Below are 70,055 nucleotides of genomic sequence, written 5' to 3' on the forward strand. Positions count from 1 at the left end.
TGATGTCATCCTCCTCCTCCGAGAGAGAACCGCCACGCACATGAGCACCCTCTAGCTGTGGTCTGGGTCTCACAGCTCGTCACGGGGTGGCTTAGTCTGAGGTAGCTGCCAGAGTGCCCACGAGGCCAATGCAGCTTTTCACCCCAACTGTCCATGGAGGGAGGGCAAAAAAAAACCCAAAACCCAACCCATGGCCATTTCTACCCGCTGCAGCCCATTGCTTCAAGCCAGTGTTCTTCGTGACACATTTCAGGATTAACTGCCAGACATCAGGTCGTGGGTAGGAGACTCCTGGCGTCATTTGAGCAATAGAATGTGGGTCTGTGGCTTCGGCTCTGTGGATTTTGCTAGTGTTCCCCCGCTGCCATCTTATGTGCCATCTTTGTTCCTTCAGTGTCACCATAGATGAAAAACATGATAATGTGTGGTCACAAGACAGGCCTGAGTAGGCCACAGAGTTCCAGAGCTGCTGAAAATAATGAGAGGAGATAGACAGGACCGTGGGCTGTCAGCACAGCTGTGGGCTAGGCGCTGGCCAGCGAGTACCAGGGGAGTGACTATCTGGCCAATCAGTGTATCCCGGAACTATGCCTGTGAGGTGGCCTGAGCTGGCACCTGCCCTGCGTAGCCGTGACTACTATAGCCTTGTTTGCCCTGAGTTCTGTCACGTGGGTCTCTCTCTGCTTTCTTCCCTTTTGAATGGGGTACTGGCACTGTGCCGCAGGTGTGGTAAAGATCGCACACTGAAGGGCGTACTGAGCCTGTGGTGGTTCCAGGATGTGGGGTGTTCACAGGAAGCCTCAGCTTCAGGGAAGCTGCGTCATGGCTCTCACTGACAGTGACGTGTTGTTAGGCAGGAGCATGTGGCTCTCTGTGCACGTGGCCAGCCCCTAACAGGTAGTCCAGCAATGGCTGTGTGCTCACAGGGCGTCAGTGCCAACATTGCTGAGGTTTAGTTTGGCAGTGGCCATGAGCCTGTTGTAATGGCTGTGTGCTCACAAGGGATAATTTTTTTTTTTTTTTTTTAAGAAAATAGATTTAGTATTGAAAGTGATGTTTACCAAAAAGATACAGAGACAGGGCCAGCATTGCTGAAGTCCAGCCTGCAGGGGTGTGTCAGGGTACCTATCTGAATTCCTAGGGTCCGTTGGATTCTGCGCTACTGTGTGGACTACACCTGAGGAGCAGAGGGTGCTGGAAACAGCTCTCCAGCCAGGCACTGCTGGCAATCCTAGGTCAGGTCTGGCCAGTTCCTCTCCTGCTTTGGTGATGCTGAGCACTATGTAGATTCATAATTCCACCATAACATATTTGTGCTGGGCTTAAAACTTATTCATGAGAATAATTTAAGAACATGATAGAAAGTTGGAGAAGTGGAAACAGCACCCACCCAGCATTCTCAGCCAGCGAGAGCGGTTCTACTTCCCTGCGTCTCACTCCAGGCTAGTCCATATGGACGTGTATTTTTAGATAGTTGTTTTATTGTGTACATAAAATTTGGTCTCCTGCTTAACATAAGCACTTTGCATATTTGATGCGGTCTTTACCATTATAATTTCTAACGAATGCGTAGTATCATCGCAGGGGCTGTAACATAAATTAACGGCTTAGTGGAGAATATTTTAAGTTTCTTCTTGACTTCTGCAAGGGATGCTGTAGTGTTGTGCACAGTGTGGTCCTTACTTGTGATTAGTTCATTGTGACAACTCGGCTGGACCTGGGAGGGGGAGTGAGGGGTCATTGGTCACTCCTTCCCCTCAGGGGACATACGTGAACCCTGAGCAGACTAGCCACCTCAGGAGAGTTTGCACTCTGGAGAGGCCAGCCCTTGGATCAGGTGTGCTGGACCCTGCCCCCACAGGTAGAACATTCTATCAGCCACCTTTCCCCATGGGCATCCTCATCAGGAAAATGAGGGCAGTGAACCACAGACCCATTGTGAATGAAGACTTTGTGTTAAGTAAACGGAAGACCAGATAGGGTGAGGACGTGGACTCAGCTGTGCTGGCTGAGGTTGATAAGATGTGAGGGCTAAAAGTGAAAAATGAAGTGTGCTCACACCACTCCCTGAGAAGCCCCTCCCACAGCCTCCCTGCAGAGCCATGGTCTTTTCCCAGTGTAGGCACTGCTTGCAGTGTGTGGCCCACCTCACACCTGCTTCTGCTCTTCTGTTGCAATCCCTATCCTTCTGGAAGATTCCCAAAGTTGCCCTCATTCTGCTTTGTGTCTCTTCTCCGGCTTCCACCTGGCTGAGAACATCATGGCGCTCCCAGCAGCCAGGTGGCACCAGGCACACACCCGTCCCCGTTAGCTGTGACCTCTTCTGGGATATGCTGCTCTGGCTCTGCTCTGTCTCCATGAGCCGTGTTGGGATGACTACTGTCCTCACCCTGTCCTCAGCATACAGGAAGACTGGTGCTTCCATGGGGAAAGCACTGGGTCTTCTGAGGAGGACCAGCAGGGCCGCTTGGCACTAGTGGGCATTTACAAATGCCATCCTTTCCATGCACTGTTGGGATGGCCTCCTGAGACTTCACTGTCCAGGGTCCCGGAGTGACTTGTAAGGACTAGAGGGACCATCTGTGTTCATGTTTCTGGCCCCTGCGCTCCTCGCTCCCGTCTCACTTTTTCCCTCAGAGACAGTCTGTAAGGGACAGTCACAGTCTGTAGCTGCTTCTGATTTGTGTCCCAGAACTAGTCAGGCAAAGACTGTGGTGTAGAAGCCAGGCCCATCACGAGGTGTGGCACAGATAGCGGTGCTTGCTGGGACCTGCCTTGTGGGTGTCTGAGGCTGACATGGACAGACTGACTCCTGGTGGTGAGCAGGGCAAGAGGCAGCATGGTGTAAAATGTGCAGGATATCAATGCACGAGACTGTGCACACGCCAAGCAGGGCCACACAGCCTGAGACCGTGCACACACCAAGCGGGCCACACAGCCACTCTGTTGCACTCTGCTGCCCTCACCCTTGGCTGTATACTGTGCGGAGCCTTTTCATCACTCTCCTGTCATCTGTTTCGAAGTCTGACTTTATTTTAAACCGTGATTGACTAATATGAGTCACAGGAGAAAGCATTTGCTAAAAATTCCTCCTTTTTGTGTGGAAGACATTTTCACATAAGCTTTTGACACATATTACTTCTGGTCTGTGAGGGATCTGTTTTGGCTGGAGATGGAAGCACTGAACGCACAGAACGGAGGCCGAGAAAGGGCTGTCCATGGCACTGCGTGTGCAGGATCTCCATTTTCAGGAAGAGAATGGATGTGGGTGCCCAGCCAGGTGGGCGCCCAGCTCACTCATGGACTCCACAGGCCTCTCCCTGTGTCTGCTAAGGCTGGCTGATCTGTCTTACGGCACATTGATGAATTTTCCCAAGAGATTTCTGTTTTAACTCTCTCAAAGGGGAGTTGGGGGCAAGATTGCTTAAAATTGCCGTTCAGAATGTCCAGGGACACACACCCTCCCCTCCGTAGGCAGATGACAGATATTGGTCTAGGAGTTACTTTCTCTTTGTGTAACTAAGGCTTATGTGAACATTTCACTTGTAGTCTTTAAAACTTTAGATTTGGAGGGTGTTGTGAATACTGTGTGGAGTTCCACACACTCACCGTTCAGTGCCAGTGTGGGGATTTTACTACTCCAAGTCTTTTATTCAGTTGTCCCTGTGTCCAAATACACGTCCCAGGGAGATGACTCGTGAGGGGTTGTGTGTGGGCTCAGGGCATGTTAGGTCATGTTTTCCTTGGCTCTTGGCTCTGGCACTCCTCTCACACTACTGTCTTATGATTTTTTAAAAAATTCATTTATGAGTCTTGATGAAGGATTTTGTAGAGCATATCCCTCATGTTGCCTGGTGGGTTTTTGTTTGGTTGGTTTTGTTTTTTTTTCCCCTCATGGGGTCATGTACTTGGGAGAGGAGACTGTGGAAGTAAACTGTGCATAGTTTAAGAACAAGCCAGGGTAGGAAAGGAGGAAACAGCAGCTGCAGTGGCCTCTGTAGGTCCTGTACAGGAGCGAGGCTTCCTCAGCCAGAGAGGCTGGGCAGGGTCCTCAGTGTGGTCTCGTCGCCGAGCCCCATGTAAGTGTGTCGCTTCTGGAGACAGGATGGAGTCCTGTTGAGCTATATTGGGAAACTGAGGCTCAAGGATGCAGCCAGAGTTGCCTGGGGTGACAGACAAGCACACGTCTGATCGTCCCCAGTGTGTCTCAGGTGTGCCTGGCTTACTGCTTGTGGCCAACTGACTGGGCGGCTAGCAGCCGTTGCACGTGCACATGGCTGAGAATGCTTCGATGGAAGAGCTTTGATAGCATGTATGTGGTGAGCATGCCGGGTGTCATGCCAGGTTTTGTGTCTGTGAGAAAGGGCCCGTGGTGGAGCAGGGTTCCAGTGTCTGTGAGAAAGGGCCCGTGGTGGAGCAGGGTTCCAGTGTCTGTGAGAAAGGGCCCGTGGTGGAGCAGGGTTCCAGCGTCTGTGAGAAAGGGTCTGTGAGAAAGGGCTCGTGGTGGAGCAGGGTTCCAGTGTCTGTGAGAAAGGACCTGTGGTGGAGCAGGGTTCCAGCGTCTGTGAGAAAGGACCTGTGGTGGAGCAGGGTTCCAGTGTCTGTGAGAAAGGGCCCGTGGTGGAGCAGGGTTCCAGTGTCTGTGAGAAAGGACCTGTGGTGGAGCAGGGTTCCAGCGTCTGTGAGAAAGGACCTGTGGTGGAGCAGGGTTCCAGTGTCTGTGAGAAAGGGCCCGTGGTGGAGCAGGGTTCCAGTGTCTGTGAGAAAGGGCTCGTGGTGGAGCAGGGTTCCAGTGTCTGTGAGAAAGGGCCGTGGTGGAGAGCAGGGTTCCAGTGTCTGTGAGAAAGGGCCCGTGGTGGAGCAGGGTTCCAGTGTCTGTGAGAAAGGGCCCGTGGTGGAGCAGGGTTCCAGTGTCTGTGAGAAAGGGCCCGTGGTGGAGCAGGGTTCCAGTGTCTGTGAGAAAGGGCCCGTGGTGGAGCAGGGTTCCAGTGTCTGTGAGAAAGGGCCCGTGGTGGAGCACGGTTCCAGTGTCTGTGAGAAAGGGCCTGTGGTAGAACAGGGTTCCAGTGCTTTAGAGGACAGGTGCTCCTGTGAGCACTTTCCCATGGGCATGCGTAGTGAAATAAGTGCACGGTGACCTTTGCCATGCTGTGTTTATGGCTTGTGGCCAACGAGAGTGTACAGAGCACATTCCAACTTCACTGACCCTTGCCCTCTGCTCATGCAAGCAGGACAGAGCTCTCCAAGCGGCTTGTACAGTGAGCATAAGGCTAAGTGGCATCTCATGGCTGCCGGGACCTCAAACCCCAGCCGCTCCCGCCCTGGAGGGTGAGATTGAGTTTCAGACAGGCATTGGATTGAGTAGGAACAGCCATCAGGACACTCTTAAGTCTAAGAACTTGTGTGTGTGTGTGTGTGTGTGTGTGTGTGTGTGTGTGTGTGTGTGTGTGTGTGTGTGTGTGTTTATTCTTCTCTTGTCCCCTCTTAACTCTTACACTTTCATGTCTTTTGGCTGTTAGCCCAGTGGCCATTCTAGAACTGTCAGTGTGGGCTAGGAATTCGTTCTGAGCTCTTACTGTTCCTCAGGCGTGTCCAGGTGCCATTCATGCACAATGGGACAGAAAGATTCACTACTCCCCATTATGCGTGGTGCAAAGCCACTTCCGAGAAGTGTGAGGTGTCCATGAAGCACGCCTGTGGTGCTAAGCTGCTCGCCACCAGCCAGGGATGAGGAGGAGGACTGGCTTTCACCTTCAACCCATGTTTGAGACAGGCCCTTTACTTACACGTACAGCTCAGTCTGCTTTCCGAGGCTGAGGGGCCAGGGTTGCTGAGACTGCACGGAACCCTGTAACGTACAGTGGATTAGAGGCACATCGTCTAGCTGGTTGGTTGGTTTGGTGCACTGTTTTAGGAGGTTATAGAAACTTTAGGGGACAGTGAAGTGCATCTCCGCAGTACAGACCTTTCTTTCTGTCCTGTGTCTGCTACCTGGGGAGATATGAGCACCAGCCTTCTGTTGTATTGGTCACAGCAACAAGACACGTGGCAGTGAGAGTGAGGCCTGACGCAGTGGGCGTGTCTGCGAGAACTCCCACCCCAAGGGATCAGAAACAGCCACAGTTCCTGGGTCCCTTGGTGAGAGGTGTGGTCTGTGGCTGGTCTGCTCCCACAGCCTGGCTTCTGGGCGAGCGGTACCTCCAGGGGTTTGGAGCGTCTGAATTCTGGGAGCTGTGCTCCAGTCTGAGTAAGCCCCTTTCCGAATCTGGCAACCTGGCTTTTTATAAGCGAAGTGTTGCTGTTCCACTCAGCCCTGGTGATAATTAGTGAACAGTCTCTAAGTGATGCTGACAGGTGACACCGAGGAACCCGACACTCAGGAGTATTTTAGGGACTTGTTCTGTGCCTGACCATATGGTCTAGTAGCTGAAATGATTTAACACCGGCAGAATGTGTTTGAGGAGGGGAGATTAAAACAGCCTGTTTATTTTCTCTTTTCTTCCAGAGGCCTATTTTTATGTCTGTTACAAACATGGCACAAGCGTGCGGTTGGTGGTCCCACCTCACAGGCACATAGCCACCCGTCACTAAGTAAACTCTTCTCTTCCTTCCTCCCAGTGCCTGGGCCCCAGCCTGGACAGGAGCCCTGAGCACAGGCCTTCACCACGTGCTGGCATTAGGACATTTTCACATTTGAACAGTGCCACTGGTCTACATGTATTGTTAACATCTGTAGATGGGGGAGCCTTAAAGTCATCACTGAGGAAGGGCAGAACCGGCGCCGAGGGTACACAAAAGGGATGTGACCACAGAGGACGTAGGGGTCCTGTATGCTACATGCTGTACTTATGAGCAAGTGACTATTGTGAAAGGCCACCAAAGGCAGCAGACCTGGGGCACAGGGGCTCACGGCAGCTTGCCCAGCCTCCTTCAGTGACCAGTGACGCTGGGCCCTGCCTAGAGCCCCAGGCTTTAAGCTAGGCTCTTACCTCACCATGTGGTTTTATCCTCTGCTTATCTTTTAGCACGGACCCTTCTGCCGGGTCCTGCACTGCCCGCCGTGGTCTCGGCCTGAGGGTAGCACGGGCGATGCCGGGTCCTGCACTGCTGATTCCTCCTCAGTTTCACAGGCTCCTTGCTTCCTGACTAGAGCGCCTCACCCATGGGTCCAGGGCGTCCGTGGAATCCTGCTGCCGCCTCTGACCTCGTCTCTCTGTCTCTCTGTCCTGGACTTACTGGTCCAGTGTGCGCTTTCTTTATACTGCGTCTTCCTCTTGGCCCCTCGGAGAGGCCTAGCCTCTTCAAAGAGGCGTTTTTAGAACAACCTCAAGGTACCTTTGCCTACCGTGTCTTCTATTTGTCTGAGGCCACCGCCATGCCTGACTCCTTATCCCGCCCCCAGGTTTGCCTGACCCCTGCCTCTGTACACAGGGCACAACTTTCCCCAGGGTGCCTGCTGGGTCTCTGCCCTCACCCAAGTTGACACAGCATGGAGGTGCCACTTGTGCCTGCTGAACCCACGCCTGATAGGCGTGGAGGAGAGAGGGCCAAAACTATCTTGGAGGCTGAGCGACACCCTGGGAGTCTGAACCCATTTCCTGCCATTGTGGCCATATGTGTCCTGGGAAGTGGGTTCCCAGACCACATCCCTTCACTCTGGTGGGTGAGTTGGTGTGGAGGGGAACTACCCCCCTTTAGAAGGTGGCACAGCAGATGCCCTCTGTAGCTGGGGTCAGCGTGTGCCCCAACTCAGTCCTGTACAGTAGGATGTGGTCGTGGATGTGGTGTTTACAGCACCTGTCCAGATGGTCCTTCTAAGGGGCTCTTCCTGCTCCCTCCTGCCCCTCCTACCCCCCTCTTTCTCCTTCTCACTGTTAGGGATTTTGAGTGAACGTCCACTGCAAAGGCATCCTAATTGACCCTCAGAACCATATTTTTGAATTTTAATGACATGTTCACAATGAGGCCCCTTGCTTGGTTAGAGTTAGGGTGTGGGGGCAGCTTCTTAGCAGCTGGTGACCTCTGTAATTGCTTAAAATCTCCAGTCATATGAGTAAGGCAAGGATGCCTGCCAGTTTGCTTCTGGACGAACAGTGGCTGGTGTGGGATAGATGTTTCCTGACGGTGCACAGCCTGAGCAATCATGCCTTCTCCTCAGGCCCCGTCCCCACCAGGTTCCATGAGCCGTCTCATCCTTCATGCCTGCCGTCTTGCACTGTGTTAATCCACCACCTCCAGAATTAGGGGCGTGGTGGGGACAGTGGATGGGGAGGGAGGGGCCTGGGTGGGGAGAAAGTGTGTTCTGAGGAAAACCCTGGGAGTTGGCCTGGGAGTGTTGGTTATGTGACTGCCACAGAGTAGGACTGAAGCCACCAGCTCTGGGGACAGCATCAGCATTTGATTTTATTCAAGGTGAAATAGCTTGATCCAGGAGCCAGAGTTTGAGAGGTCGGACGCCCCAGTGGGAAGGAAGTATTAATAGTCAGAAAGTCTGACAAACCAGCTATGAAGTAGAAATGGCTCTTAATTAAAAGATGGCCCCGCGCAGCCTGCCGTGCTGGAGCCTGGTGGCTCAGTCCCTGACGTGGCCCCTTTGTTGCAGAGCCACAGTCAACACAGTCTGCTGCTGCGTGTCTAGGGTCACTGCACAATCACCACTGGTGGCAGGTTGAAAGTTTATTTATAACCCAATAATCAGAAGAGCTGATTACAAGTATCATTTTAGAACCTTCTGGGTGCAAGAAAAAAATGTAAATAGGGTCCAGATGCATGTTCAAACATTTGTCACTGTGTGGAGCAGAGAGTGCTGGGAGTCGGTGGGGCTGGGAAGCTTCGGCTCGCCAGCCAGTCTGTCTACGATGTGGTTTGGAGTGAGGGGGTCGGTATCCGTCGTCACCTCTCTCTCCCTACCCTCTGTATGCCCTTGCCGTGGTAAAGCCAGCCACATCACTCCACTGTAGAAGCCAGAGGAGGAATGCAAGGCTGCAGCGTGTGTGTTAAGTGCAGGTTATGGGCCTAGGTCCAGCGTACAGCAAGGCGCATATGGCAGGCCAGTCAGGGAGTGCGGCTGTGTGGAGAGCAGGATGGGCTACTGGATAAGTCCCCACTGCCAGCACCCTCCTTCCACAAGGCTGGGCCTGTGGGAGGCTCCTGTTGGGTGTGCACAGACACGCTTTTTTTTCTTTTTTAAACAGCAATCAGCTTAGATTGAAGTGGACAGAACGTGCATTAAGCTGAGTGGCTGTGGGGCTGTTATTTAGTTTGAGTTAATGTTGATAAATCGTAGCCAATTGCTTGCCCAGATGGATGGGACAGGTTCCACTATAGCGTCCATCTCATTCTGCAGGCTGGCTCCCTGGCACCCCTGTGAGAATCAATGGGCCCTCTGACACCCTGGGAGCTCAGAGGGCCCAAACCTTTGCCATTTCCCAGCGCCTCCCTTGGTTCTGTGACTCAGTTGCCATGACAGTGCTGTGCTCAGCACACAGTTGCGGTGGTCCTCAGTAGAGTCCTGTCCCCCACGCTCTCCCTAGAGTAGAGCCTTGGCTTCTAGTGGTTGTGAAGAGTGACCAGTCCGGGGGAGCATTTCCTGCTCACGGCGACACCGTGAGACCCCAGCCTTTGAAGTGGGGAAGTGGGTGCAGGCGAGCCAGCCGAGCCAGCGACTCACCCACTGTCTCTCTTTCTCCAGGAGGACTGGAATGACATCGACTCCATTAAAAAGAAAGACCTTCACCACAGCAATGGGGATGAGAAAGCTCAGGGTGTGGAGACCCTCCCTCCAGGTACTGTGTCTGGGCTGGGGCTGGGCTTCTGTGGCCTCTTAATTGTTAATGGGCCGAGTGTGGCGCTAGGAGCCGTGGCTTGGGGCAGATAATCAGTTACTTAAGCGACTGAACCCTGCCCAAGAACAGGCCTTTGCAGTTCCTGCCAGGGCGCTAGTGGGTGGTCAGCAGAATTTATTGAAAGAGAAACAGTAAAATACAAACAACGGGAACTAAAGTTTTAGTACATGAAAAAATTTCCAACTGACTTGATTTGGTGGTTTTTGTTTTGTTTTTTGTTTTTTTAAGGAGTTTTAGGTTCATAGCAAAATGGCAAAAGATCTAGAATGTTCCAATGCCACACATGTACCTCCCACCACCCGTCTATAACTTTACCAGAATGGGACACTGGGAATAAGCTATGAACTACATTAACTCAGGGTCACCTCCGGAGTCCAGAGTGAGGGTCATTCTTGATGGTAGGGCACTTTCTTGTGTGTGTGTGTGTGTGTGTGTGTGTGTGTGTGTGTGTGTGTGTGTGTGTGTTGATTTAAATAGAAATGGCCCCCAAGAACCCATGTGTTTGCAGTCTTGGCCACTGCTAGGCTCTATGAATTGGCAGTAGAGGAGGTGTGGCCTTGCTGGAGGAGGTGTGTCGCTGTGGAGGCGGGCTCTGAGGCTGTACACGCTACTGCCGTGGCATCAAGACGCAGAACTCTCAGCCCTTCTCCAGCACCGTGTCTGCCTGCATGCTGCCATGCTTCCCGCCATGACGATAATGGACTAAACCTCTGAAACTGTACGCCAGCCCCGGCTAAATGTTTGCCTTTATAAGAGTTGCTGTGGTCATGGTGTCTCTTCATAGCAGTGAAGATCTGAGACTGTGTGTGTGTGTGTGTGTGTGTGTGTGTGTATGTGTGAACACGTGTATGTGGCTGCCTATAGAGGCCAGAAGAAGTGTCAGGTCCCTCAGTTTTGTAAGCACTGGATGCTGTTCCGGGAACTGCAGTCCCCTGCAGGAGCAGCATGCACTCTTAGCCACTGAGCCATCTCTTTAGCCCTTCTGGCTAATTTTTAACATTAAGTAATAGTCTGTTGCCTGGCTATACCACAGTTTATTTTTGCATTCAGTTGCTGAATGGTGTCTTGGTTGCTTCAAGTTCTGGCAGCTGTGAATAAAGCTACTATAGAAATAATAAAGCAAATATAATAATAATGCAAAACACACTTTGTTCCAAAGGGAAGAAATAAGCAGTCGTTGATTCTGAGTAATGACTGTGGCCTGGGAGCATGGATGTAGGTGACCTCAGTGGCATATTCTATCATGGAAGAGATTCTGTGAGATTTTATAGTTGCAGGAAAGAGACAATGTGTTCCCTAGCCCACCAGTGAGGACAGCTGGGAGGCGGCGGCCATGGGCGGGGATCCGCAGGGGTTTCAGGTACAGTTTTTCAGACACAGGGATTGGAAAGTGGCTGTGAGGAGACTAAAGGCAGCAAGAGATGATTTGGCTATAGATCAGCACCTTTTAAAAATGTTATTTCCTAGAATTTTATTTATGCCTAGGATCCCTTTTGAGTTAGTTTTTATGAACGATAGAAGGGGTCTGCCTAGATTGATTCACTTATGGGTGTCTGATTGCTGAAAGTTTACTTTTCCACTGGTTGCTGGTGGCACACGCCGTTAATCCCAGCATTTGGGAGTCAGGTAGAAGGACCTCTGGTTTCAAGGCCAGCCTGGTCTACAAAGTAAGTTCTAGGACAGCCAGGGCTGCACAGAGAAACCCTGTCTTGAAATGGGGGAAAAGGCATGACATTGAGACCATGGAAGAGAAGGAGGAAGAGCAGAGAGAAGAAACTGCCAAGCTGAGTCACAGGAGTCCAGGGCCCGGTGAGGGGCTAGAGAAGGCAGCAGTGCCCCCGCGCAGCAGCGCCCTGTGCAGCAGTGCCCCAGTGCAGCAGCGCCCCCCGTGCAGCAGTGGCCCCCGTGTAGCAGCGCCCCGTGCAGCAGTGCCCCTGTGTAGCAGTGACCCCGTCCAGCAGTGCCCCCGTGCAGCAGCACCCCGTGCAGCAGCGCCCCGTGCAGCAGTGCCCCCGTGCAGCAGTGCCCCTGTGTAGCAGCGCCCCGTGCAGCGGTGCCCCCGTGCAGCAGCGCCCCTGTGCAGCAGTGACCCTGTCCAGCAGTGCCCCCGTGCAGCAGCGCCCCGTGCAGCAGCGCCCCCGTGCAGCAGCGCCCCGTGCAGCAGTGCCCCCGTGTAGCAGCGCCCGTGCAGCAGTGCCCCTGTGCAGCAGCGCCCCTGTGCAGCAGTGACCCTGTCCAGCAGCGCCCCCGTGCAGCAGCGCCCCCGTGCAGCAGCGCCCCCGTGCAGCAGCGCCCGTGCAGCAGTGCCCCTGTGCAGCAGTGCCCCCGTGCAGCAGCGCCCCGTCCAGCAGTGCCCCCGTGCAGTAGGCCCCGTGCAGCAGTGCCCCCGTGCAGCAGCGCCCCGTGCAGCAGCGCCCCGTGCAGCAGCGCCCCGTGCAGCAGTGCCCCCGTGCTGCAGTGCCTCTGTGCAGCAGTGCCCCCGTGTAGTGGCCTCCTCAGCCCCTGAGCTCCCCCATCATCTGATAAACGTCTGCTGTTGTCTCCCGTAAACAACACCAGGGTTACAGGGGTGACTCCAGTGCAGAGTGTGGCTGAGTGTGGCAAATGGAGGGCTTGTGTGCCTGGATGGACACTGAGGCCATGAGACTTACTGAACTGGATGCACAGTGGAAAAGCCTTTCTCCAGCTTAGAGAGGGTACCATGATGTTCATGAGGACGTCTCACAAGCAGTCCCGTCCCAATGACCATGAAGAAGAATAGAGACGCGGGCGTATTTTTAGCCAGCCGACTCACGCCAGAAGACTAACAGGCAGTTTGGCCTGCAGCAGGCGGAGTCCTGGCTCTGGAACTATGCTTGGTCCAGCAGGTGTGAGTAAACCGAGGCTGCTTTTTTACAATTCCCATGAGTTGCTTTGGAGCAGTGGTTCTCCCCTGCCTCATGCTGTGACCCGTTAGTACCCCACAGTTGTGGTGGCCCCACCATAGGACATCTCCGTTGTACTTTATAGTGCGCCTTTGCCCTGTGATGAATGTTAGTGTAAACGCCTGATATGCAGGGCGTGTGTGACCTGCCATGGGTTGGGAACCTCCGCTCTAGATGCTAAAAGAGGAAATTTTGCTTCTTGGGAGTTTGAGTGTTCGTAAACTTAAGCTGCGCTTCCTCTCCATTTTACATTGCTTCCTGCATTTTGAAGGTGCCTTTTCCCTCCCTCAAGACTTGCTTACTAATAGAAACAGTATTTTAGATGTCGAGATCCTGTACTTCAAATCAGCTTTTCCTTGAAAATGTGCGTTTGGCCTTAGAGATGTATTGGGGATTCCATGTTCACACTCAGGTCTTGTGTGTGTTTAGAACAAAACTATACGGTAATGTGCAGGACGAAATGCTTTTGGATAAGCGTAAGTCTGTCTCTGACCTTTTAAAATGTGAACTCTTTGTCTTAATGGTAGAATATTTAGACATTACAAAGTAAAAAAAAAAAAAAATCAAACATTGTTTTGGAGGGTTAAAAAACAGAAAGTTGACACCAGACATGGTGGCGCACTCCTTTAATCCCAACACTCAGGAGGCAGAGGCAGGCGAATTGCTGTGAGTTTGAGGCTACCCTGGTCTACAAAGTGAGTCTAGGACAGCCAAGGCTACACAGAGAAACCCTGTCTCAAAAAAATAAAACACAAAAACAACAAACAAACAAAAAACAAAGTTGGGGCTGGAGAGATAGCTCAGAGGTTAAGAGCACTGGCTGCTCTTCCAAAGGTCCTGAGTTCAATTCCCAGCAACCATATGGTGGCTCACAACCATCTATAATGAGATCTGGTGTCTTCTTCTGGCATACGTGCAGGCAAAATATTGTATACATAATAAATAAATAAAATCTTTTCAAAAGAAAAAACAAAAAAACAAAACCCAGAAAGTTGTGTAACTATGTATGTAGTTTTCTACATGCGTACATATGTACATACAGGCTGACTGTCTCTGCAGCCTTAAATCTGCCCTGTAAGTTACCCCATGACATGGCAGAATTTAGCACAGCTCCGCACACCCACCCCCGCCTTAAGGTGTTTGTTAGTTGAGTACATCGTGTGGTTAGTCCATAGCTTCCCTGCTTCCCAGTGATACACTCACAGGAAGCACGCTGTGGCCTGCCAGCGTCAGAGCCCGTGTTCAGCCTGTGTGTCTGCAGAGCTGCTGCGGATCTGAACTGCATGAAGCTCAGAAGCTGCTGCTCCAAGTCTGTCTGTCAGGGCTCGGGTTAAACTGATGAGTGTTAGAGTACTCTGCTTATTTGTTTGTTTCTGTCAAATAGCTGCTTCTGTTGTGGAAGACAAAAGCATTTCCTTTCAGCAGTCTGTCACCTTTATTTAAGTTGGGGAAAAAAAAAAGGTGTTATAAAAAATGACACAGCTCTATAGTTTTGGGGCAAAATGATAAAATTAAATGTGTAGGTAACCTATTTATATACTACTGTAAAGTGTTTTTTGAGGAAAGATATGCAAAGAAGCTATTACCTACATCAGATTTTTTTTTCATCCTGTATACTAGGAATATAAAAATGAGCAGATAATTTAAACGTAACATGCTGTGACTCATTAAACAGCACAAAACTCCGTTTTCTGGAGTTTCTCTGTTAACATTGATTTAAAACTATCACTTGTCTCATCCCGTGGGAACAGAACTTATGAGGGTATAAGAATTTGAACTAAGGGCCGGAGAGATGGCTCAGCGGAAAAGAGCACTGACTGCTCTTCCCGAGGACCCGGGTTCAATTCCCAGCAACCACATGGCAGCTCACACCTGTCTGTAATTTCATCATCTGACACCCTCACCCAGACATTCATGTAGGCAAAACATCTATGTACATTAAAAAATAAATAAATAAATAAATAAAAATTTAAGCATTTGAACTAATGTTGATTCAGGTTGTGTGGTTCGTCCTTTTCAGCGTCTGCCGCTTGAAAGGGAAGTGTTGTTTTTTGAAATATTTGCCAACATTTTAGCAGTATCTTTAATAAAAGGTGTTTGTCTCCAGCATCCGGGGGGAAAAAAGTGGGATGGGATGGGGGGAGCTTACTTCTTTTTTGTTATCTTTCCTTTGTTAAAAGTCACCTGACTGTGTGTGTGTGTCTCACTTTTTATTCAGATCAGTTGATGTGTTCTACCAAAACTACAGTTATTGCGACTTCACAGAGTCGTGGGCTGATGTCAGGCGGATGTCAGGCAGATGTGGGGCTGATGTCAGGCCTCTGGCTCCATTTTCAGCATCTTCTGCTGCCTCACTTGAAATCTCAAGTCCGTTTGTTGCTCTCCACAAAACGGCTTGCTGAGATGTCGATTGTGCTGCATTGATCTGTGGGTGGAGCTGGGAGAACTGGCATTGACAGCAGTGCCCTCTGTCCAGAGACATGGAGAAAGTGGCCACTCCCCTACCCGCCTTCTCTGGCCTCTCTCATCACAGCTTTGCGGCTTTATCATAGCTCTTAGGCGGCGGCGTCTAGCTTTAAATGTGAGGTCCGTTCTGGGGAGCGCCAGTGCAGATGATACTGTGTTTCTGACTTTAGACCCCACGTGTTCGTTGCTTATGATGCTGCCACAACCTTTATTAGTTGGTCTCATGTCTTTCAGCCTTGCTGAAATTGCTTCTAGGCACCTCGTTGCTGTTTCTTTCATACTTTATACACAGATAAGCATGGCGTTTGTGAACAAAGACGGTTTTATTTCTTCCTTTCTCTTCTGTGTAACGCTTGTTCTCTTGCTGCCTTAACCAGGACTCAGGACAGTGTGGAAGGGGACGGCCCTCCTTTCTTGTTTGTCATCAGTGACAAACAAGACACTGTTGAATTCTTATATTTGAGCTTTAGATTTGCCCCACACTTCCTTTGTCAACTTAGTTTGCTGAGAGTTTATGCCATGTTTTGTCAGGGCCTTTTCTTCTGTCACGCATGTGCCTCCTTGATGGCATTTGTTGAGACAGCCTTGCCTAACTTAGGATGAGCCCACCTGTGGAATGGAATGCTTGCTGTACACTCCTGGATTTGATTTGCTAATATTTTTGTTGAGGATTTTCCTATATGTTTATGAAAAAATTTCATTGTGTAGTTCTGTTTCTTCGGTTGTCCCCCGGCTTTGGTATTAGTTAGGCCAAAGGAAATTAGTTCCTTTCACTTGCTGCCCAGAACTGCTAGGTGTCCATCACAGAACCGAGGCACCATCGAGCGCCCAGAACTTACTCACTCGCTCACTGGGAATGGCCAAAGCCCACACTCCATGCAGAAGTAGGAGGTCCATAGCAAGGGGTCCCCTGTGCTTTGACCTCCTCCCAAGGGTTCTCCTCTGGGAGCAGGGCTTTCGGAGAGCCCGGTGGATTAGCATCACTCTGGGTAGCGATGGCTGGAATAGGTGGAGGCGACATTGGGTGAGGCTCCTACAGGAACTGTGACTACTTCTGCGGAGGGCTTTGGGAGAATGGACTGCGGGCTAGCCTGGGCTACATAGAGCGACCCTATCCCCCAAAACAAACATGCAAACCAAAGAACCCTGCACAACTCAAGAGAAGAGCTCTTTGAAGATTTGTTCATGCGGATTCGGAGCTGGGCACAGACCTCATGGCTGCAGAGCAGCCACTGCTCACTACTGAGAAGCTGTGAGCTCAATAGCATCGGCAGCTCTAAACAAGCTGTGTGTCCTGTGACGCTGGTGGTTCCTGATGTTCATTGATAAATTACTTTTCGTTGCTTTGAATTTCCTGCTTTTTCACCCCTGGTAGTGAGCTGTTTTAGGATGCCTATTTCAAGAGAAGTTTCTCACAGAGGAGCTTTCCCACCGTGCCAGTTACCCAGCAATAATAGCCCCCTCCCCATGCACATATCTGTGGTGACAGAGTGTGCCCACCCTCAGGAGCCCTTGCACACCAAAGCCTCGAAAGATGATGTGCATATATATGTTCTGTGAAAACTCAGTATAGATTGATACAATTGTTCTTTCAATGATGGGGTTTCATAAAAACACAATTTTTAAGAACAAAATCTACGTTTTTCTTAAGTTAAAATGTGTTGATACGAGTCTTGTAAAGGCTGACACCTCCTGTAAGAGACTTGTGGTCCCTTTCCAAGTTCATTTATAGATGAGCTGTTAGAAACTTGACATTAGCGTTCCTCTGGTCCTGAGGGGTCCTCTGTCCTGGTCACACAAGCAATCCCTGAGCTAGATAGATTGCCACCCAGGGCCTCTGCCCCTCTGTGTAGCAGGCCTATAGGTGCAGCCACCAGCTGCCCTGACCAAGGGCAGGTGATGTGGGAAGTCTCTGACTAGAACTGGGAATCCAAGGATTGCAGTCGGAGCTGACTCAAGAGCCTCACCAGGGGATCTGTCATAGATAGCCTCTCTGCAGCCGCCATGTCAATCATAAATGTTGAGTCGCAGGGCAGAACCACTGCAGTCTGCATCAGGAGACTTATCAGTGAGCCATCTGTGGGAAAGAGTGGAGGAAGATAAGGGTGGCCCGAGTGAGGCATCGCCTGTAGGGGAGGGTAGGCAGTATAGAATGGTCCAGAAGACAGAGGTGGGGATGTCACCTTGACAGCACCATCCCTCAGGTCAAGTCTTCAGTGCCCATGGGACTCATTCCTTCTCTCCCAAAGGCACTGATGATCCAGGCTCACCCTCTCCTGACTCTGAGCCATGGTATCCATGGCTACGGGATGCGGGTGAAGGGTGAAGGGGAAGGAGGGTTCCTGCGCCCTCTTGCTGTCCACCCAGCCCTTCCCTTAGCTTGCCTCCAGTGGCCATCAGAGGTGGGACAACATTGGTGGGCAGGTGAGGAAGCCACCCCTCTCCATCTCAGATCCCTGAGGGTGACATTAGAGGGAGCTGCAAGGGCTGTGTAGGAAGAGCCTCGGCTTTGGCTGCAGCTTCCTGTTTCCTGCCAGCCAGTTGGCGGTCTTCCCTGGCCTGCTGCTGCTGCTGTGGGGTGAGTGCCAGTTTGACGCTGTGCCCTTCCAGTCCAGGCCTAGGATCTGGCCAGTTTGACACTCAGCTTCAGGCAGCTTGGTCCAGGCTGAGACCTCAGCAGTAAAGCAGTGGTTGGCAGGGGTTTGTGGCATGCTGGGTACTTAACAATGCTGAGAGTAAGAGCCAGCAGGTGGGGGGCTGTCACCAAGGACTTCGGGATCCCTTCTTATGGGGGATGAGGATGGGAGTAACCCCAGGGTGACTTGGCATTGTCACAGGCCAGTGCTCCTCAGAGGGATGGTCTTGAAGGTGGCCTTAGACTGGTTGTGCACAACTTCCGGAGATGTAGGGAGCCCCGGATGGCTGCCTGAGGCTTGGGCAAGGAATGGTGGCCTTCCTGCTGCAGCCTGGCCAAGTGTGGTCACTACGCACACAGCTCAACCTGAAGGCTAAGCCTTCGAGAAGCCCGCTCCTCAAGCAAACCTGCTTGAATGTTTTCACACTCCCGGCCAGTGCGCACCAGGCTCGGGTGGTGTGCCCTGTGGCTCTCACAGTCTCTGCGTGCACACTTTATTTTCCTGCTGCCTCCTGTGAAATCTTCTCTCTGACTTTTCCATCACCCTAAGGTGTGCTGGGTGGGGGTAGGGGTGGGGCTCTGACTAGAGACTGTAGCCTTTCCTTCATCTCATTCTTAACCTATCATAAGATTGACTTACCACACTCCCCACCCCCTGAAACTTGTAATTTCCCAAAACAGAACAATTTAAGATGTTAGGAGTGCAAGTGGCCTGTGAGCATCAAGATTCGGTTTGTCCTTCCATCCTGTGACGTGTGCTGCCTGGTTCTCAGCTCTCTGAACCTGGCCGCCTGCCTGTCTCTGTGGGCTGGCATGGAGTCAAGAGACTAGGCTCAGGCGTGGCCTTGCTTAGAGGGCGTGGGCAGGCTGCAGTGGAGGCCGACTGGGGTATGAGTTGGAGCATGTCCCCTGAACTTTCCTCCTCTGCCTTCTGCTGTCGCTGCCCCAGGAGTCTGTAGCCTGACCGTTCTGCACGATACAGACCAATTTCCGCAAGGTTCTTGAGCCCAGTGTTCTTCAGATTATGGGTTTCGGACCATTATTAAATGACGAAGGCAGTTTTATGTCACACCCACATGAAAACATAGGCTGCACCTGCATCTCCCCTCTCCTGAGGGTGAGTTACGCTGTGAGGCTCTAGCCACTCGTGGGAGTGCGTCACGACTTCCAAGCCGCGAAATGATGAATGTCACAGTTGAACCGATGTGCAGCCCCCCTGGCATTCTCACATCCTACCATGGTTTCTGAAAGGAAATGATACTTAGGTCCCATGGCTCCGTGTCCTAGGGAGGAGCAGCATCATAGCAAGGTGGGGCCCTTGTGTCCAGCTGGTCCATCCCGTGTGTCCAGGTGGTCAGGGGGAGGAGCTGCTGAACATGAAGGGCATTCATTGGGGGTACCACAGGGGCTCCTCAGCTCAGACAGGCCTTCTGTGGGGGCTTTCTGGTCCCCAGGGTTAGATACGGTTCCCTAGTCTGTCTCTCTCATCCTCAGAACATGAGCACTTCAGTGGGGCCAGGCATGAGCCTGCCTTAGCTGGTCTGTGCCTTTGGATCTATCATGATGCCAGTGTGTGACCAGTGCCTCAGAGACTCTGGCCCTGCAATTTCATGGCCTGTTACACCACATAAAACCCTCTCCATGACCATGTGTCACTCCCAGACAGGGCACAGGAGTCTCGACTACAGGGAAAGTAGCAACAGGAAGGAGTTGAAGCAAGGCTGTAAATGTCTGCGTGTGGACAGGCTATTCTAGAACCTTCTCCCCAGGAAAAGGCCTGGCTCTCTGACAGCCACACTCTTCACTTCTCCGTAGGGCCAGGCATCCTAACAGCTCCATAGAGAACCCCCAAGGAGGCCTCACAGGAGGGCGGGAACACCCTTCCTTAGGGTGTGGCACTTTCTATACTGTAGGACTGTGCCCCTCTCCTGTGCTCACTGATTGTGCTGACGGTAGCAGGATTCAGAGGGTGTATCCTATGCACGGGGTGTTGCAGGAATGAACAGTGACCACCCATGGCCCAGTGATAGTTAGCAGCTTAGACCGCTCCTCACAGGGAGGAAGAGGCAAGTGCAAAGAACAGATGACAGAGCTGGACATGGTGGCAGGAGGATTTGGGGGCAGGGGGTCGCTCATCTTTACTGCCTAGTGAATTTGAGAAACTGTCTTTAAAACCATCCAACCCAAAGAACAGACAGCACCCCGCATGCTGTGACTCTAACACTCACCTTCTCTGCTGCCACCCTCACCGTCTCCTGGGACCTCTACTGCAGCTGAGCACCTTCAGCCTTCAGTACCACCTCAGGGTCACCCCACTCCCTCTGTGCACTGGTTTTGGACCCACACAGCCTGGCTTGTGGCACCTGGTTGCACAGTGGAACACTTTATTGACTTATTCCTACATTGTCTCCTTTACATGCCTGAGATGCTTTGGGACACGACTGAAATCCTTGGGAAGGTGGGCAGAGACCGACTCCTCCACAGGAGGAGGAATGGTGCCAGAGCTGCCGGCTCTGTCTCAGGAAGCCTTGAATGAAGTCTGGGCTCTGGTCTTGCACTCATGCCTTGCAGACTGCAGATTCTCAGTCTCCTGTGTGACAGTACTTGGGGCTGTTCTCAGCTGATTCTTTGATTAAAATTGTCACCCTGTGAACAAGGCTGCTGTCTTGTGACTTAACGCTTACTGCCGTCTCTAGCAACACTCTGGTCTTGTATCTACTTGACCCACACCCTCTGCTCTGCTTTTCCAGGGAAAGTGCGTTGGCCAGACTTTAACCAGGAGGCGTATGTCGGCGGCACAATGGTTCGCTCCGGGCAGGACCCCTATGCACGCAACAAGTTCAACCAGGTGGAGAGCGACAAGCTGCGTATGGATAGAGGCATCCCCGACACCCGGCACGACCAGTAAGTCCTCCGAGCATGTGGGCAAAGCTGGGGGTGTCTTCCCAGCGGCACTGGAGTTCCTCACGCCTTAGTGTTGTCGCAGCAGGAAAGATCCTGAAGTGACGTGACACTCAATGCCTCTTGGCCGTTCACAGGGGTAGCAGGCTGTTGGCTAACAGAGGGAGTGAGAGGAAGCCGTGTGTGGGGGCCTTGTACTTGCCGGTCTGCTGTATTGTGAAGCTGCCCTCATAAAATGCTGTTCATAGCCTTGGAAGGAAGAAAATCTAAACTCCCACTTACTGGGCCAGCTGTAGTTGGGAACATTCTGGAAAACCAGAGGAGAGATTAACTAACTTCTTAGTGGAGCTGGGGTGCAGAGGGCGGAGGGCAGGAGATCACACTTCCCTCCTGGCACTAATGGAGACAGGCCTTCCACAGGCTCTTCTCCTTTTCAGGACTTGGGTGGGAGGTGCCCTGATACCCCCAAACTCAGCCTGGGGCATCCTGAGACCCTGGAGATTATTCTGACACCATTTACAAGGAGAGTGCTACACATAGCCTTGGTCGTCTCCCCCAAACTGTCTTCATGCCCCAGAGAGGAAACTGAGGCACTGGACTAGGAGCTACTGACACGAGGCTGGAAGGGCCTGTAAGTGTCAACAGGACAGGGTTATAGTCATCTAGGAGACAAGGCTCTGGCTCCATTTGTAAAGGACTTTCTAGATTAGGCTAACCGAGGTGGGTCTCGCCTCAGCTGTGGGCAGAATCATACCGTGAGCTGTGGTCCCAGGCTGAGTAAAAGAGAAAGCAAGCGAGCACCAGGATGTGTCTTTGTTTCCTGTAACATGACCAGCTGCCTTGTGTTTCTGCCTAAAGTCTTCCCCACCAGGATAGACTGCGCAGGGAGCCAGACACACCCTTCTTTCCTTGTGTTGTCAGATTTCTTGTCGCAGAAGTGAGAAAAGTAACTAATACAGGGCCTCCGTCTCAGGGGACAGAGCAGAGTCGGAGTGGAAATGCCACCTGGCCGCCTGAGCCAAGATGCCACCTGGCCACCTGAGGCTTGATCTCCGTGCGACCGTTGCACTTTGTGTCACCAGCGCTGCTGAGCTGGGTTTCCCACCAGGATTTGACCGTGGCGTGCTGCCATGGCGTGGAGAAGGTGGGGCTTGGCGCTTGTAAGCGTGGGACTGGCTTTCTGTCTCCATCGTGAGCCTCAGAATCTCAATCTCTACAGACACACTGTCTTCCAATATTTTTGCAACAGTTGTTTTTCCAAACTGATGGGTTGATTTCTGCCTGGTCTGTGTTGGCCTCCCCTGTGTTTAAGCAGCAGCTGGGGGCTTTCCCCATTGGCTGAATTGAGGTAAATTAAATCCTGTGCAAACCCTGACAGGCTCCAGGAAGGGAGCACTGAGTATGCATTGGCCCCAGGAATCCATCTCCTGGTGTCAGTGGAAAACATCTGGTTGGCATTCTCTTTGGCCCCTTAAGGTTTCTAGGAGACCAGTGCTGTCACTCTTAACTGTGAGACCTCATACGGCAGAAGTCAGTCCTCAGTGTTCACAGAGCCGGAAGTGGAACAGGTGGTGAAAGCGGATTCAGGGTGAAGTGCCCAGAATCCTATCTGCCTGGACCCATGAGCCTTCATGACGTCCTTCAGCAATGGGACAGGAGCCAGGCCAGCCCTTTGGCTTGTGGGACACTTAGAAGAGCTTCTGTGAGGACAGTATGCAGCTTGTAAGCAGAACTGGGAGTTTGGGGGTGTCTCCTTTCTGCCAGGAGCTCAAGGTAATTTACTTGAAGATCTTTTCTGTTGGGAAGCTGACAAGCCCGTGTGGAAACACAGTGTCGGGGATTTCTTTTCTCTGCTGGCCAGGCACCGTCCTTGTATCTGTTCCACTAAATCCCATGAGGGTGAATTTTATTTGGTGACGATTCCCTCAGCCTTCCAGCGCTAAGTCAGTTTCAAAGCTGCTCCCGCTTCATTTTATCTTGAATTTCAGATGTTGGGATCTGAAACATGCTTGCCTCTCAGTAAAAGAGGGTCCTAAGATGAGGGTGCCCTGCTGCTCTCCCAGAGGAGCACCTGAGAAGGGTCTGCCTGTCACAAACCTGACTGTCCAGCAGGGCACAAATGGAGCGGTGGGCTAGGTGTAGCCCTAACTGCTGTTACTCTGGAGAGTAAACACTGCTAATGCCAAGGGAGGGCTGTCACAGGCGCCCGCCAGCACAGCGTGAGGCTCTGGCAAGGTGGTCATTATGGGACCTATGGTTTTCCATTGTGAGGCTTAAGGCCTGGGTAGGGCAGTCCAATCCCTAGAGTGGCTGAAGAAACAGAGGACACTTGCTCTTCTACATCTTATAAATGCGGACTGCTGGTCTAAAATCTTTTAGTTGGAGAGGTGTCGTGTCTCTGGCGGGGAACCACCTGTATGCTCCCGCCCTACATCCATAAGCTTTTAGGCCCCATGGCCTGTGAGCTGTGAGTTTGCCTAAGGCACAAAGCTATATCCAGTCTGGTGTGTGTTAGTCTTCACACTCAGTGTACACTGGTATGAGGTGGGTAGGTCTGTCTGGGACTTCAGATCTAAGTTTCCCAAAGCCCTGGACACAGAGCTCACCCCCGGGGCCAGCAAGCTGGAAATGGGCCTTGGTGGGCGAGCCCAGGTGGCTTTGCCGTCTCTTTCTGTGGAATGATCTGGATTAGGCTTGTGTGTTAAAGGCTTGGCTGGTCCCAGTGCACTTGGGTGACGAGGCCTTTGTCCAGGTGTTAAGTGTGGCCAGGTTCACAGTTTGTTGTCCTGTTGGGAGGTAATAGAAACTAAGTGGGGCTCGGTTGACAGAAATGAGGCCCTGGGGACTGTATTGCATCAGGGTCAAAGCCAATGGCTATAAGAATCTGAGCTCCCCAGCTTCCGGCTGCCTGCTGCTCAGTGCTCTGCCATCGGGTGCAGCCACCTTGCTGCCATGGCCCAGAATCCTTTGTGGTCCTAGCTTCAATCATGGGACCTGCATGTTCCTACAATCAGGAAGCAGTGAATATTGTGAGCTTGCAGCTGACCTCACTCCCACGGGAAGCTGGCTCCTCTGGCTCAGGTGGAGGTGTCCTAAGAAGCAGGAGAGCCAGCTTCCGTTGTCCAGTTCTGGTTTGGGGGCCAGCAAGGGCAGGGCCTGCTGTCCATCAGTGTGTTCTTCCTTTCGAACCTTCTGAGGTGCAACAGGCACCTGGGAAAAGCACCTGGCCAGGGCAGCGTGTGGCTCGGACAGACAGCAGCTCTTGTTTAGGCTGTGCCAGCCTCCTGAAGCCCTGGAGGCAGTCGCTGCTCTCAAGGTTATCAACAAGGTCACACAGCTTCCCCGAACATGCATGTGCTACGCTGGGCAGAAATAGGTGATGCTTACTCAGCAATGCTGATTTCGTTTCTTGTTCTCTGGCTCTTTCTTCCTCCGTGGTCCTGGGCCTTCATGATTGAGTGCGTGAGTGCACCTCTGGCCCCACCCCAGCGTGCAGCCTACTGGAGCAGCCATCACCTTGTAAGGCCCACCAGCTCTGGGATGCTTACCTGGATCCCAGGCTTTTTGCCTGAGATTTGCTAGTAAGCTTTTGTTTTTCCTGGTGGCCTGACACCCTTGACGTATGACATCTCTCCACCATTGGTCTTGCTTCCTGAACACACTGGAATCTTCCATGTGAGCTTGCTGTGAGCTCTGGAGAACTGACTGAGTCCCTGGCCCTGTCTGCTGCATCCTTTTCTCCTGTTCTCCTGGGTGAGCGCTCTCTTGTCAGCTACTTAACGTTTCAACCATGATAAACCAGCAGAGTCCAAGATGGATGAACATTTGTTACTTCTCTGAGCAGCACACCTCCCCGCCCCATTGTTCTCTGTACACAGACACAGACACACACACAGATACACACACACCACACACAGACAGAGGCACACACAGATACACACACACCACGCACACAGACACATACACACACGCCACACACACAGACACACACCACACACACAGATACACACACACCACACAGACACACACCCAGATACACACACAGACAGATACACATATGCACACAGACACATATACACACAGATACACACACTCCACACACATAGACACACACCACACACAGATACACACACAGACAGATACACATATGCACACAGACACACACACCACACACATAGACACACACCACACACACAGGCACATACACACACACACACACACACACACACACAGAGCACAGCATTCTTGGACAGCAGGACACACTTCTTCGTCTTTCTTTCCCCTCAGTCACTCTGTCTCCCGCTGTTTCTGGTGAGGACAAACTGCCTTGTTCTTTACAGGGCATTTTGTCTGTGTTTACAGTTGCACTTTAAGATTCCTGTCTGTGTTCACTCTGGGATGTGAACCTGTTTGGGGTCTGAGGGTCTGAGTCCCTGTAACTCCCTCCCACCATCCTTGCGGGGCCCCTCCTCTCGCAGGCCCTCTGCTGCCTTGTATTCTTTTTTTTTTTTTTTTGTTCCTCTGTCTCCATGTAACCCGCTTCCTCCTCAGTGACTCCTGCATGTCAGTATTGAGTCTGCCTGAAATCCATGTGTAGACGGAGAACACGCGAAACTGCTGTATTCTGTAGTTGATGGGTACGGAGACATTTGAAGGCTGTGCCTGGTGTTTCCGTTTCCCAAGGGAAATAGGCTTTGCACAAAAGATGGGCAGATACTGGCTGGGTTTCCATTAGGTGGGAGGGGTCTGGAAGGTTCCGAGTCTTTCTTCTTCTAGGAAGCACCCCCTGGGACTCCCACCCTAATCTCATCCCATGGTTTTCAGCAAGTCCTGACTTGGGTTCTGGCCTCCCCAGTCCAGGTACCTCCAAAACCTAGGTCGGCCTTTTGTGCACAAGGCCATTGGTGTTGGACGGATCGTGCCCTGGCAGGGAGGAGAGGGCAGCAGGAGCTCGGGCCCCACCGTCTTGGTGCGTCTAGCAGCCTGCAGCCTCCCCAGCATTTCCAAGGCAATGTGTGCATCTCATCCCTACCTGTCCTCTCGTGAGTGGTTTCGTCCAGAGCAGAGAACTTAATTGTCCTGAAAGCAGAGTGTTTCATCTGGAGTCCTAATGGAAGCTGGAACGAACAGTTCCTACATTTCAGGGACGTGTTTGTCTGCCCCCCACCCCCCACCCCGCCGCGAGGATAAGTGAGTAAACAAAAGTGTCGTGGGCATGGGGGTGGGTGATGTGACTTTTGTTAGCAGCTCCGTCTCTCGCTTACTGTCAGATCAAGGTGGACGTGATCTCTGACCCCGGGTTTTTATCTGCAAAGCAGTCACAGTGTTTCTGTGTCTCTTGGCTCGGACGTCTGTAGAAACACGAAAGGCCCATGAGCCCCCGGCTACTGTGCTGTGACCAGCGGCTTGCGTGCATCAGCTGGAGTAGACCGAGCTGTGCTCTGGGCAGCTTTGTTCTCGACTCGTGTGGCATGCCAAGCCAATCTGGAGGGCTGACCCCAACTACGCGGTGTCACTTCGTTAGTATGTGGGCCGTTCGGCAGCAGATCAGCAGAAAAGCAGTTTGGGGAAATGCCTTTGAAACCGTGACCCTGGCTACTACAGAGGGAGTCAGAGCAAGGAAGCCAGACTCCGCAGGACAGCTTGATACGTCAAGTGCCTGGATGTGTGTGTGCCTGTGCATTTGTACATGTATGCTGTGTGCACAAATGTGTGTGCCTGCACACTTGTACATGTATGCTTTGTACGTGGATGTGTGTGTGCCTGTGCATTTGTACATGTATGCTGTGTGTGTGAATGTGCATGTGTGTGTGCCTGTGCACTTCTACATGTATGTTGTATGCATGGATGTGTGTGTGCCTGTGCACTTGTATAGGAAAGTGAGTTCCAGATGCACATTGGGAAGACACTGGCTTGCCCTGTCCATCTAGGCACATTTGTGCAGCTGTCACAGAATGCCCGTTCCTGCCGGAAGTTAGAAGTGAGTCTTCCGGTTCCAGAGGTCCACAGATGGGGCCTGTGGTTGTTGTCTGGAGAGGAGCTGCTTTCTGCTCCCAGAGTGGCACCTTGGGGGCTGTGAGCTCCAGGGGAGAAGCAGAGTCCCTGTGAAATAACACACAGCGCACGGTGCCTGGGCTTGCCCATGTGTGCTCCTGCGCGGTCCTCTGCCTGTGGCACATGGGTGCCCCCTGCTTCTGCACACGGGGTGACTCCTTCTCGTGCATTCAGATTGGATCAAAATTTGCTATCAAATATGATAAGGAGTCGCCCACCACAGCTTTTTCCTTTGGTTACGACGTCGCTGTAGAGGGCAAACTGTGTCCTTGTTAGGTAACGAGAAGAGGGGGAGCAGCAAGATAAGATAAGCCCTCCCTGGTTCACGCAGACCCCCCCCCAACACCAACTCTGAGGGGCTGGCAGCCACTGGGGAAGCCTGTGGCTCGGAGGGCACCTTGGGCACCTTGGTTATCTTGCCAGCCACCTGCTAACGGCTGTTTCTGTGGCCGCGGAGCTGCTCCAGCCACCAGCAAAGTGCCTCAGCCACCCAGGACTCCAGCTGCTCTGTCCTAGCTCGGCACAGTGGTGTCCTCAGAGGCTCCGCGTCCTCGCCTGAGGGTTTACTCCCCGTCTCGTCTCGTGCTTGGCTTTAGCTGCCAACCCATGGAAATCAGGGTGAAATGATGGCAGCGCCAGGGTCTGTGGCAGGTGCGCTGGTGGACCTTCTTTCGGGCAGATCTGCTCCATCTTTGTGAACAGCCTCGCGGTGCAGCCTTTCCCTGTCCTCCTTTGTTTAAATACTCCTGCTTTCTTACACCGCTGTTTATTTAACTCACCATTTTGAGAGTGTATTTTTTTTAAATAGGTGCGTCTGTCATATTTTTAAAAAAACAAAAAGAAAACCACGTCAGAGAGCTGAGAAACACTCGCATGCTTGCTTGGATGTCCCTCCTGTCAGGGCCCAGCTGCCTCTGCACCCCACTTGGGGAATGGGGAGTGGCTCCTGGGGCCTCTGTGGCTTCCATCCTCTGAGCTGCCCAGCTCATGCCCGTGTAAGTAGCTCACTGGGTGGACTAGGTCGCAGCTTTCTTCTTCCAGTGCTGACCATGTTGGCTGAGTGTTTATTTAGTTTATTTAGTCCTTCACTCACCGATTTGAAAGGGCAGCGTGTTGCTTGGCCCTGAAACGGCCTGAGTGTTTGTTCTATGTAGGGCCTAGCCTCTCGGGGGTGGCTTTGGGTTTTGAGTTAGGTTCCTAATTCAGGCTTTCTAGGGCCGATGCTCTTGCCTTCTCCCTCCCTTCCGTCTCACGGTTGTGATAAGCTCTGTGAAATGAATGCAGGACAGCCGCATACGTGTCTAACGGTGCTTAAGACAACTCATTGCAAAGGACTTGTTTCTTAAAGTTGTCTGAACATCAGCCACACCTGTTGCTACTTTTGTCACTCGAATCGTTTGATGACTTCTAGGCAATTGCCCGTGGATGTTGACATTTGGTGGCCTTTTGTTTTATCTGGCTAGCTCCGGAGATTACGTCTTCCAAGAAGATTGTAAATCTTAGGCAGTGCTGTCCATGCCTGCACTAAGGTCCCAGACAGACAGTGCTGTTCATGCCTGCACTAAGGTCTGTAGCTGTTGTGAGTCCCTCTCTTCCTCTTCTTCTCTCCTTTCTCTCACCCATGAGAACCAAGCTCCTATTGGTCGCAGAGGTGCCCACAGGGCAGGGGAAGCCCTGCTCACCCACTGGGTTCTGTACAGACTCTACCTTGTGTGTGTCCCTCTGCAGAGCTGCCCGCTGGTCCTCATGTGGCCAGTCATCTTGAGATCACAGCAGCTGTGACTACTCTCACAGGGTCGGGCTTGCCAAGATACACGAGCAGTTAACAGTTGAAGGGGGCCTAGCTTCCCCGAAGCTGCCCACACTCCCATAGCTACCCCGGACTCACTGGGCCTCCACCTACAGTTGTTCTGCTCATCAGTGCCACGCTTGGGGCGGGTCCATGGCTGTTCACTTCTTTGTGGGGAGGTTCCATGACAGCAGCGGGGCCTGCCAGTCTCTTAGCGCCGCTGCCAGCTTTGTGTTCAGGCACAGCACGCCTGAGTCTCTTGTATTACGAAATGTAGTGTTATCATTTCAGTTATTTTTAAGCCTGCTTTAAAATAACCAAAATACTGTTATTTCCCACTTGTCTGGAGTTCTGCTTTGAGTTTCTTTTTTAAATCCAGTGTGTGTTTAGGCAACAGTTTCACAATTGTATGATTTTTTTTTCCCTTACTGTCAGTTTAAACTTAAATTGTTGCTATTCACCCCATCCCCAAGCCCATCTTTCGGAAGTCAGATGCTACAGCTCATGGTGTTGTTTCTTTTTTTCTTTTTTCTTTCCTTTTGTTTTTGTTTTTTTTTTTTTTTTTTTTTTTTTTTTAAGACAGGGTTTCTCTGTGTAGCTTTGGCCATCCTGGACTCACTTTGTAGACCAGGCTGGCCTCGAACTCACAGCGATCCACCTGCCTCTGCCTCCCGAGTGCTGGGATTATAGGCGTGTGCCACCACTGCCTGGCCTCATGGTGTTATTTCTTTGCCTGGTACTAGTGGCCTTAGTGTCACGTCTCTGGCTGTCTGTAGCTGGGGCTTTTGCTTCGGCCGGCTCACTGATCACGTGACACACTTCTCACTTGGCTCCCATGGCGGCCTTAGAGGGTAGGTGCCTTCATTATTGTTCCTGTGTTGTGCCAATGAGGAAACGAACCACAGTGATCTAATTAAGCAGTGGGGGCAGCGTGAACACGCCTGCCTGCAGGGTCATGCCTTCGTGTCCCTATTCTGTGCGTGTGCGTTTTTGTTCAACTTGGATTGGCCAGAGGTAATGCAGCTTCCTTAATTACTCTCCACTTTATTTTTTTTTTAAGATTTATTTATTTATTATTATGCATACAGAGTTCTGCCTGCATGTACACCTTCAGGCCTAAGGAGGGCATCAGATCACATTATAGATGGTTGTGAGCCACCATGTGATTACTGGGAATTGAACTCGTGACCTCTGGAAGAGCAGACAGTGCTCTTAACCGCTGAGCTGTCTCTCCAGCCCTGTTCTTCACTTTATTTTTTGAGGCAGGGTCTGTCGCTTAGCCTGCAGCTCACTGATTTGGGTAGGCTAGCCAGCTCTGGAGCTCCGAGGATCTGCCTGTGTCCACGCTCTGCCCTCCCGTGTGGGGATATAGGCTCTGGGGACTGACCTCAGGCTCTGGTCCTTGTGTGGAAGCCCTTTACCGACTGAGCCATACTCCCAGCGTCCGTGTTGTCTTCCTCACATGTGTACTAGCTGTGTTTAACATGTTTTAGAGTACCCAGAACCGTCTCGGGGTGCACAGTATTCCTCTTACAGCAGCCTGGCTGGTTGTGCTGGAAACCTTGGTCCTCCTGGCATCCCCACGTGACAGGATGTGATGTCATCACAGGGTTCTGCGTATTTCTAAGAGCATCTAACCGACTTTGGTGTTGTGATCTGGCATTTGGGAAGGATGTGTTCATGGTTATACCATTTGCAATATAAACTTAGCCGTGTGTTATCAGCTTCCTTCTGCCACCTGATTTAGCCTGCATGGCACTAGTAGGCTGCTTTTGTTTTGTTTTTACACTGTATTGGGGGTTGAGCCAGGGCTTGCAAGCACTCTGCCACTGAGCCACATCGCCAGCCCTGTTTTCACTTTTCACTGTAAGCGGAGCCCAGTAGCTCTCCGTTCTGTAGCCCAGGCCCTGCCATTTGTTCTGCTGTGTGCCTGTTTGGGTCTTCCGCTACTGTTCATCTCAGCACCCTTTGTCTTGAGTCTCTTCCTGTCCCTGTAACAGAGTCCCTGAGACTGAGTCTGTTCTGAAGGCTTGTGGTTCCAGGGGTGGGAGCGGTGGTGTGGAGGGGGTGGGGGCTGCCTCCAGGGATGGGGGCTGCCTCCAGGGATGGGAGCGGTGGTGTGGAGGGGGTGGGGGCTGCCTCCAGGGATGGGAGCGGTGGTGTGGAGGGGGTGGGGGCTGCCTCCAGAGATGGGAGCAGTGGTGTGGAGGGGGTGGGGGCTGCCTCCAGGGATGGGGGCTGCCTCCAGGGATGGGAGCGGTGGTGTGGAGGGGGTGGGGGCTGCCTCCAGGGATGGGAGCAGTGGTGTGGAGGGGGTGGGGGCTGCCTCCAGGGATGGGGGCTGCCTCCAGGGATGGGAGCAGTGGTGTGGAGGGGGTGGGGGCTGCCTCCAGGGGTGGGAGCAGTGGTGTGGAGGGGGTGGGGGCTGCCTCCAGAGATGGGAGCAGTGGTGTGGAGGGGGTGGGGGCTGCCTCCACGGGTGGGGGCGGTGGTGTGGAGGGGGTGGGGGCTGCCTCCAGCCCAGAGTTTATCTCAGGACAGAAGGCAGCCATGCTGGAGAAGTGGGCAGGGCTCCCGTGCTCCCGCCTCCTCCTCCCTCTAGACTTCATGGATCTGAGCCCGCCTCCGGCTTTCTTGCTTTAACACTCTTTGCTTTATTGTTCCCTCCAGTTGGTTAACAAAGTTTGTTTTCTACTTGTAACTCAATTAGTTGACATTTTTAGCAGAAGTAGTAATTAGGCAAGTCCTGGTTTAATGGTATGACTAAACTGTGCCTGTTTTTAATGGGGAGCACATATGCTTTTCTCTGTCTTACCCACTTTTTGTTTTGTTCGATATGTTGGATTAGATAGATAATTATAATTATCTTAATTTTTGCGATTTTATTAAATTGTATGTGTATGAGTTTTTGCCTGCACATGTGTCTGTGTACCACTGCGAGAGCAGTGCTGCTGGAGGCCTAACATCAGATACCCTGAAACTGGAGGTTCATGTGGCTGTGAGTTGTCAGCCGTCATGTGGGTACTGGGAATTGAACCACAGTCATGGCGAGAACAGCCAATGCTCCTAATCAGTAAGTCGTCCCTCCAGTTTCCTGCAGTCATCTCCGAAGAGGGTTTTATTTGGGGAAATTTATTTTATATGTCTCTTGCAGAGGACCAAGTTTCATTCCCAGCATCCACATCATGTGGCTCACCAGAGCTCCAGGGAATCTGATACTCTTTTGTAGCCTCTGAGGGCCCCACACATACACTTGCATTCATGTCATTAAAATGTTCATTTGCACAGTGTTCATGCGCTCAGCTTAAACTACACGGCTGTCACATGGTTCTATGCTTCCTCCTGTTTCGTACCCCAGCTTATTTTATTACTTCTTTACGGGTTTAAGATGTTATTACATCCTTTCGATTTATTTGTATGTGCGCGTACACACAATGATAGTGCGTGTATGGAAATCAGAGGACAGCGTGCAGGAGTTGGCGCTCTCCCTGCACTGCCTTGAACGCCAGCTGCCAGGCTTGGTGGTGAACGCCTTCACCTGAGCCGCGTCCCTGGTTGCTTCCAGGTTCTCTAGGCTGGAGGGGGATGCGCGTCTCAGCACTAGCATGCTTAGGAGCCTTCGCTTTCCTGAGATGGCTCTCCGTCGCCGCGTGGAAACACTGTTCGCAGGACACAGGGTAGAGTCGCTGAAGCTGTGTTCTCCTTGCATGCTCGGTGTGCGTTGCTACCTATGAATACCACAGAGGCAGTTGTGATATGGGACACTTGGTGGGAAGGAGACACTTTACCACCTTGTTGAGCAAGAAATCTTGAAGTGGCCGCCGGAGCCTGCGCCTTGGGTGGGGACACTCCAGCTTCCCTCAGCCCTGCCCCAAGCATGTGGTTTTCTGCCTCATCTTTGCCAGTGTGGTTACGAGGTTGTCACAGCTCCATGCACCATGGTCATTTCCAGACCAGCCACCAGGGGGCAGAAACGGGCTTTCCTCATTGGCTCTCTTCTCCGATCCAGAAGCTGGTCTGTCCCAAAAGCTTCCAGGGCTCGCTGCTGTAGTCCTTGGGCCAGACCTCAACCGCGGCTGCTTCTGACCCAGGAGCAAGTGAACTTTTCTCAGATCGCAGGCCCCCAGTGCGGCAGAGGAGAGGATTGCACAGAAGTACAACTATTGGTGTTTAGGAGCGCGGGCCCAGCTAGGTGTTACTGTGACTTGCCACTTTCTCACCAAAGGGAGGTTGGTCTTCCCGAAGCCTCAGAAGAAATGCTCGTCACTCACGGGCGGTGCCTGAAGAGATGGGGTAGTGACGGTGTCCTGTCCACAGTATGGATGCTGACAGCCCTCCACTTCATAGACACCTCCACACACCCAGCAATTAAGTGCCTGTCTGTCCTTCATCTTTGAAAACAGAGGGGCCAACACAGCCTGCAGTTACCAGCTGATCTATTTGCCAAACAAGCCAAACACAGAACATTGAGGGCCCCTGAACATCGAGGGCCCCTGAACATCGAGGGCACCTGTGGCCAGGCAGTTCCCAGACCACCTGCTGGGCAGAAGGCTTGGTCGTGCCCATGAGCTCCATGTAGGGAGATAACTGCTGTTGCTGTGAGGCCCTGGCGTGTGGCCTGGAAAAGACAGGCAGAGGAGAGAACGTAAGCCGCTCTCCCGAACATAGAGTCTGTCCCTGAGAGTCAGCTGTAGCTTTGACTTGCTGCTGCAAAAAGTAACATAGAGAGGGCGAAAAGCCATAGAAAGCCAGAGCCATGGCCTGGAGAAGCAGGATTCTTCTGGAATTCTTTATAGCTAAACTGAGGACTTTCTTTTCTTTCTTTCTTTTTTTTTTTTTTTTAATCTTTCAGTTTTACTTTTTTAGGTTTCATATATGAACATTGTGTTTATGTAGTTTCCCTAGCCCCCTCCACTGCACCCTTCAAATCCATGGCCTCTTTCTCTTTAATTATTATTGTCTTACACACACACACACACACACACACACACACACACACCACACACACACACTATACACACACACACACACACACCACACACACACCACACACACACACACACACAGAAATGTATATATACCACCTTCTGAGTCTATATGATGTTGTTCCTGTGTGTGTGTGTGTGTGTGTGTGTGTGTGTGTGTGTGTGTGTGTGTGTGTTTTATCTTAGGTGTCTGGTTTGTCAAGCCGCCATTTTAATGGACAGGAAGCTTCCAGAATGATTATGTCAGTCCCAAGTCTTTGGAGCCTCAAGTGAGGGAGGACCGACATGGGCATCTGCAGGGGTGTCTGTGAGAAAAGAACCCGGCTGCAGCTTCTCGTGCTGCTCAGTCCTGTTTGGCAGGGAGGAAGCGCGCCCTACAGCTGCCACCTTGGCTCACAAGGGCAAAGCAAGACCCTTTAAATGCAAAAGCCATTGCTTTCTTTTTAAAGAGATTCTCCTGGGACCCCATCTTGGTTGAGTGTGAGGCTTATCTGGATTTGTGCAAAGTCACTCCAACCCATGGGGTGTGAGATCCTTCGATCCGATGCCTCATGAATATGTAAAGGAATTTTAATAAGCCGCTGGGAAGCCGCAGCCTGCTTGTTCCAGAGCCCTAGGAGACTTCCAAAGGGAGCTGAGCTTCCTGCAGAGAAGGGAACGTGAGAGAATAGGGCGTGATCGGATGGGCCCACAGTCCGCTGCTTTGAGAGTTAATGTGCTGCCCCGTGTTTCCTGCATTCCTACTCCGCCCCTTAGGTCCCACTGAGCCACCTAACCCAGATCTGCTGGTTCAGTCGGTCACTCCTGCTGCTCTAAGTGGGGACCTGGCTGCAGAGCGGTGCCTCAAAGCTCAGAGCCCTCCCTCCTGTGGCATTACCTCTTGACAGCGGTAACATCATTAGTAATTTGTCTACAGCTAAAACTTTGCAGGTTCTTCTTCAGTCTAACTCCCTGCTAAGTTTATTAGTTTGCTTGTCCATGAAGGCCCAGGTGCTAACTGCAGAATTCCGTCCCCACAAACAACTGTTACACGATTTTTTTTTGTGATTAATTAAAAGGAACTTACTACAATGACTAAAATTAGCCAGCGACGCCCCTTGTGCAGCCGCAGCCTAATTGCTGTGTAATCAAGTTGCTCTTCTCCTTACGCTCAGACTGCGAGGTCTGAGCTTGTTTTGTCGGGCCTGGGGAAGCACGCAGCACGAGGGCGCGGCTTAGAGCCTGACCTCTCAGCATCTCTGCTGGTGCCCAGCTGCTGCTGCTCCAGCATCCACGCCCAGCCCAGCGGTTGAGTGTTGAGCCATGGCTGAGCTCCAGGGCTCTTTCCAAATCCATGTCCTTTTCCCACTGACTGGGGGAGCTGTAGGGTAAACCGAGTCTTCGGTATGTGGGGCCGTAGAAGGCTCTGCCACCAGAAGAGATGACAAGTATGGGTATGGGGGATGGTCAGCTTGGGAGATACAGGTTCCCCACTCAGTTCAGCACGCCTCTCCACCGTGCTGCACCCACCGCTGCATTTCCTCTCGCCCTGGTGTTAGTGGCACGGTGTCAGTGGTGTCACCACTGGGGACTCTGGACTCCGGCTGCACTCAGACACTTCTGACAGTTTCCCAAGGCTCTGACAAGTCCCTCGCCCTCCCAGCGGCATTGTGTGGAGACTCTGGGACAGCTCTGTGCCAGCGTCCCCAGACTGGCCCGGAAGGAGTCGTCACCTGAGCTCTACTGAGCTGTATTCTCCTTGCTGTGTATTTTGACCACGTGACACTTGATGGTCTTCAGCCAAGGCCCAGAAGAGGCGGAGTGTCCTTAAAACTGGCCTTCAGTGACTCAAGTGAGAGGCGTCTGCAGCAGCAAACACAGAGGTCCAGAGCCACCCACCATCTTTGCAGGCCTAGTTCCTTACAGCCCTGTGCCTGAGATAGTCCTAATGTGCCTGCTCACCTGCCAGTCCTGCCAGCTGTCCACTGTCATAGGTTCCTCGGAGGAGGCTGGGCAGGTCGTTCCATACTGTTAGAGCCAATCACCCAAGCAGCTTGTGCCTGTTACAGGGGAAGCAGTGACGTCAGTCCCCCAGAAAGGGCAGCTGAGAGCTGAGGCAGGCGCGTGGCTGAGGTGTGTCTGCCTGAGGGTGGGAGGGCCTCCCTGCTGTAGAGCATGTGCTATATGTGTTACGTGTCTGTTCTCAGTTCATGCAGGTAGCAGAGCTCCCTTGTCTGTAAGCAGAACCTGGCTGTGTCTTCTGCTTCCGTTGTGTTGCGCTGATGCCAGAACTCCCCAGCTGGCAGGCTGACTGTAGCCTTTTGGCCTTGCAGCCCACCCTGCTTGTCAGTCAGGGGTCATCCATTGCTTACAGGGCAGTCTTTCTTTTTCCTCAGGTGTCAGCGCAAGCAGTGGCGGGTGGACCTGCCAGCCACCAGCGTGGTGATCACATTTCACAATGAAGCCAGGTCAGCCCTGCTGCGGACGGTGGTCAGGTGAGGCCAACAGAAATCTGGAAGTGTCTCACAGAAGTGTCGGGGGCACCTGACACCAGCTGCCAAGCATGGGGCTTGGGTAGCTAGCTGTTGGCTCCTCTAGCTGAGGCTGGGAGCCTAAGGGGAGAGGAGCCTCGAGCAGAGCTCTCCCCTACAAGGCTCCGTCCCTCTGTCTTTCCTCAGTGTCCTGAAGAGGAGCCCACCGCATCTCATCAAAGAGATCATTCTGGTGGATGACTACAGCAATGACCGTGAGCTTTACCTCAGCAGCCTTCCTGCTCCGGGGTGTCTGGGAGGAGTGGCCTAACGCAGTCTGGGGTGTCTGGGAGGAGTGGCCTAACGCAGTCTGGGGTGTCTGGGAGGAGTGGCCTAACGCAGTCTGGGGTGGAGCAGACACCTAGGGCAGGAGAGAAATGTCCTCAGATATCCCAGGGGAAGAGCTTCCCATAAGTGTGTGGCCTTGTGGCCTAGAGCCTGTGTAGACTCACCAGTCTCTGTCTCTCCTCTCTCCTTAGCTGAGGACGGGGCCCTCTTGGGGAAAATCGAGAAGGTGAGGGTCCTCAGGAACGACCGGCGAGAAGGTAAGGCGGTCCCTTTCTTGTCCCTTTTGAGACGGTGTGTGAGTTATTTTTCTCATTGGTATAACAAGTGCCGTTTAAAGAAGGAAGTGTTTATTTGGGGTCATAGCTCAAGGGATGCAGTCTACCATGGGGGCAGGAATGTGAGGCAGCTGATCAGTATGGGCCTGCAGCAAGCAGACACACAGTGGGCCCTCAGCAAGCAGACACACAGTGGGCCCGCAGCAGTCTGACTGAGATGAGCACTGGTGCTCAGCTCACTTCTTAGGCAGTCCAGGACCCCGGCCCATGAGATGCTGCCACCCACTTTTGACCTAATCTTAGAAAATTATTCTTAGACATACCCAGAGGTATGTTTCCATGGTGATTCTAAGTCCTGTCAGATTGACAGTCGAGATTGACCGTCACAAGCTTGTGATACGCCACTCTTGCTTCAGAAGGAAGAAAAAATGGTTTAGTCTGAGTCAAACACAGGTGCCATGGCCTAGAAACACGGAACCAGGATTGTCCCGAGTGACGGCTGCTGTGGAAGAGGTGTCACGAACTTAGTCACAGCACACTGTCATGTGTCATTTACCACGTATTGTGGTGGGGACATTAATTAGACAAGTGTCAGGAGTGCCAGGGAGCCTCTGCTGTGGGTGCAGATGCAGTCTTGGTGGATGGCAGGGGTCTGTCCCCTGAAGACCCAGCGGTCATGGGATGCTTGGTACTAGGCCAGAGGGGCTGAGAGCTGGCTCAGCAGTTAAGAGCACTGGCTGCTCTTCCAGAAGACCCAGGTTTAAATCCCAGCACCCACATGACAGCTCAAAGCTTTCTGCAACCACAAGTTTCAGGGGATCCAACATTCTATTCTGGTCTCCTCAGGTAGTATGCACATGTTGCATACACACACACACACACACACACACACACACACACACACACATACACACACATACACACACGCATAGAAAATTAAAATTTAGTAAAAACAGGAGAAGCCAATGGCTTGTGATCTGCAACACTGAAACTTGGCAGTGAGCCAGTCAGTGTGGCCTTCTACACAGACAGGCTTCTTCGGGGATTCCCGTTCCATCCGCTTTTCCTGGCCCAGCAGTACCTCAGCTGAGCGGCAGCTGGCTGTCTCCTTCGCTCCAGCAGAGCTGCCCAGGAGCCCCGTCCCAGTGGATGCAGGAAGGACAGTCACAGCTTAACTAACTGGGACGCGCATTTTCAACCCACATGTGTATTTATACATGCGGAAAGTTGGCTTCTGTCTCTCCCTCGCACACAGCCAGGGAGTCCCATCAGTGCCTTGACAGCGAGGGCTTGAGATAGCATTAAGGCTTAGCCACAAGGAGCGCAGCGACTCCATGCTCCAGGCATGCCGTATAATCACAGATACACGTTTGACAGCCCGCTGAAGGAGAACCATCCCAAGCGGGGAGAGAGCTGTCACGTCATGTTGTTGTGATTTTGCAAATGCCAGCCCATCGCCAGCTGTCATTCTCACCTACGTGGGCAGTTACAGAAAAGACTGCAGGGTCTGGAAGCTTCTCAGGGCGTCTCAGGTGCGCTGCTGTCGGGGCTCACCCTCCAGAATTAGAGTGATGACACTCTTGTCACTCCACCGTGTGAGGCTGACGTGGACCCAGGAGTGGCATTTGTGCCCCCTAGTCAGTGCAGACTCTGCTCTTCCAGGTCCCCATGTGCAGCTCCAGTCACGGCAGGAAGGCATTCTTGCAGGAATCTTTTTTTTTTTTTTTTTTTTAAACTTACTGTGTATGGGTGTTTTTTTTTTCTTGCATGTGTGTCGCTATAATGCATTCGAGCTTGGTGCCTGTACAGGCCAGAAAAGGGTGTCAGATCTCTTGGAGCTGGACTTAAACACAGTTGTGAGCCACCATGTGGGTGCTGCAAATCAAACCCAGAATCTCTGGAAAAGCAGCCAGTGCTCTTAACTGCTGAGCCAGCTGTCCAGCCCAGCAATAATCTGTTTGTTTGGTTGGTTGCTTGCTTGCTTGGTTTTTTGAGACAGGGTTTCTCTGTGTAGCCCTGGCTGTCCTGGACTTGCTTTGTAGACCAGGCTGGCCTTGAACTCACAGAGATCCACCTGCATGCACCATCACACCCGGCATAATCTTTTTTTTTTTTTTTTTAATTTAAAAATTTGTACATGTGCACGTCTGTGTGTGAGTTGTCATATGTGTGCAGATCCCCGTGGAGACTGGAAAGAGGCATCGGATCCCCAGGAGCTGGAGTCACAGAGGGTTGGGTGCCGGGAACCAAACACAGGTCTTCCGGGAGAGCAGTGAATGCTCTTAACCACTAACCCTTAAAAAATAAAAATAACAAATAGAAAAACGTGCATTTATTAAACACTTAACATGTGATTTGCACTGTACTAGAAACTAGAGGCTTATGTGAGGTTATTATTCCTGCCCTTGGGGAGCTTACCTTTTAGTTTTGGAAATAAATATGAGTGTGAAGCTCTAAAGCTGCTGCCAGAAGTTACAGGGCAGCACATAGTAAGTGCCCAGTGCACAGTGGCGTCAGGCGGAGAGGGCTCCTCCAGGAAGCACAAAGGAAGCAAGGCTCTGCCGAGACGACAGGCTTCAGCTGGGGCTGAAGAATACTCGAAGCAAAAAAACTCACAAGAAAGGGGGGGCTTGGCGTTGTAAGCAACAGCAGGCTCACTGGACTCTAACCAGCGCTGTGGCCAAGCCCACTGCTCCCCAAACCCGGTCAGCCACACCACACAGACGGTGAAGCCTCACACCCTGAGCAGGCCTGCTGCAGGGCTCCCGTCAGCCCCTGAGGCCACGAGCATCTGATGGGACAAGGCCAGCAAGGGCTAAGAAAAGCTCAGGTGTTCCCTCAGGAAGAGCTGCACCTCTGTGCTGTGCCGGATGGTGAATGCAGAAGCCAGACCCATGTGTGGCAGCTGTGTGTGTACACTGACCTCACGCCCCATGTGTGAACCATGGCACAGATGACTGAGTTAGCAACAGAGGATGTGGTCCCGAGGAGCCACATCTGTAGGTTCTCTAAGGAAACACACAGACTCACTCGGGTCATGACAGCTGGCATTGGTGTTACTGTCCTTAAGCCCTGGGTGTCTCCTGTCTTCTCTCCCCTCCCCCTCCCTTCCCTTCCCCTGCCCTGCCCTTCCCTCCCCTTCGCTCCCCTCCCCTGTTCATGTACCATTGCAGCCACCTTTCATCTGTTAGGTTGTAAACCCCACAATGCACACAGTGCAAGGTTAAAAATCTTTTTTCTTTTAAAGAAAAAAGAGGTGGGCTACGGGACTCTGCCCCCAAGTCTGCTACTCCCGCCCCGCATATGTTCGCATTTCTGTGGGTGGTGTTTGTCCTTCAGCCTAGACAGTTCCTTTCAGGACTCTCCTCCCTCAGCTTCTTTATCAGAAGAATCTATTTTCTTTATCATTAGAGAGGTATCTTCTCAGTCCAGAGACTTGACTGTGAGTTTTTCCCTCAGCTCTTTAAAATGTTGCAGTATCTACCTGTCTTCTGTTTTTTCTTTTCTTTCTTTCTGTGTGTGTGTGGAGGGGGTATGTGTGTATGTGTGAGACTGTGTGTGTGTGTGTGTGTGTGTGTGTGTGTGTGTGTACCCTCAAAGTCCAGAAGATGAACAAGATTCCCTAGAGCTAACGTTACATGTGGTTGGAAGCTACCTGGTGTGGGTGCTAGAACCTGAACCCCAGTCTTCTGGAAGGGCAGAGAATGCTTTTGGCCACTGAGCCATTTTTCCAGCTGTTTTTCTTTCAGAGCACAGTCACAATATGTATTGTTGTCCCTTGCATGTGACAGTCACTGGCACCAGCGGCCCTCCTGAATATTTGTTGGTGTCAGATTTGATCATCTCACCCTCATTTTTATATATATTTATCCTGCTTCAGGTTTGCCAAAATACTCTTGAATATGTGAGTTGATATTTTCCACGGATTTAGAGGATAATGGGCCACGTGTGTCCAGGCGTGGCTCCCGTGTCCTGCCTCAGTTCTGCCTGCCCACAGCCACTTCATAGCTCTCATAGACACTTTAGCCTTTGCTCCCATAATTGTGTCTTCATCTCCCTTCATCTGTTTCTGTTGACTGTCCTCAGGCGCCCTGGTCCCCCTGCCAGCTCTGCTCTGCCCTGAGGGTCACTCAGTGAGTTCTTCATTGGAGATGGGAATGTCCATTTGACTCTCTTACAGTCCCCATCTCTCCGCTGAGATTCCCACACCCCCCCCCCCACGTTCACTCACGGAATCCATTTCCCGTGAGTTCTGGGACATGGTAATAGCCGTTTTTAAATCTTAATGTTCTAATTCCAAATCAGAGTCATCTCAGGGTGACTTTCAGTTGAGGTGTTTTTCTCCCTTGGGTGTGGTCCGTGTTCTCTGTCCTCCTTTCTAATGGTGTTTCGTTGTACGATGGATGTTCTGAAGGTTGTATTATAGATATTCTGAGTCGTTTCATTTTTCTACAGAGAATATTCGCCTTTGATACTCAGCGGAGTGCAGTTACTAGCTGTGTTCTTCACCTCTGAGGAAAAAAATGCCTAGAAAAAGAAACGTAGAGAGGGGACTGTAGCTGGGCTTCCGGCTGCTTTGTTGGGTTCTTTTTTCTGCCTCCTGCCTCCTGCACCATCCCATCCCTCCCATAGGGAGGAGAGAAAGAAGGTTAGAGGGGCAGCCTGCTGATGGGCTGTCGAGTTCTTGGGGCAAGTCTGATCTTCACGGCCAGGATTTCTCCAACCAACAAGCAGCAGTACAGCAACAGCAGCAGCAGCAGGAGCAGCTGCCACTGTAGGGGCTCTGCATTTACATCCCCTCTGAGGAGTCTCCAGAATTCCAAGCATAAACCATCTGCAGCTGGCAAAATCACGCCCCTGCCAGAGCATTAGACAAATCATAGTCAGCTGCTGTGGACAACCTGCAGCAGCCCTCATATCCCACAACCTGCATTAAAACAAACATCCATACAACGTTTCCATGATTTTAAAGAAACCAAAATTCTCACCACAGGGAAAGGGTTATTTTGGCTCATAACTTCAGGCTTTCAATCCATGTCATTTGGTTCTGTCATTTGGGTCTGAGGTCAGGTCAAACACCACAGTGTAGAAGCTGTGGTGGAACAGGGAAGAGGCAGGGTCTGAGGAGTTGTGCCCTTCTAGTGACCTGTTTCCCCAGCCAGGCTCTGCCTACTTGCCGCCACCTCATCTCCCATAGTGCCACCAAGTGAGGAGTTTGACTCCTGATAAGACTGACAGCCTTACAGTTCACTCACCTCTCAGCACCAGCAGCTGGGGACCAAGGCTACAACATGTGAGCTTTTGTGGGGAGGGGGTAGATTTAAAATCCCAGTCGTACAACGGCAGAAGATACGGTCTTACGCATGGCGTAGGTGCCTCGACGTACTTCGTTCAGGCAAGTGCATTTTGGGTAGATCTCTTACTCACAAAACGGTTGTGTTCTAATTGCAACCTTCTACGATTTCTGTAGGGTAGAGGTGTTTTCCAAACTCGGTTTACTCAGCTAGGCTCAAATTCCAAACCCTGTGTCCACTGGTGTAGAGAGCCGCTGAGGGCTCGGCTCCTCTGGCCATGGCTGGTCTTGGGCTGCTCTGTTCCTGTGGCTACCCGAGCCAGGAGTTGGCGAAGGCTTTGGGGCCTTATCCCCAGACTGGGGCCTTTCTTACTCCCTTTCCAGGCACTCTAGAAGCCCTGCATTTGGTCCCCTGAAGCTGAAAGGGCTGCAGTCAGCAGACAGGAGGCACTCTGGGAAGTGAGGGCAAGCCCACGCAGACCGGGGTCTCGCTCTGCTGTTCTGCTTTCAAGCGTTGAATCCCCTCAAGTTCTTGCTTTCAGCGACTTCTCGGAAGCCCCTTCAGTTGCCTTGTGTTTAGCCCCACCATTGTAGCTGTTTCCTGAGCAAGGGTCTGCATGGCTTGCGCTTGACAGTTCGTCTTTTTGCCCTGGTGTAGCATACAGCTGACAAGTCCTTGATAATTGATTTTGCTCATACAAAAAGGAACTTAAAACACTTGTCCTTGCTCATGTGAGGAACCACTTCCCGTCCAGGTGTGGAGGACACCTGATGATAAGACTGTTATGACGAAGTGCCTGTCACAACTGATCGCAAGCTATGCAAGTAGAATGGGGCCAAAATGACCCTGATTTCGCATCACAACCACATAGCTCGGTTTCGACTTGTCTCTGTTGTATGAAGACAGCTGTTTGCAGTGTAGCAACAGGTGTTATGACCGCCAGACCTGGCACCATTAGCTCTCTGTGTGTGGAGTGACACCATCTCCCTAAGTAGGGAGCTGTGGCTGTGAGAGTGAGGTGCTTGAGTCATTCTTTTGATGGCTGATGAGGGTGATGACTTCCATTAGGTGAAGGCCTTTCTTGGGGCAGCAGCCTTAGGAGAGCTATCTCTCCCAAAGTCGGTTGGACTGTTTGAATCTGCCCCAGTGACTGCACAGCAGTGCATTCCACCCAAGCTCTTCTGTGACAGGGCGCAGGTGCCGCTGGCAGTGGCGGGCGGACTCCCAGGGTGCACTCTCTCATACACTTGGAACTTATCTCCACAGGTCTGATGCGCTCTCGGGTTCGGGGTGCGGACGCTGCTCAGGCCAAGGTCCTGACCTTCCTGGACAGTCACTGCGAGTGCAATGAGCGATGGCTGGAGCCGCTGTTGGAGCGGGTTGCTGAGGTGAGCCTCAGTCACGCTGAGGGTGTGTTGTACACCCTAGCTGTGGGTTTTCTTAACCCTGGGCAGGACATGATGCCTAGACATTTTCACGGTGTCCCATCAGTACAGAACAGTCACTTCACCAGTGGAAGACAGGTTCCATGGAGCTGGCAAGAGCCTGGGAAAAGGAGGTGGCTAGTCATGGGGGCAGGCGCACGCGCGCACACACGCACACGCGCACGCACACAGGAAGATATGCAGCCAGCTGGGTGGCATGTTGGTAGGAGCTCCATGTGGTGGGATGTCTGGGAGGAAGACAGTGATAGTCCTCTGGCCTGGTAAGGACAGACTATCTGCTCCAGACCCACAAAGAGAAACAAACAGGCTACCATGGTGCCCTTGGTGGGCTTGTCAACATGATCCTTGACTACACTTGGGCACATTCTGCCTTCTAGAAGTATCACCACCAGCGCTGTGTTTAGCTTGGGCTTGTTTTTTGTGCCTTCTGCTGGTCTTACTGACTTTCCCTGCTGCTATGAAAAGTACTTCTTTGGGGGCAGCAAAGGAAACATGAAAGGAAACAAAGCACAGTGCACCTTAGCACAAATAACAGCAGCCAGCAAGTCACAAATGCTAAGGGACCAGCAGCTGCCAGAAGTCCTGTCTGCCTCTTGCTGGGCTTGGGTGGCACACCAAGTGCCATCCCTCACCTGACAAGTGAGGAAACCCGGCTTCAGGGTCTTCAGTAACATCCAGGACCACACAGGTGGCAGCATTGCCATGCAGGCTCCGCTGAGCCCTTAGCTGGGCATCTGTGCCTCATCTCTGCTCCCACCCCTCAACCCCACCCGCTCCCACCCCTCAACCCCACCGCCCCCACCCCCGAGCTGAGGAGGAAGCTGGCCAAAATGATGGGCTCTTGTGTGGTTCTTGTCAGCAGAAGGAATGTAAAAGCAGATTGGCCTCAGCCTTCCAGGGCCAGACTGACGGGAGGCAGGGGTGGCCACAGAGAGTGCTGCTCTCTTCTCCGTGGCCCAAAGCTTGTTTCCCCACTACCCTGCAGGCAGGCAGGCAGACAGGGTGGACTCCAACACTGTTGAAGAGTGGTTGTGAGCAGAACTGGTCCTGTTGCTGAACTTCTAGGCCTTTCTTCAGCTAACAAGCATTCTCTAGGGCCACACTCTCATGAGGTCAAAGGTCAAAGGCCGTGTGCTTGCTCCCAGCAGAGTGGCACTGTGGCATGAACAAGAGGGTCAATGGAAGGGAGGTGTGGTTGGCAGAATCACAGGGGCGTTGAGCTAGGATCTGACAACCCCAGTCAGCTGTAGGAGGTGATGGTGACCCCCGCATCCCATGCCACCTGCACCCAGAAGTCCTTCCTGGCTTTGTGGTGTAGGCACTTGAGCCATGAGTTTGTTCCTGAGCGTCATCAGTGCAGGTCGTGAGAAGGTGACAGACACAGGGTGGTCGAGCTTAGTTCTCTGACTCTTGACATCTACCCATGGTCCTAATCAGGGCTCAGGGCCACTGTACAGCCCGGGCCTTTGGCTGGGAGAAAAAGTAGAAGTGTCCGGTCGTCAGCTGTCCCCTCTCATGCCACCACCATGCCCATCGTGGGACCTGGTGTCTGAAGGGAAGGCCTGTTGGGGTGGCAGCTCTTGGGTCCTAACAAGTATCTGTTCTTCCTTTGTCCCTGCTCAGGACAGGACTCGGGTTGTTTCCCCTATCATCGATGTCATTAACATGGACAACTTCCAGTACGTGGGTGCCTCTGCTGACCTCAAGGGCGGTAGGTGTCAACTGTGATTGGTCCACATGGTAGGCCTCTGACCACTGCTGTCCTATGGCCAGCAGTGACAGTAACAACGGAGTTCACACTGTAGTAGTGTGCTTTCTCATTGGCTGTGCTTTCCTGACAGACAGACCACCCCACTGGCAACCCTTTTAGCCCATCCTCCTTCCCCTAGTAAAGCTAGGGGAACATATGACGTCCCTGCAGACGGGAGCAGAGGAGCCTCTGCCCACTGCGGGGCTGGGCTGAGAGGCTCCAGAGCTGTGACAGCAAGAGGCAGGGCTTGAGACATGGAGCCGAGGACTTGCAGACTGGGCCTGGAACCTGTTGTTGTGTCCTCTGCGTGCTCCCGCCTTCCTCTTGTAGCCTACATGCCTGGCCAGCTCGCCGCCCTGCCAGCCTGCGCCCTGGAGTGGCCTCCTCACCGCCCACCCACCAGGCACCAGTCTCAACTTTGTGCTCAAGCTTGGCCTCTGGCCCTTCCTGCCCAGCCCCACGACCACAGGCTGCTTCACCACTGGGTGGCCTTTGTCTGTGTGAATGGGCTAGTGTCTTGCAGGCTCACACAGCCTGCAAATGTCACCTTCTGGTCCCCTCCAGGAGCCAAGAGAAGCCTGTCCACGCTTCCCCTTTGTACTTAAGAGTTGTTGAGGTTCCAATGCTCCGTGTGAGGGAGGAGCAGGGGACTACATCAGACAGCACTGTGGCCTCGACGTTAGGGCCTCTGAGAGGTCCTGCTCCGTGCCTGGAGAGCCGGGGGTCCCACGGAGGCACGGCCTGCCGCACTGTAGTTCTGGAAGCCTGCTGTGATTTGTCTAGCTCTGACTCGTCCCTGCGTCCTAGCCTTGCGTGCACAGCCCTTGTGGGTGCAGTGGCATCACAGTTCACATTTGTTCTTACAAAATCCCAGCAGGCATGGCGGCACATGTCTGCAATCCTGGGAGCAGGGGGGAGCCAAGGTAGGCGGATGGCTACAAGTTCAAGAATGACCTGGGTTACCAAGCAGTACCCTATATCAAAACTTTTAAAAAGGTTAGAGCGACAGGAAAGATGGTTGGGCTACCATGACTCCGGCTCCAGCACTCTTCTGTGGGTGCCATTGACACCTGCACCCATGTGTGCTTAACCACGCACAGACAGCCGTGTAGTTATGTGTTTTCAGAAGGAAACTCAGACCTCCGTTGGCTTTGGAGGTTGGGGAAAGTTTTTCCCATGCTCCGTACCCAGCCTGCCAGCCATTCCCCTGGCCCTCCCCCTCCGCCATCTCTTCGTTTCGGTTGTTGGGTTGGTTGACAGTGAGCTCTGTCAACGTGTGCTCAACGTCAAGCTACTAGGGTGGGACAGCCAGGTCTGAGAGACTGTCTCTTCTCACTGCCATTTCTTTCCTGGGCCGGCAGGTTTTGACTGGAACTTGGTGTTCAAGTGGGATTATATGACGCCGGAGCAGAGAAGGTCCCGCCAGGGAAACCCAGTCGCCCCTATAAAGTAAGTGCAGGGAGCCCGCCTGGTGGGGAGCCTCCAGGACACCGGGTTGTGTGTGTGTGTGGGGGGGTTCTGTGCCTTCCAGGTCCCTGGCCTCCTTTTTTTTTTTTTAAAGATTTACTTATTTGTTATTACATATACAATGCTCTACCTGCATATATCCCTGCAGGCTAGAACAGGGCATCAGATCTCACTATAGATGGTTGTGAGCTACCATGTGGTTGCCGAGAATTGAACTCAGGACCTCTGGATGAACAGTACAGTGCTCTTAACCTCTGAGCCATCTCTCCAGCCCCCCTGGCCTCCTTTTAAGGCCAGCATATGCCACCAGGTCACACAGTCAGGGAACTGGAGGTCCTTTTCCTCAGTTACTTGCTTATAAGGAATCTCTGCTGGTTTTGTTTTGCCCCGTTTATGCTGTAGTGTTTCCTGTCGCAGAGTGGAACTGTGTGCTGTGGCCTCGAGTGGTACTTCCATGGTTTGTGTAACTTGAGGGTCCCAGCCTCCATGGAACTCCAGGCAGTGACTAGAGGCCATCAGAGAGTGAAAGTCCCTCAGAGCACAGTGGAAGACAGAGGTCAGCCTGTGCTGTGGTCTAACCCTCGCTCTCCTTTCCCTCTCAGAACCCCCATGATTGCTGGTGGCCTGTTTGTGATGGACAAGCTCTATTTTGAAGAGCTGGGCAAGTACGACATGATGATGGACGTCTGGGGAGGAGAGAACCTGGGTATGTGGACGCTGTGAGGTGCTGCGGGAGGCAGGGCGGCGTGCTGCTCACCCTGTGAGGTGCTGCGGGAGGCAGGGCGGCGTGCTGCTCACCCTGTGAGGTGCGGGAGGCAGGGCGACATGCTAGCAAGGCCTCAGAGCAGCCATTCGGTAGGCAAGCCAGCTTCTCCACATGCATATGTGGGTGCACAGACTTTGACCGCAGGGATGACGGTAAGATGTGTTCCTAGTGTCAGGGTGGAGAGGAGACGAGGGCTCAGGTCATCCCTGATGCTATCACATCCTTTGACCTAGGGGTCTGAAACCCATGCCTCCGAAACTGAGAAATGAGGTATCTGAGGCTCTGGTTAACTGTGCAGAATGGTCGTGGGGCTGGGCAGCAGCTGCATTGGCTGAAGATACTCAGTGTTGCAGTGCATGTCACATGGGCGGGCCCTGATACTCAGATCGTTGTCCATTGCTTTTGGGAATTGTTTTTTAATGACCCATGGAGACGGTTTGCCCAGGAATGAGACACGGACACTTTACAGGTGGTGAGCTGTGTGGGAGCTATCTCAGATGTCATGAGTGACAGGTGAAAGACTAGTCAGCTTGTTTGCGGTTTGTTTCTTGTTTTACTCGAAGCCTTTGATTTCAAGTGCTCTTCTTTCAGAGCCGACTTTCTCCCCCCACCCCTCGCTATCAGGAGTTTAGTTTCTTTCGTCCTTACGCAGGTATGCCCTGGGAGGGAAGGGAACAAGGAGAGGAGGAAGAGTGACACCACTGTCACTTTGAGTAGTTTTTCTGGTGACAGAGACTTTGATAGTTCCTGTTAGCTTTAAAGACAAACTTCAGCCAGCCTGTCATCCAATGTGTCTTTTGAAGTTGAAGTTGGTGGGGTTGTTTCATCTGGTAGGATGCCTCTGCCCAGCATGATAGAAGGCTCTGAATCCATGGGAGGAGAAGGGAGGGCCGTGAGCCAGTCTTCCCGCTCCACCCCTCCACCCCCCGCATTCCAGTGCAGCGGTGGGCTTGGGTGGGCTCAGGTGGAGCTTTGTGAGCAAAAAAGGCTTTGAGCTAGTGAACCTGAACAGTCCCTGAGCCCCTTGCACTACATATAGGCTCCAGGAGCCAGGGCCACCCAGCGGGCCAGCATGTGTCCCATGTGTCCGCCAGCCTCCTGTGTGTCACCCTGCAGAGGTTGCTCTGCATCTAAGGTGACCTGGCCTGGAGCCCAGGGAGGAGAGAATGGGGCGCATGGCTCGGGCTTTGATGTATTTTCTACTTACTAATTGAGGGGCTGAGGAAGGCAAGAAGAGTAGATGTCCTTTCCTTGAGGAGGCCTGATGTCGTCTGCCCCCTGGGGACACTTGGAAGCTGAGCAGGACTGCCAGGCCTGTGGTGTGAATCCACCTTGTGCAGAGCTCTTTCTGCTCCCAGCTCCTTCTGCTGGTGCCATGCAGGCTGTTAGCAGTTACCAGCCTACTCAGGCTTGGTGGCTGTGATGTGGGGAGGAGAGCAAAGACTCCTGAGAAACAGCCGAGCCGTGTCTTCCATGTGTGCTCATGTGTGACAAGAGGGCCTGGTCTCCTGACCCATAACATCGTGTGTAGAAAAGCAGTTGCGGCCGGGTGTGGTGGCGCACACCTTTAATCCCAGCACTCGGGAGGCCGAGGCAGGCGGATCGCTGTGAATTCAAGGCCAGCCTGTTCTACAAAGTGAGTCCAGGACAGCCACGGCTAACACAGAGAAGCCCCATCTCAAAAAAAAACAAACAAAAAAAAAAAAAGAAAAGAAAAAGAAAGAAAGAAAAATAGAGAAAAAGAAAAGCAGGTGCAATAGGGCAAAGGTGAGATTTGAGGCAGAGCTCTTTCCCAGGCACGCCCTGTTAGGACAGGTGGTCTGTGCTCCCAGTGCCTATGGGAGGCGTGCTCCATGCCCAGGGCTCATGTAAGGAGCTGCCTTGAAAGTACCCGCCTGGCCCCCTGCTGGCTCAGCAGATGCCCTGCCTAGGAAGCTCCATGCTGAGTCTTCCCATGGGCGCCTTACTCAGTGTTGTTCGATACTGGAAAAGTTGGGAACACCCCCGTGCATCTGCGCAGGTGGTGCTGGCCACACCATGCAGGGGGTTGGAATTGTAACTGTCCTTCCCCAGGGAACTGCTGGTATGATTTTAGCTTGCTCTCCCCCTCCCTTCCCCTCCCTTCAACCCCCGCCCTAGGCAGGGCTTCAGGCTGCACTCACCTAGTGGCATTCAGACTCCAGCACCCATGCTTGCCGCAACAGCATGCTGGTCTAGAAAACTTAGCCCTCCATAGCTTATGGTCTGTAAAGATCCTGCCTGTTTTCTCTGATCCCATTGGTGGATGTGCTGAGGGTCTGTCCAGCAGCCTAGAGAGCTTGCTCTTACAGATGTCATGGTGTCTTTCAGAATGGCACTTGTTGGTCCTCCTGTTTGAACCCTGTGTCTTGCTAAAGTTAGGGCAGGTGACTGTCCCTGGTCACTACCCTGGGAACTTGGTTGGCATCTGGACCTGCTGATACATGGGGGGCAACAGGCAGGAAAGTCCAGTGCATCCTGGCACTCATTCAGTTTACAGTAAATGGTGTGGAGAAATGCGGTCTGTGCACCCGTCTGCAGTCGACAGCTGTGGTGTCACTGGGATGCTTTCAGTCTAGGAGGCTCTGCTTTCCAACCAGGAATCACCCTTGAGAGACTTGCTGTCCTGTAGCATTTCCCATGCATGTAAGTCCTGGGTGCGCTGGGGAGCTGGCTGTCCAGGTGCATCCAGTGTTTCCTCCATAAAAGTTCCAGACCATGGTCTGGAGAAGCAGCCCCTCCTTGGTTTCCCTCGGCAGTTGAAAGGGAGATGCAGTAGGTGACTAGGCAGGGGGGACAGCAGCTATGGCAGACTGATGCTAAGGCAGGGGGACAGTACCTATGACAGACTGACGGCTGCTGAATTTCCTCATCAGAGATCTCATTCCGCGTGTGGCAGTGTGGTGGCAGCCTCGAGATCATCCCGTGTAGCCGCGTGGGGCATGTGTTCCGGAAGCAGCACCCCTACACGTTCCCAGGTGGCAGTGGCACTGTCTTTGCCCGGTAAGTGTTGAGGGGCCAGACCAGATACCTTCTGTCTGCTCAGAGGACACCGTGGAGCTGTGTGGGGGATGGGGCGCAGTGTCCTTTGACATACACGAGTCCCAGGCTGAGGAACAGAGCAGTGGCCGCCATGCAGGATGGTATTCCAGGGAGAAAAGATGCTGTCTCAGTGTGCTCCGTCATGGTGGACAAGGGGAGCAGATGTGGCCACTGAAGGTGGGCTGGCAGGGGAGGGCAATTGCTGGAGTTAGCCCTGGGACATCAGGGAAAGACTGACATGCGATGGTCACAAAAACCTACCCGCGTACTTCAAAGGGAGAGCCTGGTTTGTGCTGTATTGTCACTCAGTGCAGATAAGAACAGCATTTCCCATTGTGTGCTGCAGAAGCAAGTGCTGTTGGCTGAGTCATAGAGAGCAGCCCTGTCAGCTAACTGCGCTGCTGGCTGACACATCTGGGCCAAGGTGTCAGTGGCCGTCCCTGTGCCCCACATGGTGAAGGGTAAGAGAGGAGACTAAGGATCGGCTGCAGGCTGGTGACAACACAGCCCCGTGGCCTGGCCACTGCTTGAAGCGCCTACCTCTTGGTGTCATTTAAATGCAGCCAAATTTCAGGATGAGTTCTGGAGGAGCAGCCATTGGAACCATGTCAGAAAGCAGGTCACACTGAACTCCACCCAACAACACGGTGGCTTATAGCCTGTTAGTGACTGGCAGTAGAGGTTAGTAAACAGCCCGAAAAGCTGCTTGGTCCAACCAGGTTTTCCCTGGGAGTCTTTTCCAGTTCTAACATGGTGGCGCACAGCAAACCCATACGCCAGACCGGATACGCTAATGCTAACTGGTCGGGACCACAGGGACATGAAGTTGAGCTGACTGGGACAGGCAGAGGGACAGGTTTGACGAGGTTTGACCAGAGTCCAGCCTGTCAGAGACCGCAAGGTGTTTGGATGCTCCGTCCATGGTCACCTGACCGGTTCTGGACCTGTTGAAACAGAAGCTGGTGCGAGGGTGGTGTTGACTGTGCTTACTGGGTGGCAGATGGGACGTGGAGGGCAGATGCAGCCCCTGGACATGGCTCCAGCCCATACCTGTCACCACCTCCCAATAAAGCCACTGTGTGTGACTATACTAGGAATACGGCCATTGGTTGGCCAGGGGCCTACTTGAGCCCATCACTTCTGCTCCTCATGGACACACGGAGACCCAGAGTCTGTCTCAGTCACATGGGCACACCCACACCTGTGAGTGTGCACTCCACAGCCACCCACACCTGTGAGTGTGCACTCCACAGCCACCCACACCTGTGAGTGTGCACTCCACAGCCTCCCACACCTGTGAGTGTGCACTCCACAGCCACCCACACCTGTGAGTGTGCACTCACAACCACTCATCAGAGCTTCTGGGTTTCCTATTACAAACCGTGACATAAGAACATTTTCGCATGTACGTCACTCCTGGCTATCAACCTTGAGGTAAGGTTCTGGAGTTAGCACACCAGGATGAGTGTATTTACAACAGTCTGTCCCCTCCCCCATTCGGGGACAACAGGAATATTTGTCATCTTATGGGGCAGATGGAGGCCCCAGGTGGCAATGGATGTAGTGATTACAGCTCAGTGTGACAGGTGCAGCATTTAAAAGACCTTACTGCAGAGAAAATGGTTGACCTACAGGGTGACCACTGCCTGCTGCATTCACCTTGGCAGAGCGCGGTAGGCCGTTTCCCCTGCTCTGAGCAGAGGGTCTGCAGCTCTGTGTGTGTGTGGCGGCTCTCCCTAAGGGTCATGGAAGCAAGCTCCCTTACGCACTAGAGCCAAGGACAGCGAGCATCCCTGGTCATGATGCGCCGCCTTCTTCATGCTGCCATTTCTAATCTACACAGGACCGTGAAGTTAGGGCAACCCAGCTCCCTTCCCAGCATGCCAGTAGTGACACATCCACTCTCAGGCTGTGGAAGGTCACGCCAGGGGTGCCTTTCTAGCACATGTTAGTCTGTCCCTGCGGCTTGTGCTGTTAGTGATGGTGGCTCCTCCTAACGCTGAGTGTAGGCTGAGCATGTCCCACAGACCCTGAGGTAGCTGCTGCTGCACGGTGCCACCTTGTGGCCACTGTCCTCATTTGACACCCCAGCACACATGCTGGGACAGGCGCCTCTGGGGAAAGGGTTGAAGTCACATCTCAGGCAGGCTTGCTTTGTTTTCAGGAACACCCGGCGGGCAGCTGAGGTCTGGATGGATGAATACAAAAACTTCTACTATGCAGCGGTGCCTTCTGCCCGAAACGTGCCCTATGGAAAGTGAGTGCTGCCTGCCTTGTTCCCTCTGGTGGGGACCTTGGGGGCAGGTGGGGATAGCTGGCCAGTGTCAGCAGGGGCCTCTGTTCTGTGCTAGCAAGGCCCTGGCTGGGGATGAGCAGTCATGATGCCGGCACACAGGCCGCCTTACTCACAGCAGCAGCCGACTGATTGTGTCTCCCCTTCTCCAGTATCCAGAGCCGGCTGGAGCTCAGGAGAAAGCTGGGCTGCAAGCCCTTCAAGTGGTACCTGGACAATGTCTACCCAGAGCTGAGGTAAGTCCTGGAGACCCCGGGCTACTTTGTGAAGGCTGAGGTGCAAAGATGACTGGGAGCTGGCTGGCTACCAGGGAGAGCACATGGCCACACCCCACAGGTGCTCCCTCTTTTGCAGAGTTGCCCTTGCTCTGTGTGAGCCTGGGAGAATCCCAGAGCACCCCTGGTTTAGTTTGTCCCCTCTTACTAAGAGGTGAGCTAGTGAGGCAGAGGTTGTCTCTCCGGGAGCTAATTCTGCTCTTCTGTCCTCTCCACACGGCTCCCTTCAGTTGTCCCTTCCCAGTGACCATAGAGTAGGGTTCACAGTGATGGTGTCCCAGCTCCTACTGGAGGGTGAAGGACAGCAGCGCCCTGCTGAGCCTCAACACCACTCTTCACAGAAGCGGCCATGAGCTGTGTCCTGAGGGTACCCATGGCCCCCGTAGAGGACCAGCCGGTCCTGGCGACAGGTGCTGCCAGGTCGTTCTCACCTTCAAGGCCCTGCCCAGTTAATCTTTTCCACACAGGAGAACCAGTTGAAGTTTAGATTATGGCCCTTAATCAGGAGACCATAGGCTGGGCATGGTAGCTCACACCTTTAATCCCAGGGTTTGGGAGACAGAGGCAGGCGGATCTCTTGAGTTCTAGGCCAGCCTGGTCTACAGATTGAGTTCCAGGGCTACACAGAGAAACCCTCTCTTAAAAAATATATCAGGAGACCATACTAGTGCCTCTTAAAGATGAAGCCAAGCTCTTGCCTCCTTTCTAAGTTCATGACACTCACCATTTGTGTGCATGCGCTGGGTCCCACAGGCTGTGCCCTACCAGGTAAGGTCTCGACCTGTGAAAAACAGAGTCAGATCTCAGCCCTGTGAGTGGCTTTCTGAGGGACGCCCAACAACCCAGCATACTCGTAGCTCTCCCTTACCAGGACACAAGGAAACCTCTCCCATTTACAGTTGTTTTTGTTGGGGTTTTTTTTTAGGGGGGGGCTCCTCACTCTGTAGCCCAGGCTGTCCTCAAACTCTCACACAAGTCCTCCTCACTCCGGCTTCCGAGTGCTAGGGTTACAGGCCTGCGCCATCAGGCCTGGCCCACTTAGGGTCTTACAGAGTTAGGAGTCTAGGGCCAGTAGCCGCATCACATCGGAGTGACAGGAAGCCAGCCTCTGTCTCTGCTGCCTCATTCTTGAGACCGTGTGCAGACTCCATGGTGAACAGGAGGTGCAGGGCTGCAGAAGCGGCCTTGGCTCTTACAGTGGATTCGTTTCAGGGTTCCAGACCACCAGGACATAGCTTTCGGGGCCTTGCAACAGGGGACCAACTGCTTGGACACCTTGGGACACTTTGCTGACGGAGTGGTTGGGATTTACGAGTGTCACAATGCTGGAGGGAACCAGGTAGGTGGGCAGCCTGCTTGCCCTGCAGGCCTAGAGTCCTCAGCTGGAAGCCCCAGGCCTCTTTCTTGCCAGCAACCTCAGACCCAGCTGAGATGATGTCACAGGCACTGACTGACACCTTGCGCTGCTCGTCTGCTTTGGGCTGTGCTGCCGTGCTGAGGGCTGTGCTTACTGGCAGAAGGTGACGTGGTTCAGGCTATAACTTCCTGCCAGCTCTGTCATCCTGCTGAGCCCGCTCCCCCAGTACCAGCCCTGCATCTGCACCTATGTCTGCCCCTGCTCAGCTTCAGGCTTCTCAGGTCGAGGACCAGCGCCTGCTGGTGAAGACCAGGAGGTGTTGGGTCCTGATCCTTGGCAGGCTTGGTGATTAGCACAATTTACCACTTACCTACCCCCCAACCCTTCAGGCCTGGCTGGGGCCCATGACCCATGTGCCAGAAGTACCCTAGACCTACAGCCATCAGGTGCCTGTGCAAATTAAATGTTCAACTCTACTGAATTTAAATCCAAGCTGCCACATGTGGCTGGTGGCTAGCACTCCAGTGCTTGGAGGGGACCCAGAGGCAAAGATGACACCAGCAGGTGTCCCTACACGACTGAGCCCCCTCTGGGTTAATCAGGAGTGAAGCTTTTGGGGTCAAGTGCCACTCCCTGACAGTGGAGGCGGCATAGATGGGACGTGTCGTCTGGTGTCCAGCTAAAGCCTCGGCAGCACATACAGAATGAGAGAACTAATGGCTGCACTGTTTAAGGATGGCTACTCATAAAAGCTTCTTACGTCTTATTTTACAAATCCCGGTAGCTGAAGGAGCAGCACAGAAGTGGCCACCTCTGCTGCTTGCAAAGCCAAATCAGACTCTGGGAATTCAGTGTATTGTTTGTCGTAATGACGCATACAATATCCTCACGTGATCTTCCTGGCCAGCCATCCCCCCCACCCCCCAGCATCTTCCCACACGTGTCATACCCTAAGACGCTCCTGACCACAAACAGGTGTGTCCAGTTGTTGCCCACATACAGTTGTGTCGGGCACAGGGTCCTGTCGGCCAGGGGGTCCTGGGCTTCCTATCCTTGAGCTGCAGTGCCATACCCTGGCCCATCTGGAAGCAAGCACCCAAAGTCCAGGTCTCTCTGTGAGTTCTTGCTGGTGGTGCACAGCAGCACAGAGCAGCGTTCCTGTCTCAAGGCACAAACTTAGCAGGAAAAGCTCAGACCAAAGAAAACCAAAGCTTCCTGCCTCTGGGCTCACTGGATCCTATGTCCTTCCCAGTTCTCTGTCCTTCGGCTTTCCCAGCCCCCTCTGTCTCCTCTGTCCCCGCCCCACCCCACCTCACCCCATCCCCCCACACACACCTTCTACACTTGTCAGAGAGAAAGGAGACTGCATGTCCCATGGCAGCCCTGAAGTGTGAGTCCTGTCTCATTCGGCTCCAGTGTCTTGCCTCCAGCAGACTAGATGGCAGCGGCTTCTCTGGTGACTGTTTATCGCCCTGACTGCTGCCCTTGTGGCCTGAGAAAGAAAGGGCAATCCTTGTAGTGCGTACAGACGAACTACTCTGTGCAGCTTCAGATTCCCCACCAGGACACAGCTCGCTGATGCTGGAGCAAAGTCAAGAAGCTAGGGCCAGGGCAGCTCAGTATCCCTGTGTGATGGTGGCCTCGCCGAGGCCTCTACTTCTGGATCCCAGAGGCCTGGGTGGGTGGCTGCACCCTTAAATGGATCAGGCTCTTACGTGAGGTCAGGAAGCCCAGCCCAGGCCTTCTATCCGGTCACTTCACTGCCACCCATCACCGCGAGTCCCTCTCTGTCTCCAGCCTTCCATGCTTCTACATGATCTCCTTCAGGGTTCAGAGAGGTGGTTGGCAGCCCTGCCCTCAGTGTGCACATGCGTGTGCATGTGTTTGAACTGCTAAAAAGCATAGGCAAGAATATTTAAATGCGTTGTGACCCAATTCTCTTGTCTGCAAAGAAGACACCCAGAGCCCTCACGCAGCTCATGCCATGTGCTCCTGTGTGGACTGTTCCCACAGCGCTAGTTAAGAGGACCTTGTGAGTGCCAGCAGCAGGTTCCTGCAAACTTCAGCTATGCACGTATTTGCTGAAAGTGACACTATATCACTTGCAGAGTTTTCACAGATTCAACCTACATTCATAAACCTGTTTCAAACCAGAGTCATTCCAAAACAGTGCAGGAGGAATTGTGGGTGAGAGCCAGACAGTTGACCTGGATCTCAGACTTGCCCTTGGAGCTAAACGCCTACTACAGTTAGTCTTGATAGAAAGTGTTAGCCACTGTGGACACAGTCCATCTTGGTCATTGGATTAGCTACTTTTCTTGCTGCTCTGGCAGAGGTAACTGGAGGGGGGGGTTATTTTGACTCCTGGATTGGGAGTCATTCCGTCGTGACTGGGAGAACTTGCCAGCCACAGTGGCTGGCAGCTGAGGCTGCAGGAGTGTGCAGATTCACAGAGCCGCCAGCTGGGGCCCACGTGTTCACACCAAAACGTAGCAGCTACCAAGGCCAGCTCAGCAGCCTGGTGTAGCTTTGCCCCTCGGCTGGGGGCAGCTGGCAAGCTCTGGGGCAGCCATGGGGGCCTGCATCTGGTTCCCAATGATGGCACTTTGACGTGAGGCATGCCTCGGGGTCTCTTCCAGGAGTGGGCCTTGACGAAGGAGAAGTCGGTGAAGCACCTGGACCTGTGCCTTACTGTGGTGGACCGCTCCCCCGGCTCGCTTGTCAGGCTGCAAGGCTGCCGGGAGAACGACAGCAGGCAGGTGCGTCACTCAGGCCGGGCGGGGGGCACTGCGTCCTCGAGTGACGATACCTGTGTGCTGCTCCACCTCACACCTCAGGTCCAGCTGGCATTCATACACTGGAGGTCTCATTTCCATCTTCAGGCCACAAAGCAATTTTTGTGAAATTACGTGATTTCTTAAGCAAAAATATGGATAAACTACTTGTTCTTCCTGCTTAATTTTACAAAAAAATCCAATCGAAAAGGTTAAAGAGATGAACCTGGCTGAACACACAGACCTATCAGCAGAGTAGACCAGACCCTACAGGAAGTGGACTTAGAGTTCAAATGTGATCTCCATGGCTAACAGTTATGTAGAATGTTGTCCTGAGGCGCAGAGCCACAGCAGCCGCTTACCTGCATTGGGAGGTGCACTTCCCTCTCTGAGTGCACAGTGAGACCGCAGGGTCTTCTCCCGGGTGAGAGTAGAGGAGCGTCTCTGTATGTGACTTCTTCTCCTGGGTCCAAGCTCAGTGGAAGCTGTGACATTCAGTCTGCATATTCCCCGGGGATGTGAGACAAACCACTCTCAGAGCCCGAGGGCGACAATTGGCATCATCAACAGCAGTGCAGGCACTTTTGACAGTCCCTCCTAACCTGCTGCTGGTGCAGTGCAGCCAGTCTTCCCACTCTCCCTCCCTGCAAGACAAACGTGTGGGGAAGCAGGCCTGAGGGCTACCAGAGCCGAAGCTAAGTACTCTTCCACTCACCTGATCTCACAGAGGGGCAGGTGCCCAGTGTCCCCACGCACTGCCTCCTAGCGGCTAGCGATCGGTGATTAGGGGGCCCGTTCAGCATCCAGGTCCTGTTTAGATCCTAGGTGTCAGGGAAACACTTTCAAAGGGTCACCTCTCCCCCAGTCCATCTCCAAAGCCCTGGTGCCCTGTCCTTGCTCTGCAAAGACCCAGCCACCCTGTGCTCACTCTAAACAGGCGTGTCTGTTGGTGCAGTTGTGTGACTTTGAGTCAGCCCCTATGTAGAGAGTATGACCATTGAACCAGGGAAGGCCAGGACCCACTGAGAACACAGTCAGTCCTTGAGGTGACTTTGACATAAGGCAGTGATAAAGTGAGACTTGTATCTGGGTCTCTACACCTTTAAAAACAAGTCATTGCTCTAAGAGTCAAGGCTACACAGAGAAACCCTGTCTCAAAAAAAAAAAAAAAAACCAAAAGAAAAAAAAAAAAAGAAACCACCGCTCCAGTGTTACTCTTGGGGTCCTTCACTGAGCTTCTAAGTGGGGAAGGCCTTCTGGGTAATGAGTAGAGCCTTGGGCCTCCACCTGTGGGGATGTGAGGGACCTACTTCAGGAAATCCACCACCTTACTGTGTCCTATCAGATAGACCCAGTGCTGAGGACTGCCTTCCAGGTACAGCCGCAATTTCATCATTCTCTCTGTCTGGCTGAGGCCTCAACGCTCGGCAGACAGAGCCCTGCCCGCCCCCACCGCCTCCACCCTACCCCCCACCCCACCCCTGCCCAGCAGCCAGAATCAGATTCTGTTAACTCCACACTCTTTGTCGGGCAGCTCAAAGGACTTGGCAGGCTCCCAGTGTCAGGGGGACAAGGGAGAACTGACAGCACTGGAACAGGATGGAGCGAGGTGGCACAGGTGACATGGCCTCTCGCAGGCTGCGATTGCCCCTGACTTCCACTGTTGGCAAGGAATCTGAGTGAGCAGGCGGAGTACCCAGGAGGGTCAAGAGAGCTGCTCGCCTCACCCATGCTTTCGGAGGGTCAGCCTCACGCTGTGGGTCCTACTCCACTGCCCCCTGGCCTGCCACGGAGGCAGCTCCATGGCGTGTCTCTGTGGGGCTGCACTGTGTGGTCAGTGAGACCCGCGAGCTTCCAGGCACCTGACTGTGTACATTTACACAGTCAAAGGGGAGAGGAGGCAGGAGTGAGAAAACATAATTCTATGTCAGAAGGATTTTCAGAAATACTTCAAGGAACTGAGTGCATGTATAAAAAATTAATTAGAGCCACTGACCTTGTTAATCAAAGAGGAGCTGTGGGCAGAAAAAGAAAAGTGTGTGTTATTTAAAAAACAAAAGCATAAATGTTTGAATAGGATGTTTATATTCCTTGCTAAACAACAGAGTAAGGGCACCTCAGACTTCTCGGGGCTGTAGGGCTTTGTGCACAGCAGAGTGGGCTGGTGGACTTGCTGGCTGTGGCTGTTTCTAGGGTGCTAGCTAGCATTCATAGGAGCACCATAGTCCTGGCATGCACCCCAAGAGTGGCACATGGAGAACGCAGCATGAAGGAATGGTGGCTCTTGAGCAGAGAAAGCATGTGGAAACAGCAGGCGTGCGCCCAGCAGTGGCCTGCAGACCCCCACTGGTCTTAACCTCCTTTCTCTGCTTTGCTCTTGTCTGCTGCAGAAGTGGGAGCAGATCGAGGGCAACTCCAAGCTTCGGCACGTGGGCAGCAACCTGTGCCTGGACAGCCGCACGGCCAAGAGTGGAGGCCTGAGTGTGGAGGTGTGTGGCCCGGCCCTGTCACAACAGTGGAAATTCTCACTCAACCTGCAGCAATAAGAGGCCCAAAGGGCCCACCGTCCACCTGCACACCGGCCGAGTTTGGTGATCATGTTATGGTGTTTCTGAAACTTTCCGCAAAGCTATATACCTCAGTGTTCCACCATGGTCTGAAAGTCTCAAGTCCTCATGGAGACGCGAGCCGGGCAACAGCTGAGCAGACCCTCTGCTGCTTCCTGCTCACGCCCCAGCAGAGGAGCAGCCCAGTGCTAGTCGGGACAAGTGGACAAGTGGCAAGCATGTTTGATTGAGGACAGAGGGAGCAGGGACAAGCTTTCCTCCCAGCAAGAACTCAACAATCTCCATTTTGTATTGTTACCTTTCCAAAATCATGTGTGTGAACCAGGCATGGTGGCCAGTGCCTGAAATCCCATCACTCAGGAGGCTGAGGCAGGCAAGACCCTGTCTAAAGAACAAAATGCGCTTCCCACAAAGCTGACCGTCCCTTGCACATTTCCCCGTCCTCCCCCGTCCTCATCCCTCTGGGATCAGTCGGCCTCCCAGCCGTGTCCCCTCTTCCGCTGACGTCCTTGCTATATTTGAACATGAACTTTCCTATGGTGGGACACTAAATCGAGCTCCATATAAAGAGAAGGGTGGTCCGTCCCCTACGTGTTCCCCACATCATCCTGTGACCCCCACAGCGCAGCCATGCAGAGGGCCTGTGCTCCCACAGCACAGGTGGATCGCTGTCTCGGGAGCCTCACCAGCCGGCCCTGCTGCTCTTCCAGCTGGGGGCATCCCCAAACCACTGGCCCCAGCCCACAAGCATCGGTGTTTGACTTCTGTGAGGGAGTTGCAGCTGGGTTAGAAAGTCCACTTTGCGCCCATTGTCATCTGTAAACCTCTTTTGACAAGAATTGCTTTGGGTTTTCTTTTAAAATTAGATTTCTTTTCTTTAGGAAAACTCAACCCCACAGCTTCTAACTAATGTGAGCCGGCAGGACCCCACTGCCTTGTGACAGACCAGGGACACTGGATAGCTGTCACATGCTAGCCCTGGCCTCACAGTGGCTTGAGACCCTGTATGTTGGGTCTTTGGTACTAACTAAGCTGCCATCAGAGCACAGAACAGCCCTTCAGCCCGTGGCTGGACCCAACACGTGTGCAGCCCTGGTGTGGGTAACACCCCCGGTACATCCATAGGCTGCTGCAGGAATTGTGGGTAGAGTTCGGACCACAAGGCCTGTGCATCCACATGGAGGACTGAGCACATGTCAGCCGCAGAGGTGACCTGGATGTAGGCAGGGGAAGTGATGCCTGGTAGGGCTGCATCCCAGAGATGGCGGGAACCACAGAGTTTCAGGTGGTCAGAGGGCCTTCAGGGGAGTGCTCTGCTTCCCACCTGCTCCAAAGGGGGCCGGTGTGGCTGGCTTTCTTCTACTTGAGGAGCTCCCTATCTGCACACACCATGACCACAAAGCCTCTGAAGGCCTGGCCAGGTGCTGACCCTGTCTTTTTTACCCCTGCCAAGTAACCAACAAAGATGCATTATAAAAGACAGGGTGCCATGTGTCTAATTAAGTCTGCACATGTCCACCTTCCAAGGTGGCCTCTGAGGACTGTCACTCATAGGTACAGGTGCAAAGCTGTCAAGGACAAGGCAGGGGCAGGGGTTGGCTGGAGCAGCCCACGCGCAATCTACGCTGCTGACCCCTGATGCCTCCGCACTGCTGTTAATCAGAGTGAAAACCACAGATGTAAAGCTACATGGGCTGTTTTTAACTGTGTGTGTAGGTGGAGCTCCCCAACCACACACTTGTACCTGCCCCCTACCCTGTGGTCTCATCACCTTTGTACCATCTGATTGTCTGGCCACCAGGGTGCTGCTCAACCCAGCTCTGACCAGAGTAGGGCTGGGCAAGGCCCTGCTGTGAGCCATGTTTACATGACACTGTGCCAAAGTGACTTCGCCATGCTTGCATTGTTTTGTCATCATCAGGGGCTACCCCACCCTCCCACTCCTGTTTTTAAAACTGAAAACTCCCAGGAGCCCTGGGCGCGCGCAGGCGAAGGTGGTTGTCTCCTGTGGTGGTCCTCGGGTCTCCGTGAAACTGAAAATGATGGCATCCGTGAGTGTGTTTTGCAAATTAAAAATATAGTTTGGTAATTTTTTTTCCAGTTGATTTTTAAAAGAGGACTGCTGTACAGAGCTTGTACTTTGTCCATTTTATAGATGGAGACCATCTTTGAAATTGTCTAACTTAAATAAAGAGAAGATACTTTATAGATAAGCTGCCGTCTCGCTCGGTCTCTAAGGTGTGGGACCAGGCAGAGTGCGGGAGCCTGCCCTCCGCCCCATTTCTCACCACTCCCCAGAAACACACCACTGTGCCTCCTGTGGTCTGCTTGTATTCATAGTAACAATTGTTAGCTGTGTGGCACAGGTAGGCTGTGCTGCGCGCTGACCAGCCCCTGAAGTGCACTCACACTTTACAGAAGCTAAGAAAAAGCTGCATGTGGAAGTGGGGGAACTGTCTGAAGTTGCCTTGATCTGTGCAACCAACTTCCTGTGGTCTTCCCTGGACATTTGACCCATATTCTCCAGGTACCACATTTTTTTACATTTAAGGATTTAAAATATGTGGTCCTGCTCAGCAGCCACTTGGGGCTCTCCCACTCCATCCTGGCCTGGCACATGTCCTCTAGGCACCTTTGTGTGACTAGCCACGTGTCCAGGAAAATAAACACTGGCCAGTTACATGGCAGTTTGGGCCAAGATAAGACAGTGAAGGGACTGGCTAGGAGATGCCAGAACCTGAGACTGGTATGAATCTACTTCATTATTTGAGACACCAAAATTTTGGCTCTGTAGCCAGCAGACAGACAAAGACAGTCCTTATAATGTCCCAGAACCTTGCAGTATCTGAAGAGACTCTAAACCACATTTCTGAAAGGTTTCCCATCCCTAGGTCTAGCCTGGGAGCCAGGAGGAGGGCTGCAGGCCCCTCTGAGAGTAAGACTTCGAGTCAGACACAGAACTCAGCTGTGTTGAGCTTTATGAAGGGGTAGACATGGGGTGGTTCAGTGAGGCCCAGAAAGGCGTGGGCCTTAGTCATGGGAGGAACGCTTGGGATCACCACAGGAAGGCACCATGTAGAATTTGGAGAAGCTAACTCTGGCTTGCTGAGGAGCATCCCAGAAGGCCTTTCTTTACCCTGGAGCTGAAGAGTTCTCTTGGAACCATGTCACCTACAAGTAGTTCAAATCAATGTGCTCAGGATCTCAAGCAACAAACCAAAGAGACCAGATTTCAGCTCAGTGCATCTCCCACCATGGCACAGAACAGACACCTCTCACAGAGAGTCATGCTGCTCCTAGGGGCAGGCTGTGGCTCTCAGGAGCTTGGAAAGCAGGTAAACAGCTACCCTCTGGGTTCTTGTTGGATAGACAAGGAACACTGCCTGCTGAGCCACACAGCCCACCGGGCCTACCTACCAGTGTTGGAAGGATTTGGACCACAGTAGGATGAGATGGAGCAATGACATGGTTTCAGCTCTTTAGAGGGTGGCCACTGGCTTACTGAGCCCCTTCCTCTCTCTGCCCTTGGCTTCTCTGGTGCCTGATGGCAGCGCAGGGGTCTCCTCAGGAGTGTTGCAAAAGAAAAAGGAAAAGGAAAAACAAACTAACAAACAAACAAAAAACCAGCACCTTGCCAAGGATCACAAAGAAGCCAGACATACCAGACAGGTCCCTGCTTATAACAGACACTCGGTAAGTGTGTCGTCTCATTGCGGCTGTAGTTCCAAAGCAGCAATGAATGTACACGGTGTGAGGAAATCTGCAATAATTAATGGAATGAAAATAGCTGATTACCAAAAAAAAAAATGCAGATAGGGAAAGGAAAGCTTCAAGGCTCTCAGAAGCATCTTGGTGTGGGTGGGTGAGATCTTGTCTCCTGGTCTAAGCTCCAGAGCTCCCCCGTGTGGCTCACAGAACACTTGCATCTCAGCACCCAGCCGGACTTAATTGATACTCTCTTGCCTGGGAGCAAGGATGCTAGATGTTTCCAGTGGAAACTGGGCGGGGGGGGGGGGGGGGGGAGATCAGGTGGAAATAGTGGTTCGCCATAAGAGGTGCCATTTAGTCATCCAGTGGCCCTCGTGTAACAGAAAGGTGCATCTATCGGCACAGGCGCGCTAGACTCTTCAGCCCTTGGGTTCCAGAACTTTCCCAGAAACCCCTGGTTCCCGAGCCTGTGAACATGGACTGAGTCACATCACAGGGCTTTGACCTTCTCAGTCTCTGTGATCAGGCAAGCTGCCTCGCCCGTGTCTCCTCACATGTATGCACCTGTTGGTCTGCCTCGGAAACCCTGAGTGACACCAGTGAGTGGCCAACTGTGTTCTTACTGACATAACAGTGGTCAGGTGGGCAGCTAAGCCAAGGACAGATTTTAAGGAAGGTTCCTCTGCTAACCTCATAGCACCCCCCAGATAAAGCTCAGCGCACAGGGTTGAGGGGTCTGGGCTGTAGCTAGCCATCTTCCCTCCACCTTGGACCTGCATAACAAGTGAGGTGAGCAAGAGTGAGAACACGGCCCCAGGATAAAGGAAAGGAAAAGGCCGCGTGAGAGTGACAGGGGTAGGGGGTGGGTGAGAGGGTGGGACTAATGGGTAGCCTGAGCCTGACCCCAGCTCTGGATGGGCCAGGTACCTGCTGCCTCCCTGAGTTCCATCCGGGCAGAGGATGAAGGAGGGAGGATAAGGCTATTCTTGTTCCAAGTTACCGTATGCCACCAAGCGTGCCACACAGGAACAAGGAGAAAGCTTGAGAGGCAGGAATGAGGGAACAGAAAAAGGACTCGGAGTTACCTCAGTGACACTTGCTAGGGTCAGCCAGCCCCGGAGTAACTTTTCCCCATTTGGGCACTGGGCAAGCCAGCACTCTAGCAGGCCAGCAGTGTGTCTGATTCATTTGCATAGGCCAAGTGCTACAGCGGCACCAGCTCTGAGACTGAGCCCATCCTGAGGCAGGGGAGGGCTCACGCTGTACCCTGTGTGACAAGAGCTGGTGGGAAGGATCGCAGGCCTCCAGGAGAGACCAGGGCAAGCAGTCCCTTTGTAGCACATGGCGGCTCTCAAGGCTGGGGGTGAGTTGTAGAGAAACCTTGGGGTCTTATGAGAAAAGACCAGGGGTGGGGGCCAGAGGAAGCCTCAGTCAGCTTGGGCTTGTACACTAGGCCCACCCCTTGCACCTTTAGAATGGGGACCCTGTGCTCATTTGCAAGAGTGGCATCATGGTCAGAGATGAGTGGGAGGGCATTGTGACCCTGTGTTACACACCTAGTGGCCCTCCAGGGGACAAAGACAGGACGGCGACCCCATGAACTTTCCATTGGAGACACTGAATCGCTACTGAACGTGCAGTGTCTTAAGGGTACAGGCAAGGGACCAGCCCTGCAGCCTTCACCCAAGGAGGAGGGTGGATACGGGGACACGGGCATCAGAGGACAAGGCAAAAACATGGCTAAATCCAGTTTGCTGCCAGGACCAGAGGCCCACAGCCTAGTAGTCAGCCCTGGAGGCAAAGACAGGCCAGGCTTCCTCACAGCCCTGGGTGACAGGGACCAGAGGAGAGCATTTCATAAGAACCAGCCCCCTGGACAAGTCTGCAGAGCTGCCAGCCCTCTGTGAGGGACGGGCACTGACCGGGTAAGGACACGGAGCTGCCGGCCCTCTGTGAGGGATGGCCACTAACCGGGTAAGGACGCGGAGCTGCCGGCCCTCTGTGAGGGATGGCCACTGACCGGGTAAGGACGCGGAGCTGCTGGCCCTCTGTGAGGGACGGCCACTGACCGGGTAAGAACGAGATAGGGCTACAATGGGTGGGAAAGTGCCAGAGAACTCACCAGAACCTTGTGGCTCTGGGCAGCCCCTTCCCTCCTACTCCTCCACAAGGATTTGGAATCCATCAGTATTTAGAATCAAGTGTGTGAGGACCCCTAGGAGTAGGAGCTGGAAGGTTGGTTTTCAGCCTGGGAACCAGTCCTGCCTGCATGTCACAGTGTCATTCATTCCAGGGCACACCAGAGACCCACAAGAGGCCATCAGCCATGGACCGTGTGCCTCTCAAGCCCGCATGTTTAGTCCTCACTCCCACGGCAATGGCATTTGGCGGCAAGGCCTTGGAGAAGGGGTTCAGTCCTGGGAGTGGAGCTTCCACTTTGCAGACTGGCGTTTCTGTCCCCTCCTCACCCTCTGTTATTCTCCTTAGAGAGGGTCTTGTGCTCCCGGGCTGGGGAAAGGGGGGAGGGTGCCTAAGGCTTGAGCCCTGATGGTGAGCCACCCTTCACACCGAAACAGCTGCATACACCCCTCCCAGGAACAACAGGGCTTCTACCCAGGATGCCAGAGGGACAGACATCCCTGTCAAGGACAGACATTTCTCTTCATAACCAAAAAGCTGCTCAGGCCTGCAGGGTGGGTCTCTCATAGCAGACCTGAATTTCACTGCTTCTCTTGTGTTGAAAAATCAGTGGGTTTGAGGATGTGTACTTGTAATTCCAGAACTTGGGATGGAGGCAGGGGCACTGGGCATCCAAGGTCATCTTTGACCTCATCCCAAGTACCAAATCAGTCTGGGATCCCGTCTAAAAAAAAAAAAGAAGAAGAAGAAAAAAAGAAAGAAAGGGAAGGAATCAGGAAGAAAGGGAAGGAATCAGGAATCGGAGAAGCAGGGAACTCACCTGAATGTCTTTACACCAGATGTGTTGATAGCAAACCTAACTCAATAAGTAGAAAATGAAGCCGGGCGTGGTGGCGCATGCCTTTAATCCCAGCACTCGGGAGGCAGAGGCAGGTGGATCGCTGTGAGTTCGGGGCCAGCCTGGTCTACAAAGTGAGTCCAGAACAGCCAAGGCTACACAGAGAAACCCTGTCTCAAAAAAACCAAAAAAACAAAAAACAAAAACAAAAAACAAAAAACAAAAGAAGTAGAAAATGCTCAGGCCTGGGAATGAAGGAGCATGCCTCCCTCGCCTGGGGCATTCTCTGGTGTGTCCTTAACCTGTCACCTCAAGACCCAGGTGGGAAGGCCTAGGACACAAGCTGAGCTGCGAGGGTGTGGCCCAAAGGCAGATTCTGTCTGGGAATATTTCAATATCCTCTCTGTCACCCACATGCCCTAGGAAATGCTCGTGGGTAGTACTGGGACAGAGGTGCTAAACAGTGCCCCTCTCACAAGCAAGTACAGCTTCATGATAGCCAGGTGGCAACCTCGCTGTCACAGTAGGGCTTCAGGATGGCCACAGATCACAGACCAGACCTCTGGGTCATGGCCACAGCTCTTCTGTCCACACTGTGCAACTCCTTCCTTTGGGTTTGTGGCTGCCACTAGAGTGACCAAGTCCTGCAAGGGCATCTAAGAGGGAAAGCCGATGCAAGAGGTTCAGGCAACCCACCTACCGTGCAATGGTCCCTCCCTGACCCAGCTCCTTCTGTGGCCTGCCTTCTGTAAGTTTCCTCACATGCCCAACTGGGTAATTGGATGCCCTAAAAGCTGTAGTTTTGCTAAGGTCAGCTGTTTGCAGAGGTGGTGTGGGCACACCCCGTTTTAGACCGTTTGTGGGATGTCACCCCGAGTTCTCAACATCTTATGGGTGGGAAACAGCTGAGATTGGGTGTCTGGGCTCACTTGTCCAGCAGGGCAGGAGGGATCATCCTGGTGTCCTCTGCCTCTCAGTGCGCTGGTGGGAGTGGGAGCGGCTATCCAGGGGTCAGCAGGCACAGCGCCTCACCTGCTCCTGTGAATTCCTGCAAGTCAGCCACGGAAGCTGAGGCATCCACGAGGCAGGAAGAACTGTCTGTAGGACTGGATAGAGTTTTCCCTAAGAGTGTAGGTAGTCTGGCTTGGGGTGTGAGAGGGTGCTGGAGAAACAGTGGGCTCTAGGTTTGAGCCGTCCTGGCCTGACCTTGTTCTCCTAGAAGCTGAGCCACTGGCCTGTGTCATTGCTACTCTCAGTTGTAAACTGGAAGGGTGAGACTCTAGCTGTGCACAGCCTAGCTCCAGGTAAGATCCTTAGCCTCAGCCAGTGTGGCTGGGATCGTGGCTCAGCTTGCCTAATCACAGGGCTACCCTCTGCTGCTCCTCTCCCAGGGAGCTCCCATCCCGCCAAACTACTACTACTCCCCCTTCCTAAGGCCTGGCTGTTTTTCATGCTCACTATGTGCTTTTCCTCTGCTGGAAAATATGGTATAGCATCAGGGATCCCTGGTCTCTTAATTGTCCCCTCAAGTGCCTTGGCACCCCATGACCCTAGACACACTGCAGCCCTTTCCCACCCCTGCCCTGTGATCCTGTTGACCCCAATGGCTGTACTGTTACCAATCTCATTTTGGGCCATGCCATCCATAATCCCAGTTGCCCTCCCTCCCCCCACCCCCTCCCCCGCCCCGCCGCAGTCCAACCCCCAGTGCATCACATTGATTGCGCTTAACACAGTTTTGTCGGGTTTTGAGGGCCTGCTGCCCTCTGCTGGACAGACTGGGAACAGCCTCAACCAGAGGCAGAGGCATATCCCAGGAAAGGAGACAGGCAGATCATTGAATCAGGCTGTTACGTTTGTTTCTCTGACACTGTTGAAGTTAGACTGCCCCTCTCCCAGCCTCAGCTCAGGCCACCCTCGCTAGGACAACAGGCTCAGATTCATAGATACCTTATACTATCCTGTCCTTAGAGGCCACGTCCTCCCATTAGCTCCTGGTACAGACACCAAGGTTACTGTGGGCTTCTTGGAGGGGGGGCAGCGGTTTGGGGTGTATCTAGCACCTACACTGTATCTCATCCCAGTGTCAGTTTCTGGCTTTACCGGGAGCTAGCAAGCATAGACTCTGCATTCTCTTACCCCGCAGAAGTGTCTCAAACCCTTCGGGCTCAAGAGCCCCCCAGTGGTGAAGCTCGGAGATGCTGGCCCCAAGTTTGCCAGTGTTGCAAAAGGCTTGGGGCTCTAGGAACAAAGTTCCTCAGGTTGTGAAGTGGCACTCCTCTTCCAATCCCTGACCTGTCACAATATCCCACTCAGTGGCAGTGAGTGACAGCCCACATACCCCGGAGCCTCGGTTCTTACTGTTAGCACTCTGACCATGCCTAGCTATGTGTTGAGATCCAGTCTCCGTGGTGAGGCATTACGAGGGCGGGGCTTCAGTCATACAGTCAGGAAAGGTCATGGGGTGGGGCCCGACTCAATCCTGGTGGTTTCTATAAAATGGAGAGGAAAACTGCCTAGGGGGCCATTGCTTGTCTCCATGCGATGACTGGACCACCTTGGGATGCTCCCAGCATCAAACCACCACCAGATGGAGGGCCTGGATGCAGACTTTCAGATAGCGAACCATGATCAACCTTTACAAAGCCACCTAGCTTTGGGCAGATCACTATAATAACCAAACTTGAACTGACCCAGCCCTCAGAAGCCTATACCACTGTGAAATATGACCAGGGCTTAGTAACCACAGCAGGAAGGCTGGGACTCAGGATAGTACACAAACCTCACCACCTGACCTGCCTCTTCTGAGGTCTGTTCCCCTTCAGGGTGTCTCTGCCCCCAGGGAATCTTTGATATAAAAGCTCTGCCCTTGCACTGCTCCTGTGGAGGGGCAGTGGAGAGCCCAAACCTGAGCTCTGTACCCAGAGGGAGGTGGGGGCGTGGGAAGGGTGCTGGTTTCCCTGGATTCGGGTGGAAGAGGGGTGCTAATGCTCATGTAGGGGGTTGCTGAGCGTGCTCTCTGGCATGGAGAAAAGACTTGAAAAGCCAGGAAAGGCAGAAGCCAAGCCATGGGGAAAGCAACAATGTTACCCCTTAGGAAGTGGGACCTGAGGCTGGGGAGTCTGCTCCGGCTTGTTTTTTGTTTGTTTGTTTTTAATGTGTATGGGTGTTTTACCTCCATATACGTCTGTTCACCGCATGTGTGCCTGGTTCTCACAGAGGCCAGAATAGCCCGTCAGGTTCCCTGGAACAGGAGCCACAGATGGTTGTGAGCCATTAAGTGGGTGCCGGGAACTGAAGCTGGCCCCTCTGCAAGAGCAGCCATTCTCCCAGCCCTGGCCTGGGTGTTTTTATATGGTCCCTGGTCCCTTCCTTTTCCTCTATTGGTCCTGTTTAAGGCACTCACCGCCTGCCCCTCCCATGCCTTCCAGCCATTTCTCCTCACAGTGGCTTCTGGGAGCCAAGCACCTCAGCCCAGGGAGCCGGCTGCCTCTTTTTCTTCCTGTCTACCTGTTTCTCTGACTCTCCTCCAGGGCCTGCTTTGCCCAGATCAAGAACAGCTGCTGTTAGGGTCAGCGGGCGATGACTGCTGAGATGGGGCATAGTCAGGGGGTGTTGGTCCAAGAAAGAGGGACTCTCACGAGACAGGC

General features: G+C 52.9%; 1 protein-coding gene across 1 annotated transcript; it reads left to right on the plus strand.

Annotated features, from left to right (window-relative positions):
- The first annotated feature begins 4,147 nt into the window (after nucleotides 1-4,147).
- Galnt2 (polypeptide N-acetylgalactosaminyltransferase 2) lies at nucleotides 4,148-60,286 on the plus strand. Its single transcript, XM_051168871.1, has 20 exons — nucleotides 4,148-4,211; nucleotides 4,365-4,486; nucleotides 4,552-4,759; nucleotides 4,848-5,033; nucleotides 6,176-6,247; nucleotides 9,645-9,785; nucleotides 20,621-20,774; nucleotides 35,975-36,073; nucleotides 36,257-36,324; nucleotides 36,589-36,654; nucleotides 43,233-43,354; nucleotides 45,035-45,122; nucleotides 46,523-46,610; nucleotides 47,231-47,334; nucleotides 50,289-50,415; nucleotides 52,619-52,711; nucleotides 52,900-52,983; nucleotides 54,235-54,361; nucleotides 57,019-57,138; nucleotides 59,544-60,286. Exons 1-20 carry the CDS (start codon nucleotides 4,148-4,150, stop codon nucleotides 59,697-59,699), a joined length of 2,289 nt encoding a protein of 762 aa, XP_051024828.1. The 3' UTR covers nucleotides 59,700-60,286.
- Nucleotides 60,287-70,055: the final 9,769 nt, after the last annotated feature.

Source organism: Acomys russatus, chromosome 26, assembly GCF_903995435.1.
Source record: "Acomys russatus chromosome 26, mAcoRus1.1, whole genome shotgun sequence".
In the NCBI taxonomy this organism is placed as follows: domain Eukaryota; kingdom Metazoa; phylum Chordata; class Mammalia; order Rodentia; family Muridae; genus Acomys; species Acomys russatus.

Coding starts and splice junctions, on each gene's coding strand:
- Galnt2 (XM_051168871.1), top strand. CDS start 4,148: ATGCAGCCAGAGTTGCCTGGGGTGACAGACAAGCACACGTCTGATCGT. Junction 5,034..6,175: donor GGAGCACGGTTCCAGTGTCT/GTGAGAAAGGGC, acceptor CTGCTCCCACAG/CCTGGCTTCTGGGCGAGCGG. Junction 20,775..35,974: donor CCCGACACCCGGCACGACCA/GTAAGTCCTCCG, acceptor CTTTTTCCTCAG/GTGTCAGCGCAAGCAGTGGC.